Raw genomic sequence first — 72,089 nt, 5'->3', positions numbered from 1 at the left:
TGTTGAAGCATGAAGTTGTTATCATACCTATTCAAGAGGTGTTCCACAGTGCTGGTTTCATTTACCCTGGAGATTAAGTCGTTGCTGCCATCAGTGAAGGAGATTCAGATCCAGAATGGCCTTGATTTGTGACACATGGAGAGATTAGTCAAAATATGATTGTTGTGGATGTTCCTAGCGTCATTTATTTGTCAAAGTAATATAATTATTATTTTCAAAAAATTACTTTCACTCTGCCCAAGGTGAAAGTGACATTTCCGGGCGCATTTTCTTTCAAATTTTAAGGTCATTAATAAAAAAAGTTTTATTATCTAATGTGTTTTTATTTTTGCATTTTTATGGGAAATGATAACTAAAAAAACCTATTAAAAAACAATTTTAGTTCTTACATTTCACTTTCACATCTGTCTGTTTTCTAAAGCATAGCGTAAATCATGTGCAGATTAATGAACAATAAACTCATTGAAAATAATGACCTTGCACCCTCTCCCAACTTTGAATTACCTATATATGTATAGGAGTAAGAGAGTAAGGAATACATTGATATTCCAGAAGAAATTACCCGGATGCTTGAGCACGGGGAGATGACTATTCAGCCATATAAAGAGCTTGTCGAACTGATCAACTTGGGTTATGAAGAAAACAAGAGAGAAGACATGATTGAGGCACTGCATGGTGAAGAGATAAGAAAAGGTTGGTAGAGCTATTGAAAGTGTATGTTTATGTATTTGCTTGGTCATATCGAGATATGCCAGGATTGGATACTGATATTGTAGAACACCAACTAGAGCTTAAACCATTATAGACGTCAGTGAAAGAAAAATTAAGAAGAACTCATAATGATATGGCTGTCAAGATTAGAGAAGAGGTATAGAAACAAATTGATGTAGGTTTCCTTGTCACATCTATTTATCCTCAATGGGTGGCTAATATTGTGCCAATTCTTAAGAAAGACGAAAAAACCAGAATGCGTGTGGATTATAGAGATCTGAATAAGGTGAGTCCAAAAGATAATTTTCCTCTGCCACATATTGACATGTTGGTAGAAAATACAGTTAAGTTCAATGTTTCCTCCTTTATGGATGGCTTTTCCATATATAATTAGATTAAAATGGCACCTGAGGACATGGAAAAAACATTTTGTATCACCCCCTGGGGAACATTCTGCTACAGAGTGATGCCCTTCATCTTGAAGAATGCCGGTGGTACGTACCAGAGGGCTATGACTACCATATTCCATGACATGATACATAAGAAAATCGAGGTATATGCTGATGACATGATTGCCAAGTCTAACACTGAAGAAGATCATGTAGAATATTTGTTGAAGTTGATCTAGCGTTTGAGAAAATTGAGACTCCGCTTGAATCCAAACAAATGCACTTTCGATGTTCGCTCCGGGAAGCTTTTGGGTTTCATTGTCAGTCAGAAAGGTATTGAAGTGGATCCAGACAAAGTTAGGGCTATTCAAGGTATTCCTGCACCTAGAACAAAAAAGCAAGCCATTGGTTTTCTCAGACGTTTGAATTATATTTCCAGGTTCATTTTTCACTTGACTGCCACTTGTGAGTCAGTCTATAAGTTGCTTCATAAAGATCAAAGCATTGTGTGGAATGAAGATTTTTAGAAGGCTTTTAATAGTATAAAAGATTACTTGCTTGAGCCTTCTATTTTGGTCCTGCCAGTGGAAGGGAAGCCTCTAATTATGTATTTAACAATCACAGAAGGATCGATGGGTTGTAGCCCTGGACAACAGGGAGAGACCGGCAAGAAAGAGCATGTTATTTATTACCTGAGTAAGAAATTCATATATTGTGAATCCTGATATTCTTTTCTTATGAAAACTTGTTATGCCTTAGCATGGGTTTCCCGACTCTTCGGCTGTATATGTTGAACCATACTACTTGGTTGATATCCAAAATGGATCCTATCAATTACTTTTTTTGAGAAGCATGCGTTGACAGGAAGAATTTCCCGTTGGTAGATGTTGCTATCATAATATGACATTGAGTATCGTACTCATAAATCTATTAAAGGAAGTGCGTTGGCAGATCATTTAGCTCATCCGTCGATTGAAGATTATCAGCCTATCCAGTTTGACTTTCCGGGTGAACTTGTTATGGCCATTAGAGCTAAAGATTATGATGAACCATGGCCTGATGAAGGACCAGAGCCTGAACCCTGATGGGGTTTGGTATTTGGTGGAGCTTCTAATGCATATGGTCATGGAGTTGGAGAAATTATAATCACTCCTCGAGGTTCTCATATTCCTTTTACTGCAAGGATATGTTTTGATTATACAAATAATATGGCAGAATATGAAGTGTGTATCTTTGGCTTCGAAGAAACTATAGATCTCAGGATTAAGATCCTCGATGTCTTTGGGGATTTTGGATTAGTTATCAATCAAATCAAATATGAATGGGAAACTCGTCATCTGGGTTTGATTCCATACAAATATTGCGCTAGGTGGTTGTTGCCTTTCTTTGATAAAGTCAATTTCCATCACATACCTTGAGAGGAGAATCAAATGACAGATGCTTTAGTCACCTTGTCATCCATGTACTGGGTAAATTTCCATAATGAGGCACCCCAAATTAGGATCAGATGTTTGGACAAACATGCTCATATGTTTGTAGCCGAATAGGAAGAAGACAATAAACCATGGTTTCATGATATCAAGTGTTTCCTCCATAGTCAAAAATACCCAGTTGGAGCATCCGATAAAGATAAGAAAGCCTTGAGAAGATTGGCATGCAACTTCTTTCTAAATGAGGATGTGTTATACAAAAGGAATTACGACATGGTCTTGCTCAGATGCGTGGATAGACAAGAAGTAGACATGTTAATGCAGGAAGTTCATGAAGGGTCCTTCGGTACTCATTCCAATGGACATTCTATGGATAAAAGGATGCTTAGAGTCGGTTACTATTGGTTGACAATGGAATCCGGTTGCTGTCAATTTGTCAAGAAGTGTATTAAATGTCAGATTTATACGAATAAGGTGCATATGCATCTGAATCTACTCAATGTTATTTTGTCTCGTGGCCATTCTCTATGTGGGGAATTTACATGATTGGGCCCAAATCTTCAAACGACCATCATTTCATTCTGGTATCTATTGATTACCTCATAAAATGGGTCGAAGAAACATCGTACGCCAATGTGACTAGACAAGTGGTAGTCCAGTTTATCAAGAATCAAATCATCTGTCGATACGGTATTTCAAGCAAGATCATTACTGACAATGGTTCAAACCTGACCAACAAGATGAAGAGAGAACTCTATGAAAACTTCAAGATTGAGCGTCATAATTCTCCACCTTACAAACCCAAGATGAACAGGGTTATTGAAGCGGCAAATAAGAATATCAAGAAAATCCTACAAAAGATGGTTGTAACCTACAAAGATTGGCATGAAATGCTTCCTTTTGATTTGCATGAAGAACACGTTTGATAAGAAGGTTTTTCCTCATGAATTCAGAGAAGGTGACCTCATGCTCAAAAAGTTCTTGCCTCCCCATAATGATTCTTGAGGCAAGTGAACTCCCAATTACGAAGGTGAGGAATTGAGAGAGAATCGAAGAGAGAAAGTTTTTGAAAAATCACCTTCGAGGAGCTTGATCTTGCTTCCAATTGGCCTTGACTTGACTTCAGAAGCTTGCAGGAAGTGAATTGGATCAATGAATGGCTTGAAATCTTGGAGTTTCAACTTCAAAACAGAAGTGAAATTGAAACTCGATTTTCAATTGAAAACCTTCAAGTTTATCCTCTAATGGTGAAGGGTAGGGTTGCAAAATCAAAGCTTGGGCAAGGTGTCCATAATTCTGAGCATGAGACAATGTATTTATAGGTTAGGAAATTGATTTCCACACTCTTCCATCAAAATTCCAAAAATAGAAATTCTCACTTGCATGGATGCATGGGCGTGCGATAGGCCCATGTAGTGATGTCAAAAGTGTAGCGGTAAATTCATGACCACTAAGCTATGGATAAGCTTAACGTCGATAAGACCAGAGTCACCACCGCACTTTTATTGTTTCCAAAGGAAAAGGGAAGAGTACGAACAAAACCCAAAGATAAGAAGTTTTCAAATTAAAACTAATAAAATTCCAGAGATTACAGGTAAGGGGGTTGGTTACATAGAGGGAAGGTGTTAACACCTAAAGTGTCCTAGGTACTGCTTGGAAGCCCTTTTTACGTGTGTATGTGTTTTTAGTATAAAATGATGTTTGAGAAAAATAAAGTATGGGGACGAGAAAAGAATTCATTTATTATATTTTTGTGTTTGACAAGACCTTAGGACTTGTGCCTACATACCAACATAAAAATGAGGGATTAAAACCTCGTAGTTCGTGGTAAAAATTTCAAAGTTGGGGAATTGCTTTTAACAAAAATTTAATTGAGAATGGCACAAAGGTGCCAAAGGTTTGAATAGGATTGTTAGTTCTTTTGTCTTTTTGAAATTTTAAGTCAATATGATTATATTTAGTTATAAGTTTGATTTAAGAAAAAGAAGTTCAAAAATTCAATGGCATAAGGCCAAGGTTTCTATTTGAAATACGGTCTAGGTTTAAAATCACAAGCAAAGAAATTTTTTGAAAAGGGGAAGAGATTTTTAATTTTAAGAAGTGGGGGGAGATGAAGAGACTAATCCTAAGCATAAAATTAAAAGTTAAGGGTTGAAAAGATCTAACCAATGGGATACAATTCAATAGACAAGAATGTCATATAGAAACCCATTTTCCTTTGGACTTTGAATCAAGCAATAATCAACAAGCAATTAGCTATATCAAATATCATGAAGATCAAGGTATAAAATAAAGATAGCCACATCCAAGCAAGCAAATCCCATAGCTAACAGTCTTCTTTGTCTTCTCATGTATCAGATGAAATACTCCTTGACCAACTCAGAATAAAGCATTAGACACCAAATCAAAATAACAGTTTGCACCAAGATAATGTAGTATATGAACTCAAACACATCACAATGTTGGCATTGGCCAAGTCCTTTTTGCATAGGGAATGTTGCCTAGTTCTAAGTCCAGAAGTTTAGATCAAGATCAACAGTTCACCAAACATTTTTTAGGGTTTTTGTTGTTTATTAGGTGTTTTAAGGTCCTAAGACGACAAACAAAATCAAAGTGCACAAACAAAATATAATCACAAGATATGGCTCAAATGAGCAAAGTGAAAATGACATAAACATAAACAAGTTAAATGAAATGAAAATGGCAATGAATGGTAAATAACTAAAAATTAAATTGCATAAAGTAAATGACTTGAAATTAAAGCAATATTAATAAGAGTTAGTCAAATATTAGTCAAGATTAATTAAATGTTAGTAATGCTTTTGCTTTTTAATTGATTAAGTCATTCTTTGGAGAACACTCAACCATCTATTCACAAGCATGGATCCTTGAACCAAGACATCTTCCATAGGAAGGAAAAAAGGCCAAGTTTCCACACAATACCATGAAATATGGGAGAATTACAATCTCACTTACTAGAATGCTATGCCTTTAGGGTCAAATTTAGCTATATGTTAAGCAATCGTAATTGGACTTATGTAGAAGTTACAACTATCTAAGGTCGGGCAATAAAAATTTAGGTGTTAATGCATGTTAGAGATTTGGTATAATGATCCAAACTCCTAAAACATATCACACACTAAAAGAAAATATCAATAGGGATAGACCTATCTCATCCATACTTGTATTGGTTCATCTGAAACAAGGTCATTGATGAACCAATTAGCCTTAGGATGTTTGAGATTTCATTGGTCAATGAAAGGAATGTGGAAGAATAAGGATGACGATGAAGGTGTTAATGTACATTTCATCAATCCCCTAAATTCAATGATTTTAATCTAACAAAAGTCAAATCAACTTTGACCAAGGCCTAAGCGAATAGTCAAACATCACAAGACCATAAAAATGGCTCAACATAATTTTTACACAATTAATCAATTAAAAATCAATTTAAAAATGCATTCAAATACAAATTAGTTTGATCAAAACATAAAACCTCTTCAAAACACCAAATAAATGGCCAAGAGATTTATCCCAGGTCAAAAAAGGTCAAAGGACCTTATACAAAAAATTTCATCATTTTTGAAAAGTCATAAGTATTTTTAAATAATTAAAAATATGCACAAAAATATTTAATTCATAAAAAATGTCAAAATTAATCTAAAAAATAATTTTAATTCAGAAAATGAAAGAGAAAAATATTTAAAGATTTTTGGTGAAAGTCCCATATTTTTTGGATTAAATATAAAATTATTATGAATTAAACAAAATAAAGCAATTAAATAAAAATTCAGAAAATACAAAAAAACAAGGGCCATCAGATCTCCCTGATTAATTGAGGTGGCAAATTTGATGGTCACAAGCGCGCAGTCCACCATGCTCCCTGGTCAATGCAATGTACACGTGGTAATTAGAATGAACACTTAAGATTAAAACATTTGAACCAGATCAGATGGCTTGGGACTTGCCAACGTACCACCGGAGCCCTAGCTCCGGTCATCTTTTTTGGTCATCTTCTCCGCTGATCACCATCGGACTGGTCCAACCTGAATTTCATGAAAAATGGAAAACAAGGACACTAATTCAAAGAAAAAATGCTCAGGAGCTCGAATCTGGCCTCAATTTGCTCCAATTCCAAGTATATAAAAAGATATAGGAATTTGAATTTTGAGGATCATGAACTAAGTTGCTTCGATTTGACCTCAAAGCAACTCAATCTTATTGCCTACATTGGTAGGACTTCATCCAACCAAAAATAAATCAAAATAATTGAGAAATGAGGGAGAATCGAAGAAGAGAAGTTTCAGAAATTTCACCTTCAAGTAGCTTCAATTCAGCTTGATCTGGATTTGGATTTGCTTGATTCTTCCTCCTCTTGCTTACAGTAATCAATTGAGATGGAAAAGGCAATAAATTCTTGGAGTTTGAACTTCAAAATAGAAAGTGAAATTCAAACTCAATTTCAAAGAAATTCTATGGTGTGAGGGTCTGAGTTCTCTTGGCAAAGCTTGGGCAAGGTGTTGATGATAATTCTGAGGCCATGAGCTTGTTTAAATAGGCAAGGGAATTAATCTTTGCACCACTTGAAATTTTGCCAAAATTGGAAACCAAGTTGCATGGATGCATGGACAATGGTTTGGGCCTAAAGAATGATGCAATCCATCTCCAATTCATGTACAAAGTGTACTGAAGTCATCATATGGAAGCATACAAAGCAGAATGATCATTTGAGTCTAAACCTTGCAAAAACAAACTCAACAAAGGAGACATGTGGAAGTCCCTAAATTTTGATCGAAATGGGATGATCTTGGACCTTTTGGAAAGGTGAGATCAAGGGGAACAACTTTCATGTTGAGCACTTTTCCATTTGAAGCTTGTATCATGATGAATGTTGAGGTGGAAGCTTGGAAAATCAAACATATTTGAAAATTTTCTAAGTACCAAGTCAGATGTTCACTTCTTCCACCTTGAATAACTTTTTCTATGGAATTCAAATGGAAAAAGTTCCTTCATCAAAGTTGTAGATCGTTCAAACATATTCAATTTGGTCAGAAATGTGGCCTCATTTGTATTAGGCATGAAGGAGTTATGCATTTTAGAAGTTGAGGAAAATCACTTGTTCAATGGTAATGGCCCAAAATGACCTATAATGTTTCCGATTGGAACTTGCATTTACAAGTAGAATTTGAACTTATTCCAAACATAAAAGTTTAAAAGAACATATTTAATTTGATCATGGAACTTGAATGGATTTCATATCATAAAAATTGAGCAAGTTATGATCCTTGGAAGTTGACCTCCTAACTAGGGTTCAGACAAAAATGACCTATAATCTTTCACCATAAAAAATGAATTTACAAGCAAACATAGCTATTGACTTCAACATGAAAGTTGTTTGGAATGTCATAAGGAGTAACGTTTCTCTTGGAATCATTTTCCTATGACAAATATTGTAGGATATAGGGTCTAGGGAACCCCAGTTTTGACTAGTTGACTTTCTCTAGTCAACCACCATGAACCAACTTACAAACTTGTCATTCTTTTGATATTTGGGACTCATGGAGGATCATACATGTGTAAGATGATGTAATATGAAGTATCCCTTGATATATTTGATCAAATGTTAAATAAACTTGTTGAGGAAGTCACATAAGATACCCAGATGAATTAGGGCTTCCAAGGCAAACAAGCTTCAAAGTCTTGATGAATTCTTAATCAAAATGATATTTGAAGACCATGGGGATCCATATATGATGTATAGAACCAATTTAAACCATCTCTTGATTAATCTCCTTGCATTGAGGGTCTCAAACCCTATATATGAGCTTGATGGAGCATGGGTGAACACACACACTACCTACAAGAATAAGAAACTATACATAGACATATTTTTAGAATTTTGGTTAGTAAATAATGAAAAACAAAGTATGATACAATCAAATGTGCTTCGTGACCTCTCCCAATGCAAACCCAGTGGATGAGGGGTAAGGAGGATGCCAAGGTGTGATCCCAAAGCCAATGCAAATGATGAGATATCATGAGGGATCTTAGGGTCAAAATTGGGGTCTTACATAAAGGTAAAAAATTGATCATGAGAAATTCTGAAAGTTTGTCATGAAGTCATGCAATTGGAATTGGGAAATGGTAATGAGATTCATCCAAATGGAACCTTGAAGAAAACCCATGCGCAAGTCATTTAATCCTTGGCCAAATGAAGTGATTTTGGACTTTTTGGAAAGGATAAATCAAGGGGAACAACTTTCATGTTTAACACTTTTCAATTTGAAGTTTGGATCATGACGCATTTTGAGTTGGAATTTTGGAAAATCAAACATATTTGAAAATTTTCTAAGTACCAAGTCAAATGTTCACTTCTTCCACCTTGAATAACTTTTGCTATGGGCTTCAAATGGAAGAAGTTCTTTCATAAAAGTGGTAGCTCTTTCAAACCACCTCAATTTGGTCACAAATTAGACCTCATTTGGATTTGGCATGAAGGAGTTATGCATTTTAGAATTTGAGGAAAATTGCTTGTTCAATGGTAATGGCCCAAAATGACCTATAATGTTTCCTCTTAGAACACGCCCTTGAAAGTAGAATTTAAAGTTTATAAAAGAATCAAAGTTGGAGAGGACATCTCGAAATTGATCATTAAACTTGTATTTACTTCATATCATAACAATTGAGCAAGTTATGGTCCTTGGAATTTGACTTCCTAACTAGGGTTCAGACAAAATGAACTATAATCTTTCATCATGAAAAAATGACTTTCCAAGCAAACCTAGCTCTTGACCTCAACTTGAAAGTTATTTGGAATTTCATAAGGAGTAACATTTCTCTTGGAATCATTTTCATATGAAAAAAATTGTAGGAGATAGGGTCTAGGGAACCCCAGTTTTGACCAGTTGACTTTTTTTGGTCAACCTCTTTGAACCAACTTGCAAACTTAAAGTTATCTTGATCTCTTGGACTCATGGAGGATCATATATTTATAATATTATGTATAATAAAGTATCCCATGAAATATTTGATCATATGTTGAAGAAACTTACTGAGGAAGTCACATAAGATACCCAGATGAATTAGGGCTTCCAAGGCAAACAAGTTTCAACTTCTTGATGAATTCTTGATCAAAATGATAATTGAAGAACATGGGGACCCATATATGATGTCTAGAATCAACATGAACCATATCTTGATTGATATCATTGCATTGAGGGTCTCAAACCCTAGATATGAGCTTGATGAGGCATTGGTGGATGCACACACTACCTACAAAAAGAAGAAAACTATACATAGACATATTTTGGTATATTGGTTAGTAAACAAAGTATGATACAATCAAATGTGCTTGGTGATCTCTCCCAATGCAAACTCAATGAATGAGGGATGAGGAGGATGCCAAGGTGTGATCCCCAAAGCCAATGCATATGATGAGATAGCATGAGGGATCTTAGGGTCAAAATTGAGGTCTTACATTTGCCCCTATATAAGGACATTCTAACTGAGGATGTGAAGGTTACAATCTTTGTATCAACTCAGTAGAATGGACTTAAATAATAACATCTAGAAATGAATTTTTGTCCCTAAGAGACCTCGGGATGCATATGATATGAATGTTAAAATAATCTTTGTGGGGAATACATTACCACAAAGGAAAAGAATCCGGAGAGACTGAAAGTCCACAAGAGCATAATGCATTCCATAAGGAAAACTCACTGAGGAGACAGAGACTCTGGGGGAAAAAAAGTTATGTGTATGCCAGGCTACGACTTAAAAACTACTGGAGACACGAGGGGATTTCCATGAAAATAAATCAATGGAAGGACTCAGTTAGGGGATAAGGGAAATCTGCAGAGGATAGGAATATATTAGAAAAAAACTGAAGTATTCAAACCAAACAGAGGGTTGGGGATTCCACTAAGGAAATACACACTCAAAATCAACTAGGGAAGAATGAACTTCGACACAGGAGGACCAGAGGTATATTATCTATTACCGGTTACTGGGTAGGAAGATAATACACTCTAATAGAGGGACATCCGTTACCGGTTACGGTAAACATATCAGGGATGAAGCGCTGAGGAGAGAGAGGTGTATTCGTTACCTATTACTGAGGAGCGAATTCAAATAGGGTTTATAAATTGCCGGTTACTGGGAAGAAGACCAAAGAGAGAGTATTTGTCACCTAATTAAAGTGAACATATCAAGGATAAACTCAAAGGAAGAATATCCATCATCAGTTAGGATGAACATATCAAGGATAGACCGCCTAGGGAATGGGGAAGAATATTCGTTACCGGTTAGGGTAAACATATCAAGGATAAACTTCTGGGGAGGAATAAGAATTATATCTATCAGTTACTGGATAAAATACCGAAGAGATAATATCCGTTACCAGTTAGGATGAACATATCAAGGATAGACTCATAGGGGAAAGATAAACTAGGAATTACAACTACCGGTTACTGGGTAGAATACCAAAGAGAGAGTATTCGTCACCTAATTAAAGTGAACATATCAAGGATAGAATATCTGAGGAATAAGAATAGGGATTACAACTACCTTTTTACTGGGTAGAAAACCACAAAAGGAAGAATACTATCAAGGATAGACTACTTGGGGGAAACGTGAAAACGAATCAGCTGGGGAAAGCAAAGGAAGTAGATTACATTTTACTGGGTATTGGGAAAAAGTAAAGTACTCAAGAATCGAGAATAATATTACCAGTTACTGAGTAATAGACTCTCAGGGGACCAAAATATCTATCTAGGTAATGGCTAGAAAGAAACAGTCAAACAAAGACTCAACCCAATGAGGATATAACTCAAGGGGGGTGGTTCCATCTAGATAATTAACTAGGGAGGAAAATGAAATAATAATCATCCACGAGGAAATAACTCAATGGGGAAACGAGAAAGGTTAAACTCTTTTTGCTTAAGGGGTTGAAACTCTACAATTGAAGGAGGACAGACGCACCAAATCTGCATAGGTAAATGATATCACCGAAGCAGGGGATCAGAATCAAGAAATAAAATGCGATAAAATCCATAATGAGATATTTGATGATGTGTTTTATGCATGAATATGCATGTATATGATTTATGATTATGCTGTCAAACAACACAAAGGATACAAATAACAAAGATTTGAATCACTGCTGCAACATTCGGCTAATCTCAACATGGAAACACCAACTAGAGAAAATTCTAGGGATGAAAATAAATCATATTGCTACGAACAAATCAACTATGGCTGAAAAAGTCATGGAGAAAATGCTTCCAATCAATCACAACAAACTCTACGGGGAGAGAGAGAGCACTTGCTAAAGGATAATCAACCAAACATGCTGATGATAGAGAAAAGATATGCTAAGGATCAAAATTGTCAACACTGCGGGGAATTTTATGCCAACACCATGGGAGACAACCCTGTAGGGGACAAAAATAAATACTGCTCATAATCCAATATTGTCGGGAACAAGGGATCTGCATGTCAGAAGATGAATTCCGCTAGGGGACACAAGAGATAAAACTATGTATGGGGATCTAAGCGAATTGATGGGGATGCTTCATCCCTAGCACAACAAGTGAAAAACTTCTAATGGATAAGTTTCTCTCAGAAAGTCAAGATCTCAGTCATATGACTCATCCTCACAAGCATCTCTAAGTACCTACTTCAATAACTTATCAGCCATTGACTAGGCTTGAATGCCATGAGCTTTAAGCAATAGAGAATTATGAGAGGGAATATTTCCTACACTTGTATAGAATATATATTAGTATGTGACAAATGACCCAGTTACTCAGAGTATTTGTCTTTGTTCATAGACTTTAGTGCAATTCCAATCCATTCACTGTTAAGTCTACAATCGGCCCTATGGCTCCTCTTTCATTCCCTTTTGGTTTAAAGACCACTAAAAATTTATCTGGGACACACCTCTATGGTTAACCCCCATTTCTTGGTTTTAACACAATTCAGGTTGACACCGTCATGGTTACATACCTCCTTTGGAACACACCTCTATTGGTAACCCCCATTTCTTGGTTTTGACACCACAATTCAGGTTGACGCAATCATGGTTATATACCTCCCTTGGCACACACCTTCATAGTTTAACCCCCATATTTCTTGGTTTTGACACCACAATTCAGGTTGACATTATCATGGTTATATACCTCCTTTGGGACACACCATTATGGTTAACCCCCATCTTTCTTGGTTTTGACACCACAATTCAAGGACACACCTATATGGTTAACCCCATATCTTCTCTAGGTTTAAACATCATTACCTTACCACGTTAGACGTAGTGTTTTGGTAAGATCCTTGTCATGTTATTCCTAGTGCTTTGACAAGTTTCTATCTTTTTTCCCCTGCGTTGATACTGTCATCGTTATATACCTCTCTCTTTGGTTTAAGCACCACCTTTTTCTCTTTTCTGGTTTAAACATTGACATTTGGTTTAAGTACCACATTTCTTCTCTCTTTTGGTTTAAACATAATATCAGTCTTTTCCGGTTTAAAAACCATCCCCAATCTTATATTTTCCTCAGTCTTAGTCCTCCGAACTATGGAGCTCTGACTTCCTCATTGCACTATAAGGATACGTAGGCACGAGGATGAGAATCCTTGGCGAGCACTTTCTCCATTTTATTTATTTTCCCCTTCCTCCCTCTGGTTTATGGAACTACAAGGTTCTGAATTTCTCATTGCACTATCAGAATACGTATGCATGAGGACTACAATCCTCCTCGAGCACTCTCTTTCTAACCCATTTTCTATTTTGCAGGTACATGAAGATAGCAACACCGATTCAAGCAAGAGCATTCAAGATGGATCCCTTGGAGTACTATGAATGTGAGAGGTGCTAATACATTCCCCTTGCATAACCGACTTCCTTATCCATTTCACTGCTCCCCCTTGGGTTTTATCGATATTTTCCCTTCCCTCTTTAGGATAAATAAAGTTCGGTGGAGACTGTATTGTATCTTCTAGCGTGCGATACATTCATGCATATTTCACATAGCTTTAGCTCGCGACTCTGTTGGGGATCTACAACCCAGAAACTCTAGTTTCTAAAAGGAGTCGAGCCAAGTTTTGTTTGTACCTTGTATGCTTGGGTGTTTATTTTCATGTTTCCTTCTTTTAGATTTATGTTTTTTTATTGCATTTCCTTTCTCACTTTAGATATTCACTTTTACTAACCCACTCTGGATATCTATATTTTATTGTTGTTGGGTTGGGATCATGTTACTTGAGAGAAGCTCTACACCTGAGCTTGAGTATACACACATGATAGACTCGTGGATAGTCGTGTTGACCTGCATTTTGCACGTTGAGTTGGCACGAGATCCATAATCATACTAGATTCACTTGGGGGTAATTTTGTCCTGTGATAATTCACTATGGCTGAGTATTTTCACTTGATTCCATGACTCTAGGAAGCCTTTTAGGGATCACCTTTTGAGACTAGTTCATACCTGTGAGGGGGATATTAGTTTTTTTTGTGTGTAGGAAACCAAGCTCTTATATACCCCATTTCTCATGTAACATCGAACCTTCAAACTTACTTTAAGAAGAATGTTAAGATTATCCAGAATGTGGCCATGCTATTGCATATCATTTGCATATGATAAAACATCATTACATCATATAACTCTTTTGCATATGCATCTTTAGGGAATCCGAGAGCCTATTCTGTTGTCGAGTACTCAGAGATAGCATGAACCCTGGAAGAATAAGTGTGTTCAGTTACAAGTTTGTGGAACCCTAGTTGAAATTTTTAAGGGGATTGGGAACTCTTCTGGTTATGGATCACAAAGAAGATTTCGATAGTTCCTATGGGAATCTCATAGGTATTCTCAACACTAAAGCAAAGACTACAACTGTCTGTACCCTGGTGCACTTCTATGACCCTCCCTTAAGGTGTTTCACTTTTCAGGATTATTAGTTGGCTCTGACTTTGGAGGAATACTTACATATCTTGTGGTCAGAATTAAGGATCAGGTTCCTTTTATCAGTACCAAGGAACTACCAAAGTCTCATCTTTTAGCCGAAGTTTTGTATTTGGAAAAGAAGGAATTGGAGCTCAATTTTAATTCTAAGGGTGGAACTCATAATTTTATTTTGAATTTCTTGGTGGAGAAGGTTGTTACCTTTGTTGATGTTGGAAGTTAGATAGCTTTCAACGTTGTTTTCTCTTTGCTCATCTATGAGATTGTGTTGTTTCCTAGTATGGAAGACTTTGTGTACCTTGCATCTATTCACATATTCCTGTCCAAGAATTTTGTTCCTACACATTTCTTCCGACACTTACTACTCTATCCATGTAAGGAATCATAACAAGAAGGGTACTATCGTGTGTTATGCTCATCTTCTATATAGGTGGTTTATTTCGCACCTACCCAACAAGGGTCCTTTCGTCAAGAACAAGGACAATCTCAAGTGGTCTCAAAGGATCATGTCTCTGACCGCTGAAGATATAATGTGGTACTCTAGAGCTTATGATGATGTCAAGGTTATCCTTAACTATGGAGGTTTGTCCAATGTAACCCTCATAGTTATAAAGGGTGGAATTAACTACAATCCAAGGTTGGCATTATGTCAGTTGGGTTACCCATTTCTACACATGCCAGATCCCGAGTATGTGGAGGGGTTTGTTTTGTACGAAGAGGTTAACAATATTGAGTTGCTAAGCAAGATCGTCAGAGCTTGGAGGGAGGTTCGTCCTCGAGGAAGGTATGAGTTAGGGAAAAGGTGCATCACCAAGGAAGCTTATACGCTGTGGGTTAAGAATAAGGTTGATAATATTATGTTGCCATTTCCCATATGAGCCATCTATGAACATCCAACAATTTGTGCTTACAGTTGTTCCTACCTCCAAGGTTGGGAAAATCAAACAGACTATTAAGAGCTTAGAGAAAGAGAACGATGATCTTTAATCTAATCTTGGGAGGATTACAAGGGAGAAATAAGACTTGGAGTTTAACCTCAACCAGAAGAGAGAAATGAAATCCCAAGCGGTGGAGGAAGCCCAGGATGAGAAGTTCAAAAGGAGGAATGTAGTTGATGCCTTAAAAGGGACCATTAACAGCTTGTTCGTCAAGAAGAAATAGCTCACTGTCGCCCAGTGTCAAGCATGCAAGATGGAGATCAGTTACCAAGACCAACTTATGGAGCTTCGAGAATAATTAGAGAGTTGCAAGAAGTAGTTGAAGGAAGAAAGAATCTGAACTAAGAAGTTGGAGGTTTCTTTATCTTAGGACCAAACAGAACTCGACAAGCGGTTTGAGGAGATTCGAGGGTTGAAAGATCAAGCAAATCAAAGTAGAGAAGGCACTGATCAACTTCAGCAAGAAGCTACGCATTGGGAAAGAAATAGTTTTCATATGTAAGTACCCTTGGATCAGAAGGAGTCGTTACTACAAGACCTTTTAAGTAGACCAATTCGCGTTGTACCTTCGAGGATGCATTGGTGATTGACCAAGATACAGTGGATGCTTAGTTATCTTTGGAGGGTTTTCGTTGTTATCTTTTAAGAAAACTTGTAGCCCTTGGGGAAAAGTTGTGATAATTGTACTCTTTGGTTCATTATTATGAATATAAAATGGTTCTTTTCATTATCAGTTTTATCTTGTGCCTTTATTTCCTATGCTTTATGATTACTTGCGACAAATAAAGACTCGAGGGTTCCTTGGAAAACTTTATAATCAAAAATATTTTTACATAACTTATCATTCATTCATATGCACTTTTCTATCCGAAAACAAAATGCTTACATCTGTCGTCATCCTCTTCAGAAAGACGACGACTCGACATCCGTATAACACCAGAGCCAGCAAACATAAAATCATGTATGAATTTGAACAAAAGATGCTGCAACCAGGGAGGCCTTAGCTCAACTCTAAGGTCAGATCGGTACCATCCTGGAACATCTCCAAGCATAGATAGATAATGATGTTATTGTCAACCTAATTGATGCTACTATTGTGACTACTGCTGCTGACAAAACTCTTGTTGTGATAGATCCCATTGACATTGTTGTTCAACCTGCCGCTGTAAGCCAACCTCCCTTTCTTACTATCCTTAGTAGGTTTGTTATTGTCTACCCATGGGGAATGCCTCATAACTATGCTCCTCAGTTTGATACTGGAAATTAATTTATACCATATTTGTCCTTTTTCGCTACTTCTTCGAACGTGAATTCTTCTTCCTTCCCATGGGGGATACCTAATCATTACCCTGCTCAAGGGTTTGAAACCTAGGAGACTCATCCACCTATTGTTAATGTTGACGATGCTAAATACCAAGAACCCGAGTATAGGGTCCCTCCTATCACTTTCTAGATTCATGCTCAACCAGTTCAGCCAAATCCTTATGTTTCTGTTGCTATGGTTCAACCATTTTCGAACAATGTTGTGCTCCAGTATGCTCATTTTGAGGCACCACTTGCTCCAAATATGCAACCTAGAGGACAGTTTGCTCAATAGGGGACTCGGTTTGCCTAGACTTTGAACCATGTTTTGATGTATCAGATGTTTCCACAGTTTATGTCGCAACCTCCTCCTACACAGAATGTTGATCATCCTCCTCCTAGGGTTTCTACTCAAAGGGTACCCGGGGTCAATCAGTACAGGCATGCTGAATATCAACTATTAGAGGAGAGGACTCGTGCTATTTAAGGTTTCTCTGCTCTCGATTTGAATGCAAGAGAACTATGCTTAGTACCCAATGTTGAGCTCCCTCAAAAATTCAAATTACTTGATCTACCCAACTACAAAGGCTTAAGTTCTCCGCGCAGTCACATTACTAAGTACTGCAGGAAGATGGCTTCCTACATTGATAATGATGAGTTGTTAATCCATTACTTCTAAGACATCTTCTCCAGGGCATCTTTGAATTGGTATTTGAATCTGGAGTCGGGGAAGATAAGGACCTGGAAAGATTTGTTCGACGCCTTTTTGAATCAATACAAGTATAATATGGACATGGCCGCTATCAAATTACAGCTTCAGAACAAGGTACATCAGTCTAATGAAACATTTAAAGAGTAAGCGCAAAGGTGGCATGAGATGGCTTCAAGGGTTAGACCTACCTTGACAGATACCGAGTTAGTGGACATCTTCATGGGGATGCTCCATAGTTTATACTATGGAAAGATGGATGGGATCCCATCTTCCAACTTTGCTGATATAGTCATAATTAGAGAGAGGATAGAAAGTGGTCTCAAAAAAGGAAAGATTGCCGGTGGTAGTTTTCATACCCTAATTTTTAACCCTAAAACCCAACGTATCATTTGCATCCTTGCAAACAAACAAGGTCACATCTTGGTCCTCTCCCTCTCAGTTTTTGGGTTTGCCTTTTGTAGGGAACATCAAGCACCTCTTTGTTGGTGTTTTACCTTTGTGTTTATATGATCATTTCTTATCTAACCACTAATCAAAATAAAAAAAATATGTCTTGTTTTCTTTAAGTTTATTGTGTTAGGTAGGGCTTTTCATCAAGAGCATCAAGCATGATTCCTCAGCTACGGTTTTCTTGATTCCTCAAGTCAAAGTGTGTTCAACCATTGATTATCAAGGGGCTTATCTATCAAAACATGATCTCTAAGGTTCTCAAGCATCGTGCAATCTCATTTTGATCAAGAGCATCTCAAGGTTTTGTTGCTTACTTCTCAAGAAAAGTCAAAGGTTCATGTGTTTATTTCCATGCCTTCTTCAACAAGTTACCTCAAACTTTGAGATTTTTAATCAAAATACATTTAAGGACACCTTATTTTGAGTTCATATGGTCATCCATGTACCTTGTAATCCAATAAAAGTCTAAGTACACAAGTTTATTCCAAGTGGATTAACCAAAAAGTAAACATTGGAAGTCAAAGTTGAAAGGATCACAACTCCTTCAATTCTCAACATTTTTGAATGCTTATTTTTGCATATTCCTTTTCTCAATATTCTCTACGTCTTATTTTTACAAGGCAAGAGCCAGTTATGCTTGGAGGATCATCAAAAGTTTAAAGACATTATAACTCATTTGTGGACTTAGTGAAATTTTACCTATTTTCAAGTGACTTTTTCCCAACTTTCAAGGATCATAAATTCTTCAATTTTCAACCGTTGAGGATGACTTATTTTGCACAATATCATTTGTGATGCCCTATACAAGTTTGATTCAAGGATTAAAGTCAAATTATGCTTGGAAGGCCATGGAATTCTTTGGGACGTTACAAGTCATTTTCAGCCATTTGGGACTTAGAATTTTCTAAGTTACATTACCAGACTTTCGTGCCAACTTTAACATGCCATAAATTTATGCTCAATAATCCAAATGTAACCTTTATTGGGACATTGTGATCTTTGATATGATGTCAACAAATTGCAAGAATAATGGGATCAAAAAGCCTCATGAGCAAGATGCTCTATTGAGTTCAACATGGTGACTTGGAATTGAACAAATCACCATCATCCGAGTTGTGAACTTCACTAATCCTCACTCGTAAGCAAAATTAACACACATTTTGGACCTAAACATGTTTAGTCAAGTCTCCAGAAGTTAATTGACTCTTAAAATACATCATTTGGCTGAGTTTTGAAAGTTTGCAAGTCACATTTTTCTCACATCATGAGCCAATTCGTTTTGCACGAATTAAGCATCATTCCACACATATTTGGATCCCAATTCATTACCTCTAAATAGAGCAACATGCTTGCTTCATTCCCAAGCTTTTGAGAGCCAAGAAATCCCTTCTTCAATCTGCAACGTTTCCTGAAATTCGAGCTATCATGTTTTGAATTTTAGCTTGTTTCAATCCAATTTATTGATTCCATTAGCACCTTCAATCTTCTTTGAAGCTTTTGTAATAATTACCAAGCTCTAAGACCTTCTGAAGTGACCTGACTAGATCGAATTTCATCAACTTCTGATCATCATTTGGACAAGGTAGTTCTAAGCATCATTTAAACTCAAACAAGTTACCACAATGTTGTCCTTCCCTTTCTGATGTTTTCCCCTAACTTATTTGGTGTTGATTGATCATGTTCATCATTTAATTTTTTTAGTGGCTTGCTTGTTTCTAAAAATTCTCTGAAATTCTCCATGCTCAATTTAGATAAAATAATTTGAAGCATGAGGTTGAATTCTTCATGAGGAGGCAATCACATTGGTGGTGGTCTCGTGTTCTGAGTTTGTCAAATGGTGAAACTCCGATGAGGGATCATCGAAGAAGATGACTAGAGTGTTTCAGGTCATTTGAGTTTGGTCATACATGTTGGCAATTTGAAATGTTCTGATTGGTCCATTTTGAATTAGATCCCGTGTTTTATTTTGGCTAATTTTCATCGTGCGCCATAGCCTGATAACTATTAGATCTGCCAGATTAATTAATGAGGTTAGAGGAGAATTTTTTCAGATTTTATTTCTTATTTATTTTTTATTTTAAATTTCATTTTACTTTAAAATTCTTAGTAAGTTTATTTTACATCCAAAAAATCCCAAAATAACTTCTAAAATTCTCTTTTATTTTTCTTCCCCTGATTTTTATTTTTCCATATTTTACTTTCTTTATTTTATAAATACTTTTTTGCATTTTAAAATTCTGAAAATTTTATTTTATGCTTCTTATTTTATTTCCAACCTTCCATAATTTTTTTGGCCATTTATTTGGTGTTTTGAAGGAATTTATGGATTTTCTCTTTTATTTCCCTTTTAAAATTCATTTTAAAAATATTTTTGATGCATTTTATTTTATATTTCTGCATTTTATGCTTGTTTGACCTTTGTTGACTTCAGTTTGCCTTGGATGATTGATTTTGATAATGACTTTATCAATCCTTTGATGCAATTTGGGTTTGGTTTCTCTTCTTCTTCTTCTTTTTCCCATCTCTTTCTTTTTCTCTTGATCAATTGGATAGTTTATGTCCATCTTATTCTTAATATATGGATTGGTACTTGATGAACTTTCATCATTTCAAATCTACCTCCAAATTCATCATTGATTATTTAAGGAACTTTGGGTTGATGTATAAGTTTGTCCTAAGTATCATGAAGTATGGATTGGTGTAATGGACCGTCCTCCTAGCCTTTGTGTTTGACCCAACCTCTTTTCTTTTTTGTATGGCATAGCTTTAGGAGAATGATTTACACATCATTTCTCTAGCATGTATTAACACAAATACTATTATTAATCGATCTCAGATAGTTGTGACTTCTACATAAGTCCAATTATGATTGCTTAACTGAAGGAGAAGGGTGATCCAAAATGCAGCGGAATTTAAAATTTCTCCTTTAGTGATCCTTACGAATGTGCATGATCAGTGATAGAATTGTTACCTCTTGTGGCGATTGTAACCTTTGATGCAGATCTACGGAGCGACCACGAACGTTGAACGATGACAATGCCTTTACTCATTCCACATGAACGGATTCCTTCAATCTCAGTGCTAGTTGCTACGAATGAAGGCTTTGAGTGAGAGAGAGAGAGAGAGAGAGTGAGAGAGAGAGAGAGAGAGAGAGAGAGAGAGAGAGAGAGAGAGAGAAACGAACTTGCAACTGCACTAATGCTTCTACACAAGGGTTCTATTTATAGAACCACTTGTGTGGGTTGCAAGCTAAAAAGCCCACTCAAGTGTATATGGCCCATATCTTATAATATGCCAAAATCACTTAAGTGTGTAGTACCTTACCATATTTCGTATTCTACTTAAGTACATCGTACCTTACGATATTCTACAATTCACTTAAGGGCACCGTACATTACGGTATTCCTTAGTTACTCTATCTCTCATCAATCCGTCCTTTATGTGTGACCCTGTAGGTTTTCGCAACATTGGCAATTATATTAAATCACGTATTTAACATAATAAACAGTGAGCGGTATCTAGCAACACATCACTGCTACCCAAGACATGAAAATGTCATGTGATCTGACAAATCCTTCTGTGATAATAATTATGTGTATAATTACCCTTTTGCCCTTATGTTTATATTGAACACAAGGCATAGACCGTGTCATTCTTGTCCAGTTCAATATTGGGCCCATAGACATTTATCCTGTTACGCAGGATGGGCAAATTCTATCTAGGTCACTCATGTCCCTTACCATGCTTCGTGGAGTACCCATCAATTGTCTTTATGGTCATCCAGTTACGGACAATGATAGATCAACAATAAGGCACTCGACTCTACATCTAAGGTCCATAGTGGTTTCAGGTCGAAGGGTGGTATACACCATTATCACCATGAGAATAACTTATGACACTTTGCATAACATTCTATATAGTATTCGCATAGCGGGTCAATCCAGTATAAATATTACTCTTAATTTTCATACCTATGTTTAAGACTTGATAACTCCTTATCCATGATCCATGAGATGTGATCATCAGTCTATAAACATAATAGTCTGCATGCTTTAATGTTATCCCACTTCACAATAAAGCTAGACTGCGGATACTTTAAGAATAGTGTCCTTATGTTTAATGTGATCTCATGATTAAGTCATACTCGATACATTAAACGGACTAGCTATTCTAGGGACTTTATTAAACAAACATAATAAAGAAAAAGCCTTTTATTATTAATAAATAAGTCGATACAAGTACCAAAAGTATTGGCCTCTAGGGCTTACACCAACAATCTCCCACTAGCACTAGAGCCAATCAAGCATACCCCTAATGCCCATAGATCTAGTATGCCCATCATGCTTCTGCTGTGCAAGAGGCTTTGTCAGTGGGTCAGGAATATTGTCAAGTGTAGGTACTCTGCATATTTTCACATCTCCTCTATCTATTATCTCTCGAATGAGATGATAACACCTAAGTATGTGTTTGGATCGTTGGTGAGATCTAGGCTCCTTAGCTTGTGCGATAGCACCATTGTTATCACAATAGAGACCAATGGGATCCACAATGCTAGGAACTATGCGAAGTTCACTAATGAACTTTTTGATCTAAACAGCTTCCTTTGCTGCACTTTAGGCAGCAATATACTCGGCCTCGATTGTAGAATCAGCAACTGTATCTTGCTTTGAACTTTTCCAGCTCACAGCGCCACCGTTTAAGCAAAACACATAACCAGATTGCGATCTAAAGTCATCCTTATCTGTCTGGAAGCTAGCATCGGTGTATCCAATTACAGCCAACTCTTCCTGACCTCCATATATCAAGAATGAGTCCTTAGTCCTTCTTAAATACTTAAGGATATTCTTGTCAGTTACCCAATGAGCATCACCAGGATCAGATTGGTACCTACTCGTTGCACTCAAACCATATGAGACATCTGGTCGAGTACATGATGATGTCATACATGATAGATCCTATTGCAGATGCATATGGAATCTTATTCATGCGATCCCTTTCTTCCTTAGTTGAAGGGGATTGTGTTTTTGCTAGACACATGCCATGTTGCATAGGTATGAATCCTTTCTTGGAATCATGCATATTAAAGCGTCTCAACACTTTATCTATGTACGTACTCTGACATAGGCCAAGCAGTTTTTGTGATCTATCTCTATATATTCCGATTCCTAATATATAGGCTGCTTCACCTAGGTCCTTCATAGAAAAGCATTTCCCCAACCAAGACTTTACTTGTTGTAGGGTAGGGACATCGTTTCCAATGAGTAATATGTCACCTACTGTAAGACCCCAATTTTGGGCCCTAAGATCCCTCATGGCCCATATCATTCATATCATAACCTCAAGGATCATTGCATGCCTTTGTCCCCTTCTAGTGGATAGATTGCCTTGTGGGTTTGTTTCTTGATCACCAAGCATACTTTGCATTTGTATATCTTTGCTTTCATATGTTTATCACTCAAAAAGTACAAAAATATTGTCAGTCTAACCTTGTTGCTTGCAGTTGAAGTAATCATCAGCAATTAGGTCAAAGATGGTCAACAGTCAGTCAAAGCAATGGATGATGGCCATTCTTGCAGAATTTGGGCACCATGATCATTAATCAAAGGTTCATACAACTTGAGACATCATTTGAAGTCAAGTTCTCAAGGAATTAGGGTTTGGAAATCATCAGAAGTGGTCCAGTCACTCAAAACCCTAGAAAAGTCAACAGACAGTCAAACTTGGTCAACTGTTGATTTAATCAGTGATTTGATGGATAGAATTGATTTGAAGGAGCTCATTCATGCTTGTACAAGCCTCATATATCATGTTCAACCTCATCATGGAAGAAAATCAAGCCAATCAGAAAATTTTCCAGAAATAGAAAGTGGACCTGTAATTTCAACTGCCAAAAATGGAAACTTCTTGATCTTAAACTTACATCATGATACAAGCTCCAAATGAATTTTTGCCCAACATGAAAGTTGAAGATCTTGTCTTCCCATTTTCAAAAAGTCCAAGAACTCTCAAATCCCATGTGTGGTTGTCAAGATATGATCAAATCATTTTCACCAATTTTTGAACTTCAACAAGCCATATCTCTCAAACCATAAGGCCAAACTTGGTGGGGTTTTTTCCTACAAACCACATTTTTCATCCTCTTTCCAAAAATATAAATTTCATGACCTAAAACCTCACCATTCAAAATGGCATTTTTGGACCTTTCTCATTTAAATTCAAAGTTTGACCAAACTTTGACTTTTTGAGTTTTTGACTTTTTCTTGATTTGGCCAATTGGGAAATGTTCCATATCACATTTGAAACTTGCCTCAAGTCCTAATTCATGGTCATACCACCATCCTACCACTATTTTGGACCAAAATGCAAATATGGTATTTTTTGCAATTACCTCATATGACCAAAACAAAGTACAGCAGTGCATAAACAACATCAAACAGCAATTGGCAAAGTCTTTACAGCCTGTTTAAGGCCCAGCTCGAGCCAGCCTGCACCCTCCATTTTCCACATTTTCAAAATTAGCAAATATGCAAAAGGGTTTCATTAAGGTGAGTTTGATTAGCACATGGATTAGTAACCATAAACAGACAATATAAGGACATTGTTCTGTCATTCTCACAACCCTAGACAGCAGCCACCACACAGAAAATACATATCCTCTCCTTCTTGCAATTTTGCAGATTGAGATTTTCAGAGCAAAACAACAAAAACCCTCGAGCCCTTCTCCATCATTCCTTCATCTGGACCATCTTTGGAGCCCCTTTGAACCACCAAACCTCAACTGTAGCGTGGCCTGTTGCACTTGTTTCCTTCAAGAACCACTAATGGCATTTCGAGCTATGTAGAGTTCCAGGTATTCTCAAGGTGAAAAAGCTCCATCATCCATCATTTAGTAGCTGGGTGGTCATCTGTTTTGCTCTGAATCACTCAACACAACCCTGTTCCACATTGTCTTCAAAAACAAGTAAGCAATTCGACCTCCTTCTTTTACCATGCCATGATATGCTTTAGATAGTTCACATGATGCTGATTACAATGAATATTGGTTTGCTTGAAATGATCCACTATGCTGAGAGAAATATGGATTTCCTTTGTTATGATTGAATGTGTTTTTTCATCGATTTTGCTATGTTGCTGTGGATTTCATGAAAACCATGAATGGATTGTGTATGTGTGATGCATGAGGATTACATTACTATGCTCATGTTTTAATTCTGGGCATGATGAATTTTCGAGCTTATGGTGATGATGAGTTTATGCTGCTGTTCAAACCTATGCTGCCCAGCATTTCCAGGATTACTGCTTGTTTGGTTGTTGGTTAGAGTTTGCTTGATGTTCCATTGGCCATGTTGTTCATTATGTCTGTCTGAAATTGCCTGTGTGAATGTTGAGCATTGATGTTGAATGTCTACCCCTGCTGCTGTTATGGTGAATTTGCCAGAATTTTGCATGTGTGTGTTGGTTATTTTTGCTACATGATATCACCAAAGCCATGGCCATTATGTTGATGCACTTCATTCGAAGTTGTTTTTCTTGTTAATGCTGATGTTTGACTCATGAGTTAGAAGTCCATGCTGTTTATGTGCTGTTGTGTGGATTGGTCGAACCATGATGTTTGATGCTGTTGATACCATGAGCTTGATGCATAAACAAGATGCTGCATATACCCTGTCCATGAACCTTAGAACCTGCCCAGGATTTTGCTTTGAATGTGTAGGGTTTGTGCTGTTTAGGTGCATGAGTATGGTTGCATCATTGCTATATTGTGTTTTTCTTGCTGTTGGAATTTTGCTGTTGAGTGAACAACATAAGCTTGACCTGCTGCTGCTGCCACCAAACGCATAAACCTCAATCTTTTTCCAGATTCTTGTTGGTTGCTGTTGTTTGTTTTTGATTACATGAACCTACTGTGCTATGTCTATGCTGGCGTGTGCTGTTGCTTTGTTTGATATATTGCTGATGAACACATGAGCTGCCATGCTAAATATACCTTGCTGCAGTTTAAAACATTATGAACATGCTTAGAAAATTTACATGAACCATGTTGAATGCTGTTGTTTGCTGATCGAGTTTTGGTGTTGATGTTGGAAAATATCATGGAGCATGCCCTGCTGTTGTATGCTTGGTCGGATTATGTCGCCTGATGTTGTCTAGCTACAATGATGAATGCTGTTATGCTATGCTACATTGCTGCTGTTTTGTTTGGTTCGATGATGATGCATATGCCATGCTGTCTACTTGATGCTGTTGTTCATGATTCGATGCTTACAATGCTGAAACCATGTTGCTGCTTGTTTCGAAACTTACCATGTCCAGAATTTTCTCATGATTGTTTTGGTCCATTGCTGTTGTGATAAAAGTGATGAATGCTGTTGTTTCTCAAATCATAGAACCATGCTGTTTAGGTACTGTTATGTGATTTGCTTGTTTCGATTGTTGTTCGATGTTTAAGATCATGAGAAGATGATGCTGTTGTGTGGTGTGGTTGAATCATGTTGTTTAATGTTGTTGATACCATGAAGATAATGCATTGCTGTTGTTTGTTTGGTTTGGTCGAGTGATGGTGATCATGAATGTGTGATTGGCTGTATAAACCATGTTGCTGTTGTTGCTCAGAATTTGCATGGAGTTTGTGTGGTTGTATGTTGTTATTTGCTTGCTTGGTCGGTTGTGCGATGTTGCTTGAAGCTTGCTCTTATGAGCTGAACATGATACCAATGCCATGCTTTTGTTTGTTTTGTTTCATGATGATGATAACATTGAGAATGCCTTGGCCTTGCTGTGTTAGAAACCCCTAGGGTTTTAGAAAACTCAAAAATTCAAGTTGGTTGGCCATGTTACAGTTTTATTGGCTGAGAGCCAATCAAAACATTTCGTTTTGCCTTGTCAAAACGCAGCACTTCAATAAGTGACTGCAGAATTACAAAAATGCCATTGTTTGACCCCATGTTGACCTTGTTACCATGTCATCTTGTTCATATTTCATCAATTGTTCATCAAACTTCCACAATTCATTTTAAATTCATTTTAACTCCAAAAATTGTGAGATTTTTTTGCATTAAACTCATGAATGTGTCTAGTATTTTATGGTGAATTTTAATTATTTTTCCATTGGCTGGATTTTTAATGATAAATGATTTTTCAACATGTATGCCAAAATGATACATTGTGCCATTCCTTTTGTGAAATTATCATATTGCATCCAATGAGCCTGAAATTTTTTGTAGTGAAACTAGACACATTGACCTTCATTTCCATATAAAGTTTGTGCATTTATCATTTGTGGATTGAGAGTTATGATTTTTTGAACTCATGTGTTACATTTGGTGTCATACCATGATTATGCATTTTCCCAATTTTTGTTCACATGCTTCCTCTTATCCAATTGACCCCAAATTTTGCATGAATGTTCTTTCACATGTCTAGTTTGTGTATGAATTTTCTTGGAATTAATCTTGCTGTTTTCCATTTGATTGAGAATTTTCTTCCATATGTGGTCATTTGTTGACTTTTTGTGCTATGCATTGCCAAATCTTTTGTGAAATTCTCAAATCTTATTGTATGGCCATGAAATTTCATATGTGATAACTAGACATCTCAAGCTTTGCATTGGTGTTAATCTCATTCATTTCTCTTCTGTTTTCAAATTGATATGATTTTTTGAAGTTGACCCATGCTTGTTGACTTTCACCATGCTTACTTGAATTTGGTTTGACTTCATGATTTTACTTGACTGCCTTCCTCTCATCCAAATGCCATGAAATTTTGCATGCTTGCTTTGTTAGATGTTAGGATTGAGTGTGATTTATTTCATAATTTTTGAGATTGTTTGAGTTGACTTTTGAATGAAGTCTTTGCTGTTGACTTTTGTATGCTTCTCTTGCCATGCTTTGCATCCTTTTGCATATGAAATGACCATGATGCATGATATAATTATGAATCCAATTGAGAATGTTTCTTGAATGTTTAAACTTGGTTTGGGTTGACTTTTCCTTGCTGCCTTGACTTTTTCTTTCATCTTTGACCCTAGGCTAGTCCTAGTGGTCTTCTAAGCTTATGTTGAGTTCATCTGTTTCAGGTTAAGCACCAATGCCTTGAGGATCATTCAAATATTTGTTTGAGTTGAATTATATGATGTGCCAACATTTGTTTTGTAGGTGACTCATATGCTTGAGTCTTTGTGCCTTGCACAATTGGTCCCTCTGTGGTTGACTATTGGTTCATTTTCTTTTGACTTTGACTGTTGACTTGTTTACTAATGAGTTTGACTTTTTCAGGTACTTTAGTTGCCTAAGTTCTTTGAACTTGCTTGCTTTGCTATTTAGCATTTGCTTTGAGGTATAAACCTTTCTTCTTCATGTAGTCTGGAGACCCGGTCTGTTATTTGACCGGGCAAACTGTCTGAAGTCCTCCTTAAGAGGCAATGCCTGTGTTTGTTTATATTTGTCCTAAGCAGGAAAAGTCCTTCAAGTAAGGCAATTGGTGGAAGGTAGGGATAAGCAATCTATCCCCCACTATTCAGTGTGTCCTCTCTTTGCTCCCATTACATGGTTGAAGCAATGAGATAAATACCCAAGATCTAATCGAGTCAATAATGTGGAGAGAGTTCCTACTTTCTGAACTCCCACACTTTCTTTGATGCTCTCTCTGATATGAGATTGAAGCAATGAGGCACACCCCTCATCTCCTTTCATCTGCTTCACCTGAGCCCCTCAATGGCCAGGTTAAGAGCGACCTTTACCCATTACAGTGGACTTTTAAAGTCAAACCCTCTTGTGTGAGCCCCCATTGTTTGGCTATAGAGTGTGCTGTTTGATATTCATTGATTGATTGATTGCTTCATGTGCACTTGTTTGCTTGTATGCTATGCATTTATCATCATCAATTGCCATTAGTGCATGTTCATCTCATTTGCTTTTGTGATGCTATCATTTGTTGTTTGCCCATGGAGGACAATTGTAAGTCCATTGCTTTTGGCATTTGCTCCTATGATATGGAAGGATAGAGTGTAAGACCTCATTGGTCACTCATATCTTCTGTTATCTGTTCGTATGTGAGGATACAGTTGTAAGTCCCTGTAAGTTGGCATTTGTTGTCCTGTGATCATAATTTGATCTGTTTGGTTTTGTATGTGAGGATACAGTTATAAGTCCCTGTAAGTTGGCATCTGTTATCCTGTGATCATAATTTGATCTGTTTGATTTGTATGTGAGGTTGCAGTTATAAGTCCCTGTAAGTTGGCATCTGCTTTCCTGTGATCATAGTTTGTTCATCTGTTTGTATGAGAGGTTGCAATTATAAGTCCCTGTAAGTTGGCATTTGCATTCCTGTGACCATATTGTTGCTTTCGTTCTTGTATGTGAGGATCCATTGTAAGTCCCTGTAATGTGGCATTGGATTTCCTAGGATCATACTGTGGAGTTAACCTAAGTCCAGACAGATTGGCAGTTAACTCCCATTTCTCATCTTTGTTTTTCTTTTGAGGAGATTGGTGTAAGTCCATTGAGTGGCTTCTGATATCCTGTTCTGTTTTAGGAGACTGGTGTAAATCCATCTATTGGTATCCGGTATCCGCTTTTTATTTCTTCGCCTGTGGAGATTAGTGTAAGACCATTGAGTGGCTTCTGACATCCCGTTTTGTTTTAGGAGATTGGTTTAAGACCATTGATTGGCATCCGATATCCGCTTTTGCTTGCTTTGCTTGTCTGTTATTATTAATTGCTATTCCAAAGGACACACTTGAATCATCTCCCATATGATCTCAAGAAGTGAACCCTCTAAGAAGTTTTACTATCCATCCTCATCCATTCATCATTCATTATGTCCTGAACCTTTTCACACTATACCTTTTAAACTTGACATAAGTGTTGTGCAAACATCTTCATGCTTTTCAAACTAAAAACCTGGACCCAAGTCCTTGACTTTTTTCAAACTCCATTTCATAACACTTCTTTTGAATCAATCTTAATCATACTTTGACTTCATTTTCATAATCACAATCAATTAACTTCACTCATTCACTTGTTTTGGCTCTGTCCATTGTTAATCTTTTCACATTAGCCATAGGTTTCAATTATCATTGTGGTTGATGTAAATCTTGCCTATCCTTAGTGAGTCGACAGTAAGACTTCCGTACTTCAAACAGGGCTAACCCCTCTAGTACGTCGAAGCTATCCTCGCATGGTGGATGTTGTTTTTGGTCGAGTGTTCTCCCATTGATAATGAAAAGCCTCAGTGCTTGTGTTTAAAACTGAATCCACCAACCTTTTGGAAATCTTTTAGCCGAACTACGGCGTTCTGATCCTTACCTTTGATGGAAGGTACGTAGGCAACGGGTTCATCCGTTCGAACCCAATAATAAAAAATGTATATTCTTTTCTCATCATCCCAATCATGTTTGCACAATACATATGTCATAACAAATAACAATTTTATACAACAAGTGTGAAAAGGGCTCCCTAGGAGTACCTAGGACGTAGTGGGTGCCTAACACCTTCCCATTGCGTAATTTACCCCTTACCCAGAATCTCTGATCTTTTTATTAGTTTTCTACGTGTAAAACTTCTTAGGCTTTTGTTCGCTTTTTAGCCAATCCTTTGGATAAATAAAAGTGCGGTGGCGACTCGAAATTTCAACGTATCTCTTAGCTTATGATTTAATCGATAGATCATATAGCGACGAATACACCGCTACAGAAAAGTGGCGACTCTGCTGGGGAGACCTCACCAGAATCCCTGGTGGTATTGCCTACTTTTCACCCTTGTTGTGATATATTATTATTTGTCATTTGACATATTTTTGTACAATTTGGGATAAATGTATTGATTGTAATGTGTGAATTGCTTGATATACATTGCTGTTTGCTTTGGTGATCTGTGAGATGAGTTCTATACCCGAACTCGAGTGCACTCTAGGATAGGAGAATGGCATAGTCTTGTCGATTGGTGTGGAGTATTCCTTAGCCAGTTGACTTGCGAGTCCATTCACTTGGTGGAGGTCGTGTTGAACTAATAATGTCACACAAGTTATTTGTGGTTAGGCATTATTCTTTCAATCATGTTCCGCAGAAGCCAAGGACCTTAGCTTACCAAACCCATCTTGGCCTATTTTTAGGACCGTAGTGCGGAGGTCGTTCAGATGTCAGTTCTGATACGATTGTTACGCGATACTACACTCATAAGAGTTTCTCTTGAGAATATTCTTGGAATACGAGTATTCGTTCCTCCGAAAATATTCGAAAGATGGAACGATGATTATGGGAACCCCTGATAGAACATGTTTGGCAGGTTTAAACCCTAGTACACTCCCTTTGGGTGGTTCTTAACCGAGACTCCATGCTCGTGACTCTCAACAAACCCGTGATTCGTGGTTGAGTCGTTCAAACATTGTTAATATCAATGGATCCCGGATCAGGTGTAAAACCTAAAATCCATCAAAGCGGCTGGTTGATATTAGGAATGTTTGAACCGGTTCACGTACCGTTAATATCAATGGAACTTGGGTGTCGATAAGGTGAAAACCTAAATCCACCAAAATGGATGATTGATATTAGGGATACATAGAGCTTTCCCACGACCTTTGTTTGGTGTGCTTTGCTTGATCCTTGAGTGTGTTTGTTGCATTCATGCATTCACGCATTCATCCGCATTCATGTCATCAAAACAAAAGAGGAAAATTTTCAAGGAACTTAAAGGGTTTATTTGCAAAATTTTCAGACATGGAAAGACCGAAAAGGTATACAAAGAAGTACAGCTTCAAGCAGCCTGATGTAAAAGAGTTAAGGAATCTGACATCGTATGTATTAGATCCCTTGGGTTTCAAAGCTCGATATGGGAAGCTTCTGCCGTTACTGACTACTCAGGTGGATGAGGGATTGATGAGCACTCTTGCTCAGTTCTATGATCCGCTCTATCATTGCTTCTTATTTCCGGACTTCCAGCTGTTGCCAACTTTGGAAGAATACTCTCACCTTATTGGGATTCCGATTCTGGATCAAGTGCCGTTCAGTGGCTTAGAGAGTATTCCATCTGCTCGAGAGATTTCCAGTCTGTTGCACATAGATGAAGATCTGATTAGAGCCAATCTGACTATCAAAGGCGGAATTCAAGGTTTTCCTTCCGAGTTCCTCATTGCTCAGGCCATTTTCTATGGGAAGGCCATGAGTGAGGATGCCTTTGAGGCTCTGTTCGTTTTGCTTATCTATGGATTGGTGCTATTTCCCAACTTCGACAAGTTCGTCGACATGAATGCCATTAGGATCTTTTCAGTCCTTAATCCAGTTCCGACCTTGTTGGGTGATGCATATGTCTCCATGCATCTGAGGAATATGAAGAATGGAGGAGTCATTGTCTGCTGTTTACCCCTGCTGTACAAGTGGTTTATTTCGCACTTGCCGCAGACAGTTGCTTTCAAGGAGAACAAGGGATGTCTACGGTGGTCTCAGAGACTCATGTCTCTCACCAATGATGATATCACCTGGTATGATCGCGTGTATGATACCGTTCAGATCATCAATTCTTGTGGTGAATTCCCCAATGTGCCTCTTCTTGGTACATGTGGTGGGATTACCTACAACCCTACGCTTGCACGTCGTCAGCTTGGGTTCCCCCTAAAGGATAAACCCCATAACATTCTGTTAGAAGGTGTGTTCTTTCAGGAGGGTAAAGATCCCCAAGGCCTGAAAGCCAGATTTGTCCGCGCTTGGCGCAATATTCGCATAAAGAGTAGGAATGAATTGGGTCCAAAGAACTGCATTGCTTTGGAGCCATACACCTCTTGGGTCAGACAGAGGGCTGCTACCTATCTGATGCCATACGATCATCCGAGACCTACACTGTTGGATGTGGCTGGGCCTTCAACCCTCCCTACCCAACGTGTAGAGGAGTTGAGAGAAGAAGACCTTTCGCGTGCCTGGATCCGCGAGAGAGAAGAATTGCTGCAGCAGCTCAAGGAGAAGGATGATATGATTGAATTTCTCGAGCACCGAGTGATCGATGATCCGAATGACACTTGGACTTCTCTGCTTCCTCAGTCCTCCAAATTCTGGAAAAGAAAGTATGATCAACTTGCAAAAGAGAAGGCTGATATGGAGGCTGCCTATGAGAGAGAGATCAAGAAGTTGTACACTTCTCGTCTTCCAGCATCCCGAGCTAATAGGGATCCATAGGATGTTATTTACCTTTTCTCTTTGTAATATTTAAAAGAATGCTGTACTTCTTTGTCTTAGTATTTTGAATGAAATATTTTCCATGAGCAATCAAAATGGTTTAAATATTCAAAATATTGCAAATAATACCCTGAGGGTTCCTTGAAAATAAAGCATTTGCACAAAGCATTTCATGCATCATTCTTGCATAAACAGGTACCCCCTTTGTTTCTGGTCTTCCGGTTCTAACCTTTGCTCTTCATTTATTTTGAAGACAAGCTGACTCACCGGTATTATACGAGGGTCAACTCTGCAAGGATTATGGAGCAATTGGAACAAGAGAACCAGAGTTTGAGAGATGAAGTCGCCAGACTTGGCGCTCTGATGGAGCAACTTCTTGCTGCCCAGAATCAGCCTGCTCCTCAACCAGCAACTCCGGTTCAGCGGACGGTTATCTCAGAGATAGCTACATCAACGGTGCCTGTCAGTGCCCAGCAGCCCAATGCTATGCCTCCCGGTTTTCCTTGGGGGATGCCTCCTGGCTTCATGCCCGATCTGCCAGCTCCTACCTTTGCTCAAATGCCGGCATCTAGCCCGGTCCCTATTCCCGTTCCTCCTGTCGTGCATACCATGCCTAGGGTAGACGACACCATCTATCACTCTGAAGCGTCTGAGGGATCAGATGTACATGAGAAAATGGATGCGATGAACGACCAATTCCTCGAGCTGAGAAAGGAATTGAGAACTCTCCGTGGCAAAGATCTCTTCGGCAAGTCAGCAGCCGAACTTTGCTTGGTTCCCGGTGTTAAAATACCAGTCAAATTCAAAGTCCCAGACTTTGAGAAGTATAAAGGGAACACTTGTCCTTTGGCACACTTGGTTATGTATGCCAGAAAGATGTCCACGCAGACCGACAACGATCAACTCTTGATCCACTACTTTCAAGACAGTTTGTCTGGTGCTGCGCTCCGTTGGTACATGAGCCTGGACAGCGTCAACATCCGCTCTTTCAACGATCTTGGCGAAGCTTTCGTCAAGCAATACAAGTACAACGTTGACATGGCGCCTGACAGAGATCAACTCAGGTCTATGTCACAAAAGGACAAAGAGACGTTCAAGGAGTACGCCCAGAGATGGCGTGAGCTGGCAGCTCAAATTACTCCACCATTAGAAGAGAAGGAAATGACCAAGATCTTTCTGAAGACTCTTGGGTCATTTTATTATGAGAGAATGGTGGCCAGCGCTCCCTCTGATTTCACCGAGATGGTGAACATGGGGATGCGTCTTGAAGAAGGTGTCCGCGAAGGACGATTAGCAAAAGATGATGGTTCTTCCTCTAAGCGGTATGGAGCGTTTAAGAGGAAAGAAGGTGAAGCGCATGCTGTGCAGTCTCAGCCCAAGCATCGAAGACCCTCTGTTCAGAGGAAGCCTGCACGTCATTCCAGACATCAGCATCAGGTGGCTAGTGTAGCACCTGTATTCAAGGATAATGCTCAACAATATCAGCATCAGCAGCAATATCCACAACCGCAATACCAGCAACAGCAGCGTCCACAGCAACAGGCTTACCAGCCTCGTGGAAGTACAACCAATCAAGCAAATATGAACTATGATAGGAAGAAGGTCAGCTTCGACCCTATTCCGATGACATATGCAGAGCTTTATCCCTCCTTGTTGGAGAGGAAATTGGTTACCCCCAAGGATCCTCCTGCTATTCCTGCCAACCCGCAATGGTGGTACAAACCAGACCAGCATTGTGTCTACCATTCCGGTGCTCCGGGCCACAACGTTGAGAACTGTTTCCCGCTGAAGAATAAGGTTCAAGACCTTATGAGAAGCGGAATTCTGAGTTTTGAAGACTCCAACCCAAATGTCACCAGGAACCCATTGCCTTCGCATGGGAAATCTGTGAATATGATCCAGGAAGACCTTGGGAAGTACAAGGTGAAGTATGTCAGTCACATCCGGCAGTCATTGGTCGGATTACATAAGATGCTGTGTCAGCACAGCTATTTGAAGCATAACCATGACCAGTGCCGTGTCTGTTCTGTTAACCGCTTGGGTTGTGATCAGGTTCGCCGAGAACTGCAGATGATGTTGAATGAAGGTACCATTGAGATTCTCCAGAATCGCAATGTGGATGTTGTTGAGCCCGAGGTGAATGTCATATCACCAGTGTTCAAGCTACCTGAGCCCGTTGTTATTCGGTACAATAGCAACAAGCCGAAGGCTTCCCCTTCTCTGATTATTAAACCAGCTGGCCCTGTGCCGTATTCATCTGATCGAGCTGTACCATTCCGGTACAATCCTGTTGCTGTCCAGGATGGAGTAGAGGTTCCTTTGCCTTCCACTTCTGTGACCAATATTGCTGACGTCAGTGGGTTGACCCGCAGTGGTCGTGTATTTTCTGCGCCTGCTAAGGCTGTTCCTTCTGATACTGTTGTGCACCCTGTAGGGAATGTTGTGAATGTTCAGAATCCGGCACTTGATGTTGCCCAACCCTCCTCCGTACAAACTCCTGCTACTGTAGTTGGCCCGAGTGGCATTGTTGATGAAGAATCTGATGAGATGCTGAGGCTCATCAGAAAAAGTGAGTACAATATTGTAGACCAGCTTCTACACACGCCCTCCAAGATTTCCATTCTTTCTCTATTGCTAAATTCAGAGCCTCATAGGGAGTCTCTGCAGAAAGTCTTGGACCTGGCATATGTCGATCACGACGTCACCTTGGAACAATTTGATAGCATTGTTGCAAACATTACCGCTTGCAACACTCTGAGCTTTTGTGACGCTGATCTCCCTGAGGAGGGAAGAGATCACAACATGGCCTTACATATCTCTATGAATTGCAAATCTGATGCAATGTCCAACGTGTTGGTGGACACTGGATCATCTCTTAATGTATTGCCAAAATCCACACTCTCCCGATTGTCATATCAAGGTCCTCCTATGAGGCAGAGTGGGGTTGTTGTTAAAGCTTTTGATGGGTCGCGCAAGACCGTGATTGGGGAAGTGGATCTCCCAATCAAGATTGGACCAAGTGATTTCCAGATCACTTTTCAAGTAATGGATATCCACCCATCTTACAGCTGTCTCTTAGGCAGACCATGGATTCATGAGGCTGGCGCCGTGACATCCACCCTACACCAAAAGTTGAAGTTTGTGAAAAATAAGAAATTGGTTGTAGTAGGGGGAGAAAAGGCTCTCCTGGTCAGTAATTTGTCTTCTTTCTCGTACATTGACGCAGAGGATGAAGTTGGAACTCAGTTTCAAGCTTTATCTATTGATGAACCAATCGAGAAGAAGTCTCCTTCATTCACTTCCTACCGAGATGCGAAGCTGGCCATTGAATGTGGTGCAGTTGCTGGATTAGGGAAAGTGCTTGAACTTGAAGATAATCGATCCCGGGCAGGCATTGGCTTTGGTTCTGGGGCATTCAATGAGCAAGGTCTGTTCACAAGTGGAGGATTCATCCATGCTGATCAACCTGTAGAAGAGGAAGCTGCTGCTGTCATTGAAGAAGAAGACGCAGAAGACTTGGACAATTTTGTTATTCCTGGTGGTGTCTGCCACAATTGGGTCGCTGTGGATGTTCCTACAGTTATCCCTAGATCAGAGTAATTGTTCATTTTGTTTAAAACCCTTCTCCCATGCCAAAAGGAGAAGTGATGACATTGTTGGCAAAGCATATATACAATGATATTTTCATTCAATTTTTGCATTGTCAAAACATTTGTTTTTCCTTTGTTTTCACTTTTTGCTTTTCTTTATGAAATCAGTGATCACAAAAAACCATAAAAACAAAAATAAAAGCTGTAAAAGCAACATTTTTCATCTGCATAATGATTTGCTTGTTTAAATGCTGAATTTTTCTTAACCAAAATCATTATGCAGGTTGGTCCTAAAACCCATTGAACATAATGATCCAACGCCATCTCCCAATTTTGAATTCCCTGTATTTGAGGCAGAAGAAGATGACGTTGAAGAGATTCCTGATGAGATCACCCGTCTCCTTGAGCACGAAGAGAAGATCATTCAGCCGCATCTCGAAGACTTGGAAACAGTCAACTTGGGGTCTGAGGATTGTGTTCGTCTGGTGAAGATTGGGGCACTTCTTGAAGAGTCTGTCAAGGAAGATTTGATCAGCTTGCTACGAGAATATTCAGATATCTTTGCTTGGTCCTATGAAGACATGCCGGGTTTAGATACAGATATTGTGCAACATTTCCTGCCTTTGAAGCCTGAGTGCGTGCCTGTGAAGCAGAAGCTCAGAAGAACTCATCCAGATATGGCAGTGAAGATCAAAGAGGAAGTTCAGAAGCAAATTGATGCGGGGTTTCTGGTGACTTCGACATATCCTCTATGGGTGGCCAATATTGTGCCTGTTCCTAAGAAGGACGGAAAAGTCCGTATGTGCGTTGATTACAGAGATTTGAATAAAGCTAGCCCAAAAGACGATTTTCCTCTACCACACATTGACATGTTGGTAGACAATACAGCTAAATTCAAAGTCTTTTCCTTTATGGACGGATTTTCCGGATATAATCAAATCAAGATGGCACCAGAGGATATGGAGAAGACAACATTCATCACACCTTGGGGAACATTCTGTTATCGAGTGATGCCCTTCGGTTTGAAGAACGCCGGAGCCACGTATCAACGAGCTATGACTACCTTGTTTCATGATATGATGCACAAGGAGATAGAAGTCTATGTTGATGATATGATTGCTAAGTCCCGAACGGAAGTTGAGCATATTGAGCATTTGTTGAAGCTTTTTCAGCGTCTGAGGAAGTTCCAGCTTCGTCTGAACCCGAACAAATGTACTTTTGGAGTCCGTTCCGGAAAGTTGTTGGGTTTTGTGGTAAGTGAAAGAGGTATTGAGGTTGATCCTGCAAAGGTCAAAGCAATACAAGAGATGCCCGTACCCAAAACTGAAAAGCAAGTCGAGGTTTTCTTGGCCGCTTGAACTACATTTCCAGATTTATATCCCACATGACTGCCACATGTGCGCCGATATTCAAGCTCCTCCGGAAAGATCAGTCTCATGATTGGACCGAGGATTGCCAGAAAGCTTTCGACAGTATCAAGGATTATCTGTCTGAACCTCCGATTTTGTCTCCGCCTGTGGAAGGAAGACCTCTGATTATGTACTTGACAGTTCTTGAAGACTCGATGGGTTGTGTACTCGGTCAACAAGATGAATCAGGGAAGAAGGAGTTTGCTATCTACTACCTCAGTAAGAAGTTTACTGATTGTGAGTCTCGGTACTCTATGCTTGAGAAGACGTGCTGTGCTTTAGCTTGGGCAGCTAAGCGTCTGCGCCAGTACATGATTAATCATACAACTTGGTTGATATCCAGAATGGATCCAATTAAGTATATTTTCGAGAAGCCTGCTTTAACCGGGAGGATTGCCCGTTGGCAGATGTTATTATCTGAGTATGATATTGAGTATCGAGCTCAGAAAGCTATCAAAGGTAGTATCCTGGCTGACCATCTAGCGCACCAGCCAATTGAAGATCATCAGTCTGTTCAGTATGACTTCCCTGACGAGGAAATTCTGTATTTGAAGATGAAAGATTGCGATGAGCCTACACTTGATGAAGGTCCAGAACCTGGTTCCAGATGGACGATGGTGTTTGATGGCGCTGTTAATCAATATGGAAATGGAATTGGGGCAGTAATTGTTAATCCCCAGGGATCGCACATTCCATTTACAGCAAGGCTAACTTTCAAATGCACGAATAACATGGCGGAGTATGAAGCCTGTATTATGGGACTTGAAGAATGCATTGATTTGAGAATCAAATATCTTGATGTCTATGGTGATTCAGCTTTGGTTGTCAATCAGATCAAAGGTGAATGGGAGACAAATCAACCAGGTCTCATCCCATACAGAGATTATGCAAGGAGAATTTCAACTTTCTTCACAGAAATTGAATTTTATCATATTCCTCGAGAGGATAATCGGATGGCAGATGCTCTTGCTACGCTTGCTTCCATGATTGTTGTCAGATGGTGGAATGACGTCCCCAATATTACTGTGATGCGCCTGGATAGACCAGCTCACATATTTGCAATCGAAGACGTAAAAGATGACAAGCCTTGGTATTTTGATATCAAGAATTTCCTCCAGAACCAGGTCTACCCGCCTGGGGCATCTGTGAAAGATAGGAAAACCTTGAGAAGGTTGTCAGGCAGTTTCTACCTCAGTGGTGAAATGCTGTATAAGAGAAATTCTGATATGGTTTTGCTCAGATGCGTGGATAGACACGAAGCAAACCTATTGATGACTGAGGTCCATGAGGGTTCATTTGGTACTCATTCCAATGGACATGCCATGGCTAAGAAAATGTTAAGAGCAGGCTACTATTGGCTGACAATGGAGTCTGACTGTTGCAAGTATGTGAAGAGATGTCACAAGTGTCAAATTTATGCGGATAAGATTCATATTCCTCCGACACTCCTGAATGTGATTTCATCACCATGGCCTTTCTCTATGTGGGGAATCGACATGATTGGTATGATTGAGCCGAAAGCATCCAACGGACATCGATTTATTCTCGTAGCAATTGATTACTTCACCAAATGGGTTGAAGCCGCTTCGTACGCGAGCGTAACCAGACAGGTGGTTGTGAAGTTTATCAAGAACCAGTTGATTTGCCGTTATGGTGTGCCAGAGAGGATCATTACTGACAATGGATCCAATCTGAATAACAAGATGATGGATGAATTGTGCGCTGAATTCAAGATTGCACACCATAATTCCTCTCCTTACAGACCTAAGATGAATGGGGCTGTTGAAGCAGCTAACAAGAATATCAAGAGAATTATCCAGAAGATGACTGTCACGTACAAAGATTGGCATGAAATGCTGCCATTTGCTTTGCATGGATATCGTACGTCTGTACGCACTTCAACAGGGGCAACCCCTTTCTCTCTTGTTTATGGCATGGAAGTCGTTCTCCCAGTAGAGGTGGAGATCCCATCAATGCGAGTCTTGATGGAAGCCAAGTTAACTGATGCTGAATGGATTCAGAGTCGTTACGACCAACTGAATTTGATTGAAGAGAAGAGATTAACTGCCATGTGCCATGGTCAGTTATATCAGCAGAGAATGAAGAAAGCATTCGACAAGAAGGTCAAGCCTCGCGTGTTCAGAGAAGGTGACCTTGTGCTCAAGAAAGTTTTGTCTTTCGCGCCCGATTCCAGGGGCAAGTGGACTCCAAACTACGAGGGTCCATATGTTGTTAAGAGAGCCTTTTCAGGCGGTGCTTTGATGCTTACAACAATGGATGGGGAGGATTTCACTCGTCCTGTGAATTCAGATGCAGTTAAGAGATACTTTGCCTAGAAGAAAAAAGTATATGCAAATGAAAACATAAAAAAATGAAAAAACAGAATTGCTCGCTAAGTTGAAAACCCGAAAGGGCGGCTTAGGCAAAAATGAGCGTCTCGGTGGAGAACCCGCAAGGGTAATCCAGGCAAAAATTAGAGACTTGAAAAAGAATGATATATTCGCATCCCGCTAGATTGAGTACCTCACCCTGGGGCAATCTAGGCAAAAATTAGGGATTTGGCAAGTAACTGCATCCTGACAAGACTTTCTGGTTCATCAGTCGTCATTTCGTCAGAAGATTCTCGATTCGTCGTCAACTGAAGCTTCGGATACATCGAGATTCAAATTGGTAGAGAAAGGATCATTATGTTCAATGTAGCCCTCTTCCAATATATATCACTGATTTCAAATTTGTACAGATCTATGGAGTCTTGCCATTTGCAGACTACCATTCTATCAAATTAATTTGAGCTTTTTATCCAATTATTTGCGCTCTTATTTGTTTCAATTCAACAAATGTTTTGCATGTTAAATTGATAAAATGTCATTGTTTTAAAACAAATCAAATTTTTCAAAATTTTTGTTTTAAACAAAGTGAACATTCACAAGATTAAAAGGATACTCAAGAATATCTCAGTGCTCTCCCGAGGGTGGCATGATTCCCAACAGGTAAGACATTTGTTCATATTCCTGGTTTGGTGGTATTTTCTTTCTTCTGACCTTTGTTGAGGTTGTTCCTCAAACAGAGTTGTTGTTGGGGCTGTTCCCCAGTACAGTCGCAAGTGATTTGTTGTTGAAGACTTTGTTTCCTCCAGCAGCAGTTTTCCCCTAGCATGGGTGTTTTCTTGTGAAGTTTCGGCGGTTGATGGTTTGTCACCTTGGTGCCCCGTTACTTTCTCCAGTGGGTCGTATACCCCCAGACTTTATTTGTCTCCTCAGCGCAGTCATGAGTATAGCTGTTGATTGATACTCCCCTCGGAGTCACGAGTAAAGCTGATATGAGTATCCCCACCAGGGTTGCAAGTGGAGTTGTTACCGCTTTTCCCCATGCAGTGTGCCAGCAGGATTTGTCTGTTTCCTCAGCACGATCGCTTTCTCTTTGAAGACTCGGTAAGTCAGTGGTTTGATGCCCGGTACTTTACCCTCTCCCCGGCGAAGTCGTCTGCGGAATTATTGCTATCTCTCCATCAGAATTTTTCTCTTCAGCAGAGCAGGATTTATTTTCCTACTCAGTGGTTGATTTGGGTTGACATCCCAGTATTGCAACCATCTTTTCCTCAGCTTAGTTCGCAGAGTGTTTGTTGTGGCAGTTTCGCCTGTTGAATACTCCTTCGATCCCCGATAGGGTCGGATGATGGCTTTGGCCTCCAGTGAACGGATTGATTTCATGACTGTTTGTGATCCCCAGTAGAGTGGCTTGTATTGCAGAATCTACTTGTTGTGATCAGTTTGCTGTGTGTATTCTCCCCAAGTGGAGTGGTTCGTTGCAGAATCTATTTGTTTGATCTGTCCTCCCTCAGTGGTTTGTTCCCAAGAGAGTAGCCGACAGTTTTTCCCCAGTAGAGTTGCTTATGCAGTTAGATTCTACTTGGATATATCATTCTCCCTCAGTGGGTTATCCCCCAGCGGAGTTTATGTGGATTTGCTTCTACGGCAATTCGTGCTTATGCTTATGCACTTTTGTTTCTCAGTTGACACTGGGATCTCCTGCAGATACTTTGGGACTTCTCTTGTTCCCCTACAGATTTGTCTTGGTGGCTGTTATGCCCGTTGTGACTTTCTGTACCCTGATTGGGTTGTTTCCTGATATCTCTGATTCTCTGCTTCTTCAGCAGTACCTGCAGATCTTTGCTTTACAGCATGCAGATCTCCGCAGATTGGCTCTCCAGCTGGTTTTTCCCCTGGAAGTGTAATACCGGACGTCTGGTTCCTGAACCTGTTTGTGTTAGAATTGTCTGTTTTGTCAGCATTCATCAAACATCAATCACGCATATTCATGCATATTCATAAAACATTCAGATATTCATGTCGCATTTCTCGCCATGTATCCTTTGTTTGTCGTGTCTCCTGCTATGGTGATATAGATCTCTTTACAGATCTCTCCAAGCAGATGTCGGGTGTTTAAAATCTCTCCATATAGAGTCAACCCCATAAGCAGAAAATGTTGTCTTTCCTTCTGCAGTTCCCCACTGAGATATATCCTCGTGGATGACGGTTTCTTCCGTTTCCTCCCAACACATATATTGGGATGGATTTTCCTATTTGAGTTACATTCTCATTAGGACGCGTCTTGATTCAGTCCGTCTTTTCGGATCATTCCCGAATCGACTATTTGTCAAATGTCTTGTGCTTCCCAGCGGGTTGTTCCCCAGCGGAATGTTTTTTTGGGCCTCTGCCTACAAACCAGCAGTTGTAAGTCCTATCTTTTCCTGGCTTTCTTAACAGAATTTGTGGTTATACACCTTTTATTCTCCAGCCAGAGTTTTTTGGTTTTCTACCTCATACCGGTAGTTGTAAACCCTATTTTCCTGCTCTTCAGCAGTTTGTGGTTTGTTATAAACCCTATTTTGGTTTCCCGTGCGGATTTGTGATTTGTTCTTTCCCCACGCGGAGTTGTTGGTCTTCTACCCCGTATTCGGTAGATGTAAACCCTAATTTTTGTGGTTATCTTCATCTAGTTTTTGATGATGATTTTCCTTTGCTTGTATGAGTTGCTCAGATCAGCACTTATATCCTCAGCAAGTCTTTTGTGGATAATTGCCGTATGCTAGCAATTTTATCCCCAGTGGGTCTTTTCACCGTATGCTAGTGATTTGTTCCCCGGATCATTGGTTGTTTACCAGTGCATCCCCAGCTAGTCCCTGTCGATAATTGCCGGATGCTTGCAAATTATCCTCAGCAGATCGCCTTTCATTTACCCTTTTGTTGGTAATGTCTGTTGCTTCTTTTGATTGGCCATCATTATATACCTATTCTGGTATCCCGATGCCTTTCTTTTCGGATTTTTATCCTTAAACAACCCAGTAACCGGTTCAGGATAATCTTCCATGCGAGTATATTATTCACGGTCTGCCGGTAATGAATAATATGTCTCATGCGCTCTTTAGTTGGAATCCTTTGTTGATTTTCCCCAGCTGAGCAAGATTCGCATTCTTTGTAGAATCGAATATCCATCCTTTAACCAGTTTGTGTTTTGGATGATGAGTGTTTTGGAAGTGAAAACCAATTCACGTTTTCGGTAAATCACCTATTATATACCCAGTAACCGGTATCCCTGGTGTTTCTTACCATGCGAGTGTATTATTCACGGTCTGCCGGTAATGAATAATATATCTCATGCGCTCTTCGGTCGGAATCCTTTGTTGATCTTCCCCAGTCGAGTAAGATTCGTATTCCTTGTAGAATCGAATAGCCATCCTTTAACCAGTTTGTGTTTTGGATGATGAGTGTTTTGGAAGTGAAAACCAATTCACGTTTTCGGTAAATCACCTATTATATGCCCAGTAGCCGGTATCCCTGGTGTTTCTTACCATGCGAGTGTATTATTCACGGTCTGCCGGTAATGAATAATATATCTCATGCGCTCTTCGGTCGGAATCCTTTGTTGATCTTCCCCAGTCGAGTAAGATTCGTATTCCTTGTAGAATCGAATAGCCATCCTTTAACCAGTTTGTGTTTTGGATGATGAGTGTTTTGGAAGTGAAAACCAATTCACGTTTCGGTAGATCACCTATTATATGCCCAGTAACCGGTATCTCTGGTGTTTCTTACCATGCGAGTTTATTATCTACGTTCTGACGGTAATAGATAATATATCTCATGCGAGTATCTTATCCACGGTCCGCCGGTAATGGATATTATATCTCATGCACTCTTTGGGTTTGTGTCCCCATTTGAGTAAGATTCGTTTTCCTGTTGTGAATTCGAATGCCCATCCTGTAAGTTGATTTGCTTTTTCAAGCCCTCCTTTCGGATGATGAGTGTTTTGGAAGTGAAAACCAATTCACGTTTTCGGATTTTTATCCTATAAACAACCCAGTAACCGGTTCAGGATAATTTTCCTTTCGAGTATATTATTCACGGTCTGCCGGTAATGAATAATATGTCTCATCTGAGTATTCTATCCACGTTCTGACGGTAATGGATATTATATCTCGTTCACTCTTGAGTTGATCTTTTGATTGTTTTCCCCTCAGAGTAAGATTCATTTTCCTTGTGGAATTGAATGTCCATCCTATGAACAAGTTTGCTTTTCTAGCTCTCTTCAGGGTGATGAGTGTTTTGGAAGTGACATCCAATTCACGCTTTGGTCGGTCACCTATTATATACCCAGTAACCGGTATCCTTGGTGTTCCCTCCTTTCTGCTCCCTATTATGACCTCGGTCCCCCTGTGGAGTCAGATTTTCCTGTTTTGTTACCCGTATGCCTGGTAACATCTCATTTTGCTTGTTACTTCCCCAGTGGAGTTTTCTTTTGCTTCTCCTCAGGAGTCAGCTTGCGTCTCTCCAATGGATTTATTTTCCTTTGGAATTCTTTTCCCCAGTGGGAGTCCTTCACTCCCCAGTGAGTTCTCCAGTCTGTTTTTCTGTTTTCCTTAATCAGAGTCGTGTTTTGATCACGTTATGTCAGTTTTATCTTCCCCAGTTTGGAGTCGTGTATTTGTCCACACATTTCTTTTTCTGTTATTATCCCCATAGAGTCTTGTTAGAGTCTTTGTCCCTGGTGAGTGTATTACTCCGATGGATCGTCTTTTCTTCTGTGTGAATCATATTCCCCACAGAATTTGTGTCTTTTGCATACATACATTTGCATCATGAGGTCTCTTAGGGACCAAAATTTGTCTCATTACTGTTATTTAAGTCCATTCTACCGCGTCGAGATGAAGATTTCTAAACTTCACTTCTCCGGCTAGAATGACCTTAAATAGGGGCATCTGTAAGACCCCAATTTTGGGCCCTAAGATCCCTCATGGCCCATATCATTCATATCATAACCTCAAGGATCATTGCATGCCTTTGTCCCCTTCTGGTGGATAGATTGCCTTGTGGGTTTGTTTCTTGATCACCAAGCATACTTTGCATTTGTATATCTTTGCTTTCATATGTTTATCACTCAAAAAGTACAAAAATATTGTCAGTCTAACCTTGTTGCTTGCAGTTGAAGTAATCATCAGCAATTAGGTCAAAGATGGTCAACAGTCAGTCAAAGCAATGGATGATGGCCATTCTTGCAGAATTTGGGCACCATGATCATTAATCAAAGGTTCATACAACTTGAGACATCATTTGAAGTCAAGTTCTCAAGGAATTAGGGTTTGGAAATCATCAGAAGTGGTCCAGTCACTCAAAACCCTAGAAAAGTCAACAGACAGTCAAACTTGGTCAACTGTTGATTTAATCAGTGATTTGATGGATAGAATTGATTTGAAGGAGCTCATTCATGCTTGTACAAGCCTCATATATCATGTTCAACCTCATCATGGAAGAAAATCAAGCCAATCAGAAAATTTTCCAGAAATAGAAAGTGGACCTGTAATTTCAACTGCCAAAAATGGAAACTTCTTGATCTTAAACTTACATCATGATACAAGCTCCAAATGAATTTTTGCCCAACATGAAAGTTGAAGATCTTGTCTTCCCATTTTCAAAAAGTCCAAGAACTCTCAAATCCCATGTGTGGTTGTCAAGATATGATCAAATCATTTTCACCAATTTTTGAACTTCAACAAGCCATATCTCTCAAACCATAAGGCCAAACTTGGTGGGGTTTTTTCCTACAAACCACATTTTTCATCCTCTTTCCAAAAATATAAATTTCATGACCTAAAACCTCACCATTCAAAATGGCATTTTTGGACCTTTCTCATTTAAATTCAAAGTTTGACCAAACTTTGACTTTTTGAGTTTTTGACTTTTTCTTGATTTGGCCAATTGGGAAATGTTCCATATCACATTTGAAACTTGCCTCAAGTCCTAATTCATGGTCATACCACCATCCTACCACTATTTTGGACCAAAATGCAAATATGGTATTTTTTGCAATTACCTCATATGACCAAAACAAAGTACAGCAGTGCATAAACAACATCAAACAGCAATTGGCAAAGTCTTTACAGCCTGTTTAAGGCCCAGCTCGAGCCAGCCTGCACCCTCCATTTTCCACATTTTCAAAATTAGCAAATATGCAAAAGGGTTTCATTAAGGTGAGTTTGATTAGCACATGGATTAGTAACCATAAACAGACAATATAAGGACATTGTTCTGTCATTCTCACAACCCTAGACAGCAGCCACCACACAGAAAATACATATCCTCTCCTTCTTGCAATTTTGCAGATTGAGATTTTCAGAGCAAAACAACAAAAACCCTCGAGCCCTTCTCCATCATTCCTTCATCTGGACCATCTTTGGAGCCCCTTTGAACCACCAAACCTCAACTGTAGCGTGGCCTGTTGCACTTGTTTCCTTCAAGAACCACTAATGGCATTTCGAGCTATGTAGAGTTCCAGGTATTCTCAAGGTGAAAAAGCTCCATCATCCATCATTTAGTAGCTGGGTGGTCATCTGTTTTGCTCTGAATCACTCAACACAACCCTGTTCCACATTGTCTTCAAAAACAAGTAAGCAATTCGACCTCCTTCTTTTATCATGCCATGATATGCTTTAGATAGTTCACATGATGCTGATTACAATGAATATTGGTTTGCTTGAAATGATCCACTATGCTGAGAGAAATATGGATTTCCTTTGTTATGATTGAATGTGTTTTTTCATCGATTTTGCTATGTTGCTGTGGATTTCATGAAAACCATGAATGGATTGTGTATGTGTGATGCATGAGGATTACATTACTATGCTCATGTTTTAATTCTGGGCATGATGAATTTTCGAGCTTATGGTGATGATGAGTTTATGCTGCTGTTCAAACCTATGCTGCCCAGCATTTCCAGGATTACTGCTTGTTTGGTTGTTGGTTAGAGTTTGCTTGATGTTCCATTGGCCATGTTGTTCATTATGTCTGTCTGAAATTGCCTGTGTGAATGTTGAGCATTGATGTTGAATGTCTACCCCTGCTGCTGTTATGGTGAATTTGCCAGAATTTTGCATGTGTGTGTTGGTTATTTTTGCTACATGATATCACCAAAGCCATGGCCATTATGTTGATGCACTTCATTCGAAGTTGTTTTTCTTGTTAATGCTGATGTTTGACTCATGAGTTAGAAGTCCATGCTGTTTATGTGCTGTTGTGTGGATTGGTCGAACCATGATGTTTGATGCTGTTGATACCATGAGCTTGATGCATAAACAAGATGCTGCATATACCCTGTCCATGAACCTTAGAACCTGCCCAGGATTTTGCTTTGAATGTGTAGGGTTTGTGCTGTTTAGGTGCATGAGTATGGTTGCATCATTGCTATATTGTGTTTTTCTTGCTGTTGGAATTTTGCTGTTGAGTGAACAACATAAGCTTGACCTGCTGCTGCTGCCACCAAACGCATAAACCTCAATCTTTTTCCAGATTCTTGTTGGTTGCTGTTGTTTGTTTTTGATTACATGAACCTACTGTGCTATGTCTATGCTGGCGTGTGCTGTTGCTTTGTTTGATATATTGCTGATGAACACATGAGCTGCCATGCTAAATATACCTTGCTGCAGTTTAAAACATTATGAACATGCTTAGAAAATTTACATGAACCATGTTGAATGCTGTTGTTTGCTGATCGAGTTTTGGTGTTGATGTTGGAAAATATCATGGAGCATGCCCTGCTGTTGTATGCTTGGTCGGATTATGTCGCCTGATGTTGTCTAGCTACAATGATGAATGCTGTTATGCTATGCTACATTGCTGCTGTTTTGTTTGGTTCGATGATGATGCATATGCCATGCTGTCTACTTGATGCTGTTGTTCATGATTCGATGCTTACAATGCTGAAACCATGTTGCTGCTTGTTTCGAAACTTACCATGTCCAGAATTTTCTCATGATTGTTTTGGTCCATTGCTGTTGTGATAAAAGTGATGAATGCTGTTGTTTCTCAAATCATAGAACCATGCTGTTTAGGTACTGTTATGTGATTTGCTTGTTTCGATTGTTGTTCGATGTTTAAGATCATGAGAAGATGATGCTGTTGTGTGGTGTGGTCGAATCATGTTGTTTAATGTTGTTGATACCATGAAGATAATGCATTGCTGTTGTTTGTTTGGTTTGGTCGAGTGATGGTGATCATGAATGTGTGATTGGCTGTATAAACCATGTTGCTGTTGTTGCTCAGAATTTGCATGGAGTTTGTGTGGTTGTATGTTGTTATTTGCTTGCTTGGTCGGTTGTGCGATGTTGCTTGAAGCTTGCTCTTATGAGCTGAACATGATACCAATGCCATGCTTTTGTTTGTTTTGTTTCATGATGATGATAACATTGAGAATGCCTTGGCCTTGCTGTGTTAGAAACCCCTAGGGTTTTAGAAAACTCAAAAATTCAAGTTGGTTGGCCATGTTACTGTTTTATTGGCTGAGAGCCAATCAAAACATTTCGTTTTGCCTTGTCAAAACGCAGCACTTCAATAAGTGACTGCAGAATTACAAAAATGCCATTGTTTGACCCCATGTTGACCTTGTTACCATGTCATCTTGTTCATATTTCATCAATTGTTCATCAAACTTCCACAATTCATTTTAAATTCATTTTAACTCCAAAAATTGTGAGATTTTTTTGCATTAAACTCATGAATGTGTCTAGTATTTTATGGTGAATTTTAATTATTTTTCCATTGGCTGGATTTTTAATGATAAATGATTTTTCAACATGTATGCCAAAATGATACATTGTGCCATTCCTTTTGTGAAATTATCATATTGCATCCAATGAGCCTGAAATTTTTTGTAGTGAAACTAGACACATTGACCTTCATTTCCATATAAAGTTTGTGCATTTATCATTTGTGGATTGAGAGTTATGATTTTTTGAAGTCATGTGTTACATTTGGTGTCATACCATGATTATGCATTTTCCCAATTTTTGTTCACATGCTTCCTCTTATCCAATTGACCCCATATTTTGCATGAATGTTCTTTCACATGTCTAGTTTGTGTATGAATTTTCTTGGAATTAATCTTGCTGTTTTCCATTTGATTGAGAATTTTCTTCCATATGTGGTCATTTGTTGACTTTTTGTGCTATGCATTGCCAAATCTTTTGTGAAATTCTCAAATCTTATTGTATGGCCATGAAATTTCATATGTGATAACTAGACATCTCAAGCTTTGCATTGGTGTTAATCTCATTCATTTCTCTTCTGTTTTCAAATTGATATGATTTTTTGAAGTTGACCCATGCTTGTTGACTTTCACCATGCTTACTTGAATTTGGTTTGACTTCATGATTTTACTTGACTGCCTTCCTCTCATCCAAATGCCATGAAATTTTGCATGCTTGCTATGTTAGATGTTAGGATTGAGTGTGATTTATTTCATAATTTTTGAGATTGTTTGAGTTGACTTTTGAATGAAGTCTTTGCTGTTGACTTTTGTATGCTTCTCTTGCCATGCTTTGCATCCTTTTGCATATGAAATGACCATGATGCAAGATATAATTATGAATCCAATTGAGAATGTTTCTTGAATGTTTAAACTTGGTTTGGGTTGACTTTTCCTTGCTGCCTTGACTTTTTCTTTCATCTTTGACCCTAGGCTAGTCCTAGTGGTCTTCTAAGCTTATGTTGAGTTCATCTGTTTCAGGTTAAGCACCAATGCCTTGAGGATCATTCAAATATTTGTTTGAGTTGAATTATATGATGTGCCAACATTTGTTTTGTAGGTGACTCATATGCTTGAGTCTTTGTGCCTTGCACAATTGGTCCCTCTGTGGTTGACTATTGGTTCATTTTCTTTTGACTTTGACTGTTGACTTGTTTACTAATGAGTTTGACTTTTTCAGGTACTTTAGTTGCCTAAGTTCTTTGAACTTGCTTGCTTTGCTATTTAGCATTTGCTTTGAGGTATAAACCTTTCTTCTTCATGTAGTCTGGAGACCCGGTCTGTTATTTGACCGGGCAAACTGTCTGAAGTCCTCCTTAAGAGGCAATGCCTGTGTTTGTTTATATTTGTCCTAAGCAGGAAAAGTCCTTCAAGTAAGGCAATTGGTGGAAGGTAGGGATAAGCAATCTATCCCCCACTATTCAGTGTGTCCTCTCTTTGCTCCCATTACATGGTTGAAGCAATGAGATAAATACCCAAGATCTAATCGAGTCAATAATGTGGAGAGAGTTCCTACTTTCTGAACTCCCACACTTTCTTTGATGCTCTCTCTGATATGAGATTGAAGCAATGAGGCACACCCCTCATCTCCTTTCATCTGCTTCACCTGAGCCCCTCAATGGCCAGGTTAAGAGCGACCTTTACCCATTACAGTGGACTTTTAAAGTCAAACCCTCTTGTGTGAGCCCCCATTGTTTGGCTATAGAGTGTGTTGTTTGATATTCATTGATTGATTGATTGCTTCATGTGCACTTGTTTGCTTGTATGCTATGCATTTATCATCATCAATTGCCATTAGTGCATGTTCATCTCATTTGCTTTTGTGATGCTATCATTTGTTGTTTGCCCATGGAGGACAATTGTAAGTCCATTGCTTTTGGCATTTGCTCCTATGATATGGAAGGATAGAGTGTAAGACCTCATTGGTCACTCATATCTTCTGTTATCTGTTCGTATGTGAGGATACAGTTGTAAGTCCCTGTAAGTTGGCATCTGTTGTCCTGTGATCATAATTTGATCTGTTTGGTTTTGTATGTGAGGATACAGTTATAAGTCCCTGTAAGTTGGCATCTGTTATCCTGTGATCATAATTTGATCTGTTTGATTTGTATGTGAGGTTGCAGTTATAAGTCCCTGTAAGTTGGCATCTGCTTTCCTGTGATCATAGTTTGTTCATCTGTTTGTATGAGAGGTTGCAATTATAAGTCCCTGTAAGTTGGCATTTGCATTCCTGTGACCATATTGTTGCTTTCGTTCTTGTATGTGAGGATCCATTGTAAGTCCCTGTAATGTGGCATTGGATTTCCTAGGATCATACTGTGGAGTTAACCTAAGTCCAGACAGATTGGCAGTTAACTCCCATTTCTCATCTTTGTTTTTCTTTTGAGGAGATTGGTGTAAGTCCATTGAGTGGCTTCTGATATCCTGTTCTGTTTTAGGAGACTGGTGTAAATCCATCTATTGGTATCCGGTATCCGCTTTTTATTTCTTCGCCTGTGGAGATTAGTGTAAGACCATTGAGTGGCTTCTGACATCCCGTTTTGTTTTAGGAGATTGGTTTAAGACCATTGATTGGCATCCGATATCCGCTTTTGCTTGCTTTGCTTGTCTGTTATTATTAATTGCTATTCCAAAGGACACACTTGAATCATCTCCCATATGATCTCAAGAAGTGAACCCTCTAAGAAGTTTTACTATCCATCCTCATCCATTCATCATTCATTATGTCCTGAACCTTTTCACACTATACCTTTTAAACTTGACATAAGTGTTGTGCAAACATCTTCATGCTTTTCAAACTAAAAACCTGGACCCAAGTCCTTGACTTTTTTCAAACTCCATTTCATAACACTTCTTTTGAATCAATCTTAATCATACTTTGACTTCATTTTCATAATCACAATCAATTAACTTCACTCATTCACTTGTTTTGGCTCTGTCCATTGTTAATCTTTTCACATTAGCCATAGGTTTCAATTATCATTGTGGTTGATGTAAATCTTGCCTATCCTTAGTGAGTCGACAGTAAGACTTCCGTACTTCAAACAGGGCTAACCCCTCTAGTACGTCGAAGCTATCCTTGCATGGTGGATGTTGTTTTTGGTCGAGTGTTCTCCCATTGATAATGAAAAGCCTCAGTGCTTGTGTTTAAAACTGAATCCACCAACCTTTTGGAAATCTTTTAGCCGAACTACGACGTTCTGATCCTTACCTTTGATGGAAGGTACGTAGGCAACGGGTTCATCCGTTCGAACCCAATAATAAAAAATGTATATTCTTTTCTCATCATCCCAATCATGTTTGCACAATACATATGTCATAACAAATAACAATTTTATACAACAAGTGTGAAAAGGGCTCCCTAGGAGTACCTAGGACGTAGTGGGTGCCTAACACCTTCCCATTGCGTAATTTACCCCTTACCCAGAATCTCTGATCTTTTTATTAGTTTTCTACGTGTAAAACTTCTTAGGCTTTTGTTCGCTTTTTAGCCAATCCTTTGGATAAATAAAAGTGCGGTGGCGACTCGAAATTTCAACGTATCTCTTAGCTTATGATTTAATCGATAGATCATATAGCGACGAATACACCGCTACACCTACATATAATACCAGGAAAACGATCATGCTCCCACTAACCTTCTTGTAGACACAAGGCTCATCTTCGTTCTTGATGAATCCATATTGTTTTACTGTTTCATTAAAACGAAGATTCCAACTTCTGGAAGCTTGCTTCAATCCATAGATTGATCTTTTTAACTTACATATCTTTTGGGCTTCTTCTGGTATGTCAAATCCTTCAGGATGTGTCATGTACACATCCTCAAGAAGATTCCCATTAAGGAAAGTAGTTTTGACATCCATCTTCTATATTTCATAATCACGATATGCAGCGATAGCAAGTAAAATCCGAAGAGATTTAAGCATTACAACTGGAGAAAAGGTTTCATCATAGTCAACCCCATGAATTTTTTTATATCCTTTTGCAACCAGTCTTGCCTTATAGGTATGTACCTTACCATCCATGTCAGTCTTCTTTTTGAAGACCCACTTGCATCCTATAGGGTTAACTCCTACAGGAGGCTCTACCAAGGTCCAAACTTGGTTTGTGTACATGGAATCCATTTCAGATTTCATGGCTTCTAGCCACTTCTCATACTTGGGACCAGTTATGGCCTTTTGGTAGGTCACATGCTCATCTTGATCCATGAGTAATACATCACCTTGATCAGTTATCAGATATCCGTATCTCTCAGGTATGTGATTTATCCTTCTTGACCTACGCTGGTCTTGTTCTACTTGAGCGGGTAAGTCTTCCACAACTACTTGTGTTTCCTGCTCTAATTCCTCCATAGGTGTATCGATGCTTTGTGATTCTTGAATTTCTTCAAGCTCTACTTTCCACCCACTATTTACTTTGGAAATAAAATCATTTTCTAGAAAAACTCCAGTTCGAGCGACAAACACTTTTCCCGCAGAAGGATCTTAGAAGTAATACCCTCTTGTTTCTTTAGGATACCCCACAAATAAGCATTTGTCAGATTTGGGCTCAAGCTTAGTTGAAATTTTTCGTTTCACATAAACTTCGCAACCCCAAATCTTCATGTAAGACATATGTGGTTTCTTACCACTCCATATCTCATATGGTGTCTTCTCAACCTTTTTGGATGGAACACGGTTAAGTGTGTAAGCTGCTGTCAATAGTGCATGTCCCCAAAAGGTGTTTGGAAGATCGGCATGACTCATCATGGATCGGACCATGTCTAACAGGGTTCGATTTCTTCTCTCATATACTCCATTCCATTGGGGTGTTCCAGGAGGAGTAAGTTGGGATAGGATCCCACACTCTTTCAGATGGTCATCAAACTCTAGGCTTAAATACTCACCACCTCGATCTGATTGAAGAGTTTTAATATTCTTACCTAGTTGGTTTTGTACTTCATTCTTGAATTCCTTGAACTTTTCAAAGGACTCTGATTTGTGTTTCATTAAATACACATAACCATATCTACTGAAATCATCAGTAAATGTGATGAAGTACTGAAAACTTCCTTTGGCTGGTATGTTCAGTGGTCCACATACATCAGTATGTATGAGGGCCAAAAGATCATTAGCTCTTTCACCTTTTTCTATGAATGGAGACTTTGTCATCTTTCCAATTAAACAAGATCTGCATGTCTCATATGATTCATAATCAAAAGAGCCCAATAGTCCATCTTTATGAAGTTTGGAAATGCGTTTCTCATTTATGTGGCCTAATCGACAATGCCAAAGGTAAGTTGGATTTAACTCATTAGGTTTCATCCTTTTAGTATTAATGTTATAAATAGGCATTTCAAGATCAAGGACATATATTCCATTGTTCATTTGTGCAGTAGCATAGGATATATTATTCAAATAAATTGAGCAACAATTGTTCTTTATTATAAATGAAAAACCAAACTTGTCCAAACAAGAAACATAAATAATATTCCTGCTAATTGCAGGTACATAATAGCAGTTCTCTAACTGAATTATTAAACCACTAGGTAAAGTCAATACATAAGTTCCTACGGCTAAAGCAACAACCTTTGCTCCATTGCCAACTCGTAGGTCAACTTCACCTTTTGCCAAATCTCTACTCCTTTTTAGTCCCTTCACATTGGTACAAATGTGAGAACCGCATCCAGTATCTAATACCCATGATGCAGAAGTAGATAAATTAATTTCAATAACAAAAATACCTTAAGTTGAAGTCTTTACTCCATTCTTCTTATCTTCTAGGTACTTTGGACAGTTTCTCTCCCAGTGTCCGGTCTTACCGCAATGGAAGCAGGTGCCTTCTTTTGATATGCCTCCACTAGGCTTCAAAGCAGCAACAGTGGGTTTGGGTTTGGAAACTTCCTTGCCTTTCCCTTTATCACCCTGCTTGGTGGGCCTTTTGTTCTGTCTCTTTCCATTTCTGATCATCAGAATGGACTTCCCTTTTGACTTCAGATTCTGCTTAGCAGTTCTTAACATGGCTAGCAGTTCAGGAAGAGATTTGTCCATATCATTCATATTGAAATTTAGGACAAATTGACTGAATCTATCTGGCAACGATTGCAAGATCAAATCAGTCGCAAGTTCCTTTCCGAGGGGAAAACCCAACCTCTCAAGGTTTTCCACATACCCAATCATCTTGAGCACACGGGGACCTACAGGGGCTCCCTCAGCTAACTTGCCTTGAAAAAGGGCTTTTGAAACTTCAAACCTTTCATGCCTTGCTTGCTCTTGATAGAGCATCTTCAGGTGTTCGATCATATCGAACGCTGCCATGTTCTCATGTTGCTTTTGCAACTCTGAGTTCATGGTAGCTAGCATGAGACAAGCAGTTTCATTGGCATCATCGACATGCTTCTTATAAGCATCTCTTTCTGCCTTAGGTGCAGAACTAGGAGGTTCCTCTTCAGGAACAGGTTTCTCCAAGACATACAACTTTCTATCATGTTTGAGGACAATCCTCAAATTTCGGTGCCAATCCAGAAAATTTGTCCCAGACAATTTTTCCTTGTCAAGGATTGATCGCAAAAGGTTGTTAGAGGTGTTTGTTGTCATGGTAATCTACATGAAAATAATGAAAATATAAGTATCAATAACATATTTAATTAGGCCTTTAATTAAATATGCTCCCACTATTTTACTCAAAACAAATGACCCTCATCATTTGATTCGGAAAATCCCGTTGGAAGATTTTCTAGTGGGTCGAGATCCATATTTCACTTTGTTCTAAGTCCGCGTAGGAGGATTACACAAAACTAGGTTATTTAGGTAGGAACTCCTTCCAATTGTATCTAATACAACTCTCGAAAATTTCAGTTGGGTGAATAACTCCTTATTCCAATCCATCATATGGATCAATTCCAACTCTTGCTTCTAAACATATATAATCTTATTATAATTTGTTTAGTTAAGTTTGACCCATTGTTTTAGCAATTCGATATTACAATTATCCCATCGCACCTTACTAATATAGAACGTGCACCTCGCGTAGGCGAAACCTACATTATCCGATACTAGTCTTGATGAGTGCTAAAACTTGGAAAGCTTAAACTTAATATTTAATTTGAGGGAATTGTAATTGTTCTGATCTCACCGGCTTATTTATCATATAAATCGTCTCTCACATGCATCAACATACATTCACATGCATCAACATACATACATAATGAAACAGTTATGGCCCCTAGCGCAATTGTTCTCCCAAGCCAATGAGAGAACCTAAGCTAACCTAATAACGATCTAAGCTTCTCCAAGCAAGATCTTCAAGGTTGTCCTCCTTTGATATTGAATTCTTTTCTTTCTTCATAACATTACATTACATAAAAGAAACTCGTTTTACATACGAGGGAGTGAGATGATTAAAGAAGTTACATTATGAGATAAAAAGAGAGGCACGACACGTAGGTCGTATTTTAAAAACCCAAAACAAAATAAAGGAAAACTAAGGCCATAACCTGTCACCACAAGACAATAATAATAAACACATTATTATTATTAATTTTAATTCTTTTAATTTATTAAAACCAAATTAAATTTCAGCGACCGATCACACTACGTAGAGTTAGCCGGGGGTCCGTTGCCCGGTCCTCCTAGCCTTGTGTTTGATCCATCCTCTTTTCTTTTTTGTGTGGCATAGTGTTAGGAGAATGATTTACACATCATTTCTCTAGCATGTATTAACACAAATACTATTATTAATCGATCTTAGATAGTTGTGACTTCTACATAAGTCCAATTATGATTGCTTAACTGAAGGAGAAGGGCGATCCAAAACGCAGCGGAATTTAAAATTTCTCCTTTAGTGATCCTTACGAATGGGCATGATCAGTGATAGAATATTTACCTCTTGTGGCGATTGTAACCTTTGATGCAGAGCTACGGAGCGATCACGAACATTGAACGATGACAACGCCTCTACTCAGTCCATACGAACGGATTCCTTCAATCTCAATGCTAGCTGCTATAAATGAAGGCTTTGAGTGAGAGAGAGAGAGAGAGAGAGAGAAACGAAATTGCAACTACACTAATTCTTCTACCCAAGGGTTCTATTTATAGAACCACTTGTGTGGGCTGCAAGCTAAAAAGCCCGCTCAAGTGTATATGGCCCATATCTTATAATATGCCAAAATCACTTAAGTGCGTGGTACCTTACCAGATTTCGTATTCTACTTAAGTACATTGTACCTTACGATATTCTACAATTCACTTAAGGGCACCGTACATTACGATATTTCTTAGTTACTCTATCTCTCATCAATCCGTCCTTTGTGTGTGACCCTGTAGGTTTTTGCGACAATGACAATTATATTAAATCATGTATTTAACATAATAAACAGTGAGCGGTATCTAGGAACACATCACTGCTACCCAAGACACGAAAATGTCATGTGATATGACAAATCCTTCTATGATAATAATTATGTGTACAATTACCCTTTTGCCCTTATGTCTATATGGAACACAAGGCATAGACCGTGTCATTCTTGTCCTGTTCAATATTGGGCCCATAGACATTTATCCTGTTATGCAGGATGGGCAAATTCCATCTAGGTCACTCATGTCCCTTACCATGCTTCGTGGAGTACCCATCAACTATCTTTATGGTCATCCAGTTAAGAACAACGTTTGATCAGCAATAAGGCACTCGACTCTACATCTAAGGTCCATAGTGGTTTCAGGTCGAAGGGTGGTATACACCATTATCACCATGAGAATAACTTATGACACTTTGCATAACATTCTTTATAGTATTCTCATAGCGGGTCAATCCAGTATAAATATTACTCTTAATATTCATACATATGTTTAAGACTTGATAACTCCTTATCCATGATCCATGAGATGTGATCATCAGTCTATAAACATAATAGTCTTCATGCTTTAATGTTATCCCACATCACAATAAAGCTCGACTACAGATACTTTAAGAATAGTGTCCTTATGTTTAATGTGATCTCATGATTAAGTCATACTCGATACATTAAACGGACTAGCTATTCTAGGGACTTTATTAAACAAACATAATAAAGAAAAAGCCTTTTATTATTAATAAATAAGTTGATACAAGTATCAAAAGTATTGGCCTCTAGGGCTTACACTTACAATCTCCCACTAGCACTAGAGCCAATCAGGCATACCCCTAATGCCCATAGATCTAGTATGGCCATCATGCTTCAGCTGCGCAAGAGGCTTTGTCAGTGGGTCAGCAATATTGTCAAGTGTAGGTACTCTGCATATTTTCACATCTCCTCTATTTATTATCTCTCGAATGAGGTGATAACACCTAAGTATGTGTTTGGATCGTTGGTGAGATCTAGGCTCCTTAGCTTGTGCGATAACACCATTGTTATCACAATAGAGACCAATGGGATCCACAATGCTAGGAACTATGCCAAGTTCACTAATGAACTTTTTTATCTAAACAGCTTCCTTTACTGCACTTTAGGCAGCAATATACTCAGCCTCGGTTGTAGAATCAGGATCTGTATCTTGCTTTGAACTTTTCCAGTCACAGCGCCACCGTTTAAGCAAAACACATAACCAGATTGCGATCTAAAGTCATCCTTATCTGTCTGGAAGCTAGCATCGGTGTATCCAATTACAGCAAACTCTTCCTGACCTCCATATATCAAGAATGAGTCCTTAGTCCTTCTCAAATACTTAAGGATATTCTTGACAGTTACCCAATGAGCATCACCAGGATCAGATTGGTACCTACTCGTTGCACTCAAAGCATACGAGACATCTGGCCGAGTACATAACATGGCATACATGATAGATCCTATTGCAGATGCATATGGAATCTTATTCATGCGATACCTTTCTTCCTTAGTTGAAGGGGATTGTGTTTTTGATAGACACAAGCCATGTTGCATAGGTATGAATACTTTCTTGGAATCATACATATTAAAGCGTCTCAACACTTTATCTATGTACGTACTCTGACTTAGGCCAAGCAGTTTTTATTATCTATCTCTATAGATTCTGATTCCTAATATATAGGCTACTTCACCTAGGTCCTTCATAGAAATTCATTTCCCCAACCAAGACTTTACTTGTTGCAGGGTAGAGACATCGTTTCCAATGAGTAATATGTCACCTACATATAATACCAGGAAAACGATCATGTTCCCACTAACCATCATGTAGACACAAGGCTCATCTTCGTTCTTGATGAATCCATATTGTTTTAGTGTTTCATCAAAACAAAGATTCCAGCTTCTGGAAGCTTGCTTCAATCCATAGATTGATCTTTGTAACTTAGATATCTTTTGGGCTTCTTCTGGTATGTCAAATCCTTCAGGTTGTGTCATGTACACATCCTCAAGAAGATTCCCATTAAGGAAAGAAGTTTTGACATCCATCTTCCATATTTCATAATCATGATATGCAGCGATAACAAGTAAAATCCGAACAGATTTAAGCATTGCAACTGGTGAAAAGGTTTCATCATAGTCAACCCCATGAATTTGTTTATATCCTTTTGCAACCAGTCTTACCTTATAGGTATGTACCTTACCATCCATGTCAGTCTTCTTTTTGAAGACCCACTTGCATCCTATAGGGTTAACTCCTACAGGACGCTCTACCAAGGTCCAAACTTGGTTTGTGTACATGGAATCCATTTCAGATTTCATGGCTTCTAGCCACTTCTCAGACTTGGGATCAGTTATGACCTTTTGGTAGGTCACAGGCTCATCTTGATCCATGAGTAATACATCACCTTGATCAGTTATGAGATATCTATATCTCTCAGGTATGTGACGTATCCTTCTTGACCTACGTTGGTCTTGTTTTACTTGAGTAGGTTGCTCTTCCACAACTACTTGTGTTTCCTGCTCTAATTCCTCCATAGGTGTATAGATGCTTTGTGATTCTTGAATTTCTTCAAGCTCTACTTTCCACCCACTATTTACTTTGGAAATAAAATCCTTTTCTAGAAAAACTCCAGTTCGAGCGACAAACACTTTTCCCTCAGAAGGATCTTAGAAGTAATACCCTCTTGTTTCTTTAGGATACCCCACAAATAAGCATTTGTCAGATTTGGGCTCAAGCTTAGTTGAAATTTTTCGTTTCACATAAACTTCGCAACCCCAAATCTTCATGTAAGACATATGTGGTTTCTTACCACTCCATATCTCATATGGTGTCTTCTCAACCTTTTTGGATGGAACACGGTTAAGTGTGTAAGCTGCTGTCAATAGTGCATGTCCCCAAAAGGTGTTTGGAAGATCGGCATGACTCATCATGGATCGGACCATGTCTAACAGGGTTCGATTTCTTCTCTCATATACTCCATTCCATTGGGGTGTTCCAGGAGGAGTAAGTTGGGATAGGATCCCACACTCTTTCAGATGGTCATCAAACTCTAGGCTTAAATACTCACCACCTCGATCTGATTGAAGAGTTTTAATATTCTTACCTAGTTGGTTTTGTACTTCATTCTTGAATTCCTTGAACTTTTCAAAGGACTCTGATTTGTGTTTCATTAAATACACATAACCATATCTACTGAAATCATCAGTAAATATGATGAAGTACTGAAAACTTCCTTTGGCTGGTATGTTCAGTGGTCCACATACATCAGTATGTATGAGGGCCAAAAGATCATTAGCTCTTTCACCTTTTTCTATGAATGGAGACTTTGTCATCTTTCCAATTAAACAAGATCTGCATGTCTCATATGATTCATAATCAAAAGAGCCTAATAGTCCATCTTTATGAAGTTTGGAAATGCGTTTCTCATTTATGTGGCCTGATCGACAATGCCAAAGGTAAGTTGGATTTAACTCATTAGGTTTCATCCTTTTAGTATTAATGTTATAAATAGGCATTTCAAGATCAAGGACATATATTCCATTGTTCATTTGTGCAGTAGCATAGGATATATTATTCAAATAAATTGAGCAACAATTGTTCTTTATTATAAATGAAAAACCAAACTTGTCCAAACAAGAAACATAAATAATATTCCTGCTAATTGCAGGTACATAATAGCAGTTCTCTAACTGAATTATTAAACCACTAGGTAAAGTCAATACATAAGTTCCTACGGCTAAAGCAACAACCTTTGCTCCATTGCCAACTCGTAGGTCAACTTCACCTTTTGCCAAATCTCTACTCCTTTTTAGTCCCTTCACATTGGTACAAATGTGAGAACCGCATCCAGTATCTAATACCCATGATGCAGAAGTAGATAAATTAATTTCAATAACAAAAATACCTTAAGTTGAAGTCTTTACTCCATTCTTCTTATCTTCTAGGTACTTTGGACAGTTTCTCTCCCAGTGTCCGGTCTTACCGCAATGGAAGCAGGTGCCTTCTTTTGATATGCCTCCACTAGGCTTCAAAGCAGCAACAGTGGGTTTGGGTTTGGAAACTTCCTTGCCTTTCCCTTTATCACCCTGCTTGGTGGGCCTTTTGTTCTGTCTCTTTCCATTTCTGATCATCAGAATGGACTTCCCTTTTGACTTCAGATTCTGCTTAGCAGTTCTTAACATGGCTAGCAGTTCAGGAAGAGATTTGTCCATATCATTCATATTGAAATTTAGGACAAATTGACTGAATCTATCTGGCAACGATTGCAAGATCAAATCAGTCGCAAGTTCCTTTCCGAGGGGAAAACCCAACCTCTCAAGGTTTTCCACATACCCAATCATCTTGAGCACACGGGGACCTACAGGGGCTCCCTCAGCTAACTTGCCTTGAAAAAGGGCTTTTGAAACTTCAAACCTTTCATGCCTTGCTTGCTCTTGATAGAGCATCTTCAGGTGTTCGATCATATCGAACGCTGCCATGTTCTCATGTTGCTTTTGCAACTCTGAGTTCATGGTAGCTAGCATGAGACAAGCAGTTTCATTGGCATCATCGACATGCTTCTTATAAGCATCTCTTTCTGCCTTAGGTGCAGAACTAGGAGGTTCCTCTTCAGGAACAGGTTTCTCCAAGACATACAACTTTCTATCATGTTTGAGGACAATCCTCAAATTTCGGTGCCAATCCAGAAAATTTGTCCCAGACAATTTTTCCTTGTCAAGGATTGATCGCAAAAGGTTGTTAGAGGTGTTTGTTGTCATGGTAATCTACATGAAAATAATGAAAATATAAGTATCAATAACATATTTAATTAGGCCTTTAATTAAATATGCTCCCACTATTTTACTCAAAACAAATGACCCTCATCATTTGATTCGGAAAATCCCGTTGGAAGATTTTCTAGTGGGTCGAGATCCATATTTCACTTTGTTCTAAGTCCGCGTAGGAGGATTACACAAAACTAGGTTATTTAGGTAGGAACTCCTTCCAATTGTATCTAATACAACTCTCGAAAATTTCAGTTGGGTGAATAACTCCTTATTCCAATCCATCATATGGATCAATTCCAACTCTTGCTTCTAAACATATATAATCTTATTATAATTTGTTTAGTTAAGTTTGACCCATTGTTTTAGCAATTCGATATTACAATTATCCCATCGCACCTTACTAATATAGAACGTGCACCTCGCGTAGGCGAAACCTACATTATCCGATACTAGTCTTGATGAGTGCTAAAACTTGGAAAGCTTAAACTTAATATTTAATTTGAGGGAATTGTAATTGTTCTGATCTCACCGGCTTATTTATCATATAAATCGTCTCTCACATGCATCAACATACATTCACATGCATCAACATACATACATAATGAAACAGTTATGGCCCCTAGCGCAATTGTTCTCCCAAGCCAATGAGAGAACCTAAGCTAACCTAATAACGATCTAAGCTTCTCCAAGCAAGATCTTCAAGGTTGTCCTCCTTTGATATTGAATTCTTTTCTTTCTTCATAACATTACATTACATAAAAGAAACTCGTTTTACATACGAGGGAGTGAGATGATTAAAGAAGTTACATTATGAGATAAAAAGAGAGGCACGACACGTAGGTCGTATTTTAAAAACCCAAAATAAAATAAAGGAAAACTAAGGCCATAACCGGTCACCACAAGACAATAATAATAAACACATTATTATTATTAATTTTAATTCTTTTAATTTATTAAAACCAAATTAAATTTCAGTGACCGATCACACTACGTAGAGTTAGTCGGGGGTCCGCTGCCGGTCCTCCTAGCCTTTGTGTTTGATCCATCCTCTTTTCTTTTTTGTGTGGCATAGTGTTAGGAGAATGATTTACACATCATTTCTCTAGAATGTATTAACACAAATACTATTATTAATCGATCTCAGATAGTTGTGACTTCTACATAAGTCCAATTATGATTGCTTAACTGAAGAAGAAGGGCGATCCAAAATGCAGCGGAATTTAAAATTTCTCCTTTAGTGATCCTTACGAATGGGCATGATCAGTGATAGAATCGTTACCTCTTGTGGCGATTGTAACCTTTGATGCAGATCTACGGAGCGATCACGAACGTTGAACGATGACAAAGCCTCTACTCATTCCACACGAACGGATTCCTTCAATCTCAGTGCTAGCTACTATGAATGAAGGCTTTGAGTGAGAGAGAGAGAGAGAAACAAAATTGCAACTGCACTAATGCTTCTACCCAAGGGTTCTAATTATAGAACCACTTGTGTGGGCTGTAAGCTAAAAATCCCACTCAAGTGTATATGGCTCATATCTTATAATATGCCAAAATCACTTAAGTGCGTGGTACCTTACCAGATTTCGTATTCTACTTAAGTACACCGTACCTTACGATGTTCTACAATTCACTTAAGGGCACCGTGCATTATGGTATTCCTTAGTTACTCTATCTCTCATCAATCTGTCATTTGTGTGTGACCCTGTAGGTTTTCGCGACAACGGCAATTATATTAAATAATGTATTTAACATAATAAACAGTGAGCGGTATCTAGTAACACATCACTGCTACCCAAGACACGAAATTGTCATGTGATCTGAAAAATCCTTCTGTGATAATAATTATGTGTACAATTACCCTTTTGCCCTTATGTTTATATTGAACACAAGGCATAGACTGTGTCATCCTTGTCCAGTTAAATAATGGGCCCATAGACATTTATCCTGTTACGCAGGATGGGCAAATTCCATCTAGGTCACTCATGTCCCTTAGCATGCTTCTTGGAGTACCCATCAACTGTCTTTATGGTCATCCAGTTACGGACAATGTTTGATCAGCAATAAGGCACTCGACTCTACATCTAGGGTCCATAATGGTTTCAGGTCGAAGGGTGGTATACACCATTATCACCATGAGAATAACTTATGACACTTTGCATAACATTCTATATAGTATTCTCATAGCGGGTCAATCCAGTATAAATATTACTCTTAATATTAATACCTATGTTTAAGACTTGATAACTCCTTATCCATGATCCATGAGATGTGATCATCAGTCTACAAACATAATAGTCTTCATGCTTTAATGTTATCCCACTTCATAATAAAGCTCGACTACGGATACTTTAAGAATAGTGTCCTTATGTTTAATGTGATCTCATGATTAAGTCATACTCGATACATTAAACGGACTAGCTATTCTAGGGACTTTATTAAACAAACATAATAAAGAAAAAGCCTTTTATTATTATTAAATAATTCGATACAAGTACCAAAAGTATTGGCCTCTAGGGCTTACACCAACATTAACATAGCGCTAAATTTGTCCCGAAAGTAAGTCATTTTCATAAGTTATATTGTAAGTCTCCTACTCCCCATGTCATTGTGTGAAAAATATTGTTTCCTTTTCACCTATGAGAGCTAGTGACATACTTGTTTACTTTATCCAAGTTCGAGCCCTTCTCATGGTGATATAGAGGTCCATGTTTTCATGCTTGTGGGTGAATAGTTGAGTGTTCTCCCAAAAATGACCAATTGGCTTTCCATTTGTGATTACTAACACAACATACTAACATATTGGTGCATTAGCTTTACTTTAATGTCATTTGTCTTATGCTTTGTATCTCTTGTTATTTACTTTATGCTTTTATTTTAGCATCTCATATCATATTGCTTGTGCTTGTGTTATTTACTCTTTGTCCATTTGGACTTCTTTTTCTTGTACAGACATTAATAAAGGAAAAAACCCTAAAAATTTGGTTCTCTTGATTCATGGACTTGAGGTTACTATCCTTGGTATTGTTGTGGAGATATGGATTTAGAACTAGGACCTTGACTCTTGCTTTGGGAGTTTGTGATTTGAGACCTTGGGATTCATCTGGTATCTTTGACTTTGAACTTCTTTAGGAGACTTGGCTAGGCTATCTTGGTTTCATCAAAAACATGAATTATTTCTTTGCTTATTTGGCTTGCTTGAGGCTTAATCCAAAGGAGGGAATTCTTGCTTGACTTATGTCATAAAGCTTGATATCTCTTGGTTATATCTTTCCTCCGTATATTTTACTTTATCCTTTATATAGTCTCTCCATACCCTCCCTCTTCTTTAATTTTCGAAATATTCTTTCCTGTTTAAAACCTTCTTATTTTCAAACTTGAACCACTTTCTCAATAAACCTTGACTCTTATAAAGTGATTTTCAAAACTTTTTTCTTAATAAATGCTAATACATATTAACCATATTAAAACCAATTTCAAAAGACTAAAAACACATAACTCATTCAAACTATTTTGTTCCCGTTGTGCACTTTTTCTTTTAAAACATTTTGTCAAGGTTTAGACATGAGTCATTTCCATAGTTGAAATATAATTCTTCTATCCCCATAGTATTGATGATAATTCTTTTCCACCTAAGAGAGCTAGTGGAATACTTGTTAATCTTTATCCAAGTTGGAGTCATTCTCTATGGTGATGCAAAGTTCTCATACTTGTGGGTGGCTAGTTGAGTGTTCTCCTTAAAATGACAAGATATCTTTTCATTTGAAATGATTCAAAATAAACATCTTTGTCATTTTTACCATGAACTACGAGGTTTTGATCCTCCATTGCACTTTCTTGGTACGTAGGCATGAGACTCAGGAAGTCTTGGCAAAGACAAAAGTCATTAAAAAAATTCTCTTCTCATCTCCCTAATCATTTGCAAAAAACACCATTTAAAGCCAAAATACACATATTTTCAAAGAGGTTCCTATACAGTACTACATATATTTAGGGTGCTAATACCTTCCCTTTGCATAACCAACCCCCGAACCCTTATCTTTTTTATTAGTTTTATTTTAAAACTTATTTGGGTTTTGTTTGTTCTTTTTCCTTTCCTTTGGAAATAATAAAAGTGTGGTGGCAACTCTTACTTTATGAGTTAAGTTAATCAATATATTAATCTCAAAAATTTACCTCTATAGAAAAGTGGAGACTCTGCTAGGGAGTAGTCCTCAGTGGGTTTAGCCTATCCTTGTTTATCTGTGTATATTATGGTTGTTGTTATTTGTTATTGTTTATTCTGTTTGGGTGCCTGATGATCTCTATATGGTGAGATAAGCCCTATACCCGGACTAGAGTGCTCTTATCATAGGAGGGTGGTATAGTCTTGTTTGGCTTACGTTGAGTTAATCCTTAATGAGATGACTTAATATCCCCCACTCAGTGGAGGCCCCTTTGAGATTACTGATATCTTACGAGTAGTCGTGATTGGCATTACTTCTTCCGACGTGGGAGCCTGAGAAGCTGAGGACCTTAGAACCCTTAACCTATCTTGGCCTTTTAGGACGTAGTGCGGTGGCTATTCATGTGTAGACTTGAATTATTTGTTACACGTAACTACATCATACAAGTTTCTCTTGAAAATATTATTTCTTAGCGAGTAGTCGTTTAAGTCGGTAATATCCAAAAGATTGAATTATGACTCTGGGAACTTCTTAGAACCTTGCTCTACAGGTGATTATACCCTTATTACATACATTGGGGGTTGGTTCTTACCCTTGGCTCCATGCTCGCGACTCCAAATCTTTGGACCTTGCTTGTGTATCTCGTGTGATCTTGTTTGTGGTTGTTACATCATGCACTCATTGCCTTCATGAGCATTTTTCTCAATTTTCAAGAAACTTAGAGATTCTCTTTGCAAACATCGCATATATTTTGACCATGGATATTGGAAGAAGGAATACTCAGAAATACATTTTCAAGTGACCTGATCTTAAGGAATTGAGAAAGATATCATCTTTTGTGGATGATCCTAAGGATTTTAGAGACCGTTTTGGAAAACTTTTGTCTGGTCTATCTATTGATGTTGACTATGGTCTTCTTTGTACTCTGGTTCAGTTCTATGATCCCGTCTACCGGTGTTTCACTTTCCCTGATTATTAAATGTTACCTACCATGGAGGAGTATGCTTATATTTTGGGTATACCAGTTTTTGACAGGGTTCCTTTTTGTGGTTTGGAAGGGATTCTCGAGTCGCAAGTTATTGATGGAGCTATTCACCTAAAAAAGTCTGACGTAGATGCTAATCTCACTGTCAAAGAAGTTATCCAAGGGTTGACTTCAAAATTTCTGATCGAGAAAGCCTTTTCTTTTGCTAATGTTAATAGTATGGTGGCTTTTGAATCTATTCTAGCCTTACTCATCTATGGTTTGATCCTGTTTCCCAACATTTACAACTTTGTTGATGTTAATTCTATTAGGATCTTTTGGTTGGGAATCATGTTCCAACTTTTCTTGGTGACACCTATTTCTCCATTCATTATAGGACTTTTAAGGGAAACGGAACTATTGTTTAATGTACATCTTTGTTGTACAAGTGCTTTCTTTCGCACTTGTCGCAGTCTCCTATATTCAAAGAATACAAGGGTTGTTTAAGGTGGTTTGAAAGAATCATGTCTCTCACCAATGATGATATTACTCGGTATTCTTCTGTTTACGACAACGTCAAGATTATTGATAGTTGGAGGGAGTTATCCAATATGCCTCTTCTTGCTACACAGGGAGGAATCAACTACAATCAGGCTTTGGAAACACGTCAACTTGGGTTCGCTATCAAGGATAAACCTAATAATACTTTGTTAGAAGGTTTATTTTTCCAAGAAGGGAAAGACACTAAAGGATTGAAGGCTATGATGGTGTATGCTTAGCAAAATATTCATAGGAAAGGAACTGTGTAGCTTTGGAGCCTTACACTAGTTGGGTAAAGAGAAGAGCAAAAGAATTCAAGATGCCTTATGCTTATGAGAGGCTTATGTCTTTAGTAGTGGTCAAATCATACATTGTTCATATTCAAGGCATAGAGGAGTTGCAAGAAGCATTGGATAGGATGAAGCAAGAGAAGGATGCTTGAGAAAACAAGTTTCACGCTTTAAACCTCAAGAACATAGAATTGCAGAAGCAGTTGAAGGAAAAGGATGACTTGATAGAGTTGCTTGAACAACGTGCTATGAAGAGGTAAAGGAACCAAGAGGATTTATTTTCCTCTAACATTTCATCATCTACTCATCTTCCTACTTCTGGTGTTTGGAAAGACATTGTAGATCAACTTGTGATGGAGAAGGATGACATGAAGAACAACTATGAAAGAGAGATCAAAAGATCGGATATGATTCCATATACTTGAATTCTTTCCTCTTACTTATTGGAATTGTTGAGATTATATTTCAAATTGTAATCCTTCACATTATTAATAAAATGAGATTTTTAGTAATTTAAAATGTGTTATTTATGAGGTTTGCAATTTGATTTATATCTTGAAGTTCCTTGAAAACTTTGCATTTGCATTTGCATATCAAGCATCATGTTCCATCATGGTCTTGCTTTGTATGAGTTTTTCAGGTGCCTTATTTCTTCCTTTTCTTGGTCTTTGTTCAGACCAGCTATCTCACCAGTACAATACTCATGCTAATAAGCAAAAGAAAATGGATCGTTTAGATCAAGAGAATCGTGAACTCCGCAAGGAAGTGACTACTTTGAGGGATAGTTTCTAAAGCCTCACTACTATGATGGAAGCTCTGGTGGCTGCTCAGAATCAACCTCCTCCTCCTCAGACTCCACTTCAAAGGACTGTAATTTCTGAAATCACTTCTATGCCCAATTCTATGGCTTTGGTCAGTACTTTACAGCACCAAATTCCTCATGGTTTCCCTTGGGGTATGCCTCCTAACTTTGCTCCAGAAGGATATCAACCCGTTGTTGAAGTTACCGTTGCTCAACCCGTTATGTGTATACTACCTCTCGTGGTCCATGCTACTCCTTGTATAGAAGAACCTGATTTCCATGTGGATCAGAGTGAAAGTGTTGGTGTCTATGAAAGGATGGATGACTTTCAATATCAATTTCAAGAAACGCAAAAGGAGATTAAAGCTTTGAGGGGAAAAGAATTGTTTGGAAAGAATGCTCATGATCTTTGCTTAGTTCCTAATGTAAAGATCCCTCATAAGTTCAAAGTGCCAGATTTAGAGAAATATAAGGGCAACTCTTGTCCTTTAAGTCATTTGGTGATTAAAAGACCCCAATTTTGACCCTAAGATCCCTCATGATATCTCATCATTTGCATTGGCTTTGAGATCGCATCTTGGCATCCTCCTCACCCTGTATTCATTGGGTTTGTATTGGGAGAGATCACCAAGCACTTTTGATTGTATTATAGTTTTTTTATTTGTTTACTAACCAATATACCAAAAATATCTCTATGTGTAGCTTTGTTTCTTTTGTAGGTAGTGTGTATGTCCACTGTGCCTCATCAAGCTCATAACTAGGGTTTGAGACCCTCAATTAAAGAGATCAATCAAGGAAAGGTTCACAATGGTTCTAATTATCATATATGGATCCCTATGTTTTTAATTTATCATTTTAATCAAGAATTCATCAAGAGTTAGAAGCTTGTTTGCCTTGGAAGCCCTAATTCATTAGGATATCTTGTGTGACTTCCTCAGTAAGTTTCTTCACCAATTGATCAAATATCTCAAAGGATACTCCATTACACAACATATTATGCATATATGATTCTCTGTGGTCCCAAAATATCAAAGGAACTTCTAGTCTGCAAGTTGGTTCAAGGAGGTTGACTAGAGAAAGTCAACTAGTCAAATCTAAGGTTCCCTAGACCATATCTCCTACAATGTTTGTCATAAGAAAATGATTTAAAGAGGAAAGTTACTATTTAAGACATCAAAAACAACTTTCATGTTGACAGCAAGATCTAATTTTACTTTAAAAGTCATATTTTATGGTGAAAGATTATAGGTCATTTTGTTTGTGCCCTAGATGGAAGGTCAACTTCCAAGAACCATAACTTGCTCATTTTTTATTATATGAAGGCAATACAAGTTTCATGATTAATTTAAAGATGTCTTATCCAACTTTTATTCTTTGCTAAATGTCAAATTCTACTTGCAAGGGCATGTGCCAAGAGGAAACATTATAGGTCATTTTGGGCCATTACCATTGAGCAAGTAATTTTCCTCAACTTCTAAAATCCATAACTCCCTCATGTAAGATTAAAATGGTGTAAAATTTGTGACCAAATTGAATAGGAATGAAATATCTACAACTTTTATGAAGGAACCATTTTCATTTGAAGCTCATAGAAAACGTTATTCAAGGTGGGAAAAGTGATCATTTGACTTTATACTTAAAAAAAATTCAACTATGTTTGATTTCTCCAACTTCCACCTCAAACTTCATCATGATACAAGCTCCAAATAGAAACGTGTTCAACTTAAAAGTTGTTCCCCTTCATGTTATCTTTCCAAAGAGTCCAAGATCATGGCATTTGGAGCATATTTGAAGGACTTGCATATGGTTTCATTGCATGGTTCTATTTGGATGATTCTCATGAACAACTTTCAATTACATTTGCATGGCCTTATGTTAAGCTTTCAACATCACTCATACATCATTTTGTACCATTTCCAATCATTTATTGGGCCTAACACACACCCATGCAAGCATGCACACTTGAATTACTGTTTTTGGACAAATTAAGGAAGTGTGTGGAAATCAATTGCCAAGCCTATAAATACATGTCATTATGCTCAAAATTGAAGGAATTTGCGCAAGCTTTGCTCCTGCAACCTTCCCATCCTCCATTGATAGGATAATATTGAGAATTTCAATTGAAATCGAGTTTCAATTTCACATCTATTTTGAAGTTGAAACTCCAAGAGTCCAAGCCATTTGAGCTCTCATTTCATCTTCTGCAAGCTAGTAGAAATAAGCCTAAGCCAATTGAGATCCAGATCGAGCTTCATCACTCCAAACAGAAAGTGATTTTTGTGAAACTTTTTCTCTTTGATTCTCTCTAAATTCTCCATCATTTCAATTAATTTTTGGTTGGCTTAAGTCCTGCCAATGTAGGCAACAAGATTGAATTTTTTTAGGTCAAATCGAAGAAACTCATATCACACACCTCAAATTTGAAGTCCATGTATCTTTCAATATACATGGAATTGGAAGAAATTGAGACCTGATTTGGACTCCTGAGCATTTTTCCTTTAAATTAGTGTATTCATTTTCCATTTTTGTGAAGGTTGGTGGTGGACCAGTTCGGTGAGCTTCACCGAGGAAGAAGACCGGAGCTAGGACTCCGGTGGTGTGTTGGCACCTTTCCAACCGTTTGATTATGTTTAAATGTTTTAATCATAACCATTTATTCAAATTACCATGCGTGTGGCGCTTTGACTTGGTGTACTGTGTTCAGCATGCATGTGGTCATCAGATTTGCCACCTCAATTAATGAGGCAAATTTGATGGTCCTTGTTTTTTCTAATTTCTTTTTTTTTTCTGATTTTATTTTAAATCCTTTTATTTTGATTAATACATAATAAATTCATTTTTAATCCAAAAAATATGTGACTTTCCCCAAAAATATTTAAATATTTTCCTCTTCCATATTTTGAATTAAATCATTTTTTGGATTAATTTTGATATTTTTTCTGAATTGAAAGATTTTTGACTTGTTTTTAAATATTTTAAATTACTTCTAACTTTCCAAAAATTCTAAAGAAATTGTCCAAGGTCCTTTGACTTGGTCTAACCTAGGATAAATCCCTTGACCATTTATTTGGTGATTTAAAGGGATTTGAGGTTTTGTC

Source organism: Lathyrus oleraceus, chromosome 4 (genome assembly GCF_024323335.1).
Source record: "Lathyrus oleraceus cultivar Zhongwan6 chromosome 4, CAAS_Psat_ZW6_1.0, whole genome shotgun sequence".
NCBI lineage: Eukaryota > Viridiplantae > Streptophyta > Magnoliopsida > Fabales > Fabaceae > Lathyrus > Lathyrus oleraceus.
This window is presented reverse-complemented; position numbering follows the sequence as displayed.